This window comes from Conger conger, chromosome 3 (assembly GCF_963514075.1).
Source record: "Conger conger chromosome 3, fConCon1.1, whole genome shotgun sequence".
In the NCBI taxonomy this organism is placed as follows: domain Eukaryota; kingdom Metazoa; phylum Chordata; class Actinopteri; order Anguilliformes; family Congridae; genus Conger; species Conger conger.
The window spans coordinates 56319256-56391344 of record NC_083762.1 but is presented as its reverse complement, the minus strand read 5'-3'; the positions used below and the strand labels follow the sequence as shown (position 1 = coordinate 56391344).

The following is a 72089-nucleotide window of genomic DNA, read 5'->3' as shown; positions in this document are numbered from 1 at the left end:
TCAAGAAATCACTTAAATAGGACCTGCCTGACAAAGTGAAGTAGACCAAATGATCCTCAAAAGCTAGACATCATGCCGAGAGCTAAAGAAATTCAGGAACAAATGAGAAAGAAAGTAATTGAGATCTATCAGTCTGGAAAAAGTTATAAAGCCATTTCTAAAGCTTTGGGACTCCAGCGAACCACAGTGAGAGCCATTATCCACAAATGGCGAAAACATGGAACAGTGGTGAACCTTCCCAGGAGTGGCCGGCCGACCAAAATTACCCCAAGAGCGCAGCGACGACTCATCCAAGAGGTCACAAAAGACCCCACAACAACATCCAAAGAACTGCAGGCCTCACTTGCCTCAGTTAAGGTCAGTGTTCATGACTCCACCATAAGAAAGAGACTGGGAAAAAATGGCCTGCATGGCAGAGTTCCAAGACGAAAACCACTGCTGAGCAAAAAGAACATTAAGGCTCGTCTCAATTTTGCCAGAAAACATCTTGATCCCCAAGACTTTTGGGAAAATGCTCTGTGGTCTGATGAGACAAAAGTTGAACTTTTTGGAAGGTGTGTGTCCCATTACATCTGGCATAAAAGTAACACCGCATTTCAGAAAAAGAACATCAACAGTAAAATATGGTGGTGGTAGTGTGATGGTCTGGGGCTGTTTTGCTGCTTCAGGACCTGGAAGACTTGCTGTGATAAATGGAACCATGAATTCTGCTGTCTACCAAAAAATCCTGAAGGAGAATGTCCGGCCATCTGTTCGTGACCTCAAGCTAAAACGAACTTGGGTTCTGCAGCAGGACAATGATCCAAAACACACAAGCAAGTCCACCTCTGAATGGCTGAAGAAAAACAAAATGAAGACTTTGGAGTGCCCTAGTCAAAGGCATGACCTTAAAAAGGTGGTTCATGCTCAAACCCTCCAATGTGGCTGAATTACAACAATTCTGCAAAGATGAGTGGGCCAAAATTCCTCCACAGCGCTTTAAGAGACTCATTGCAAGTTATCGCAAACGCTTGATTGCAGTTGTTGCTGCTAAGGGTGGCCCAACCAGCCCAACCAGGGGGCAATCACTTTTTCACACAGGGCCATGTAGGTTTGGATTTTTTTTTCTCCCTTAATAATAAAAACCTTCATTTAAAAACTGCATTTTGTGTTTACTTGTGTTGTCTTTGAATAATATTTAAATTTGTTTGATCTGAAACATTGAAGTGTGACAAACATGTAAAAACATAAGAAATCAGGAAGGGGGCAAACACTTTTTCACACCACTGTACATGCATGCGTCTTGAATACAGGATGCCTTACACAATCAAATATGTGATGCAGAGAGCAAAGGTAGATCCTGGCCAAGATAGCTGTTATTTATTCTACGTTGTGGTTAGACTGTTTTATACTCCAGCCCAGAACACACCTCTCACTACAAGTAGGACAGCTATGTGAATGCTCTTGATGAGACTGTTATCAAGCCTCCAGTGATCCTTGCACTGGCCTTGCAAATGGAGGATGCACAAAGCACTGAAATCAGAGGGTGTGACACTTATCTTTCTGTGGCAAAAGATATTGCTCGTTAAACAAAATATCTTTCTCTTTGACCCCATTTTAGAATACAAGAATATATTTTCACATTTTCTTCAGCATACAATGTAGCTAGCTCATGACAGGTACCTGCATTGTTTTTTATACAGCCTATTTATTCATTTGTAGTAAATAAGCCTGTATTTCAGTCAGACAACTCATCACTCTCTGTTGTAAGCCAGTTGAGACAACAGGGAGTGACTACAAACACCCCCCTCATAGGGGTCTTAAGAAGCAGAGTGCTAAAATGTTCTGCAGACATGATTCAGGAATAAGCAAGATAATTCAAGTAAATCAAATGTAAATGCGGCAATGGCATTCAATATGAGCAACGGCAGCACAGGAGCAACAGCATGCCAAAACAAGCAATGCAGCTGGAAGGGCCAGGCAGCACTATGACTTTAGCATGCAGAATGAGCCGGGCAGCAGGGTAGCTTTGGCATGAGCATTTCCAGAGCAGGGCCATTTGAGCTGTACAGCTACAGCTAGCTGGCAGCACAGAAAGTTAAATGAGCAAGGGCCTAAACAGGTTGGTGGTTTATATAGCCCCTCCCATTAGACGTAAGCATCAAGTGAGGGAGTCTTATTACTTACATCTATTATTTACAACTTTATTAATATCAAATAAAATAATCATTTGGAGGGCATGGCTGTAGGTAACTGTAGGAAGCGGTACAGTTCAAATCCTGTCTGCCATCAATCTACATGCAGATCCATAGATTGAAGATTACCTCAATCAATCAAAAATTACAAGTACACTTAGGGTGACCAGGTATCCCACTTTACGTTGAACTGCACAGTATTTTGACCCTTTGTGGGACATTGAGAAAATGACATTACCCTTGCTATGTGGATCATAAAAGAGTTGAAGGTGTGAAAGTATCAAAACACGTAGTCTCCAAATAAATGCACACAATCCCTATGAAGTAAATCACAAATTACGGATGAAACTATTGTTCTATGAATTCTGGATGACTGGCAGAGGCAGTCTAAACTACTGGATACAGTCCCCCTCCAAAAGTATTGGAACAGCAAGGTCAATTCCAGCCATAATTTCCTGATATTTTTATTGAGATTTGTTCAACAACTGAACATATCACCTTTTGTAAAAACCTCCCCGAAACAAACAACACCTGAAAGAAGCTGCAGTAAAAGCATCACAAAAGAGGAATGCAACAGTTTGGTGATGTCAGTGGGTCGCAGGCTTGATGCAGTTATTGCAAGCAAGGGATATGCTACCAAGTATTAAGTGTTATTTACTTTCATTTACTTTCATTTTTTTTTTCATCAATATACAGAGGTCGGGCTACATGAAACAGATTGAAACACAGAACACACAGGCAGAAAACCACTGGAAAGAAATTACAATCTGGCAAAGAACTGTGGGAAACAAGGTAGGTGTGACCAAATCAGGTAACAAGACACAGGTGAACTGAATGACAGAATAAATGAAGACTACAGAAAGTGAGACGGGACAAGAGACACAAGAACAACATGTGGAAAACAGAAATGCTAAACCGGGGAATGTAGAGCATGACAGTTGGTTTGAAAAAATCATATTAAAATGATTATTAGGGATGCAAATTGAGGAAAACCCTGAGAAGTATAGTAAGTAATATTCTAATTGCATAAGGAATAATCTAATTGCAAATATTGTATATTGTATATCATCCAGAATGCAGCAGCTCGTCTGGTCTTCAGCCTTCCCAAATACTCACACGTCACCCCTCTGCTTACTTCCCTCCACTGGCTGCCTGTCATGGCTCGCATCAAATTCAAAACATTGGTGCTAGCCTTCCAAGCAGTTAAAGGGTCTTCCCCAGCTTATCTGCAAAAAATCATCAGACCCTACACCCCTGCCAGACCTCTTCGTTCAGGCCGCTTGGCACCTCCCCCTCTCAGAACCTCCACCTCACGCTCACGACTACTGTCTGTTCTGGCTCCACGGTGGTGGAACGAACTCCCCGTTGAGGTCAGAACTATAGAATCTCTCCCCACCTTCAAGCGCAAGCTGAAGACGCACCTCTTCAAGCAGCACCTCTCCCCATCCCTCCCTACCTTAATTGTTGTCTCTGTGACTTGCTTTGTGTATCGGTATTTTTAGTTGGCTAGGTAAGCAGTGTTTGGATAGTTTTGCTCTGTTTGTTTGTTTGTTCAAAAAAAAAAAAAAAAAAAAAAAAAGGCCCTTGTCCTTATCTGTGTTGTACAGGTAGCAGTTGAAATTGTACTTACCTCTAGGGTCTTTCAGCGAACTTATCCCTGGTTATGGGTATGCACTATTGTTGTACGTCGCTCTGGATAAGAGCGTCTGCCAAATGCCAATAATGTAATGTAATGTAATGTAATATTGCATTGCTATGAATGGTCAGTGGTAATCACATCTGCTGCTGTACATCAACTCTTAAAAAAATGAGAAGACCTTTCATTAAATATACCTTCTTGTGTTTGATGGCATACCTCTATTTCAGACAGAATACCCATCGAGACATATGGGTAAGTAAGTACCGTGCTAGCAAGCATACAGTGGCCCACTATTTGTCTGCAGTAGTTAGTCTACCAGCATTTCACACCCACTTTAGTGATGGCTTTTATTGTATTCTACATTCAAATGGCATCAAGGCAAAGAGTCCCTGGTCTTGGCTATGTTTTTGCAATATGGGGTATAATGGAGCCAGTGATGTAATGTTCTCATTCATTCATTCATTATCCAAACCCACTTATCCTGAACAGGGTCGCAGGGGGGCTGGAGCCTATCCCAGCATACATACATTGGGCGAAAGGCAGGAATACACCCTGGACAGGTCGCCAGTCCATCGCAGGGCACACACACCATTCACTCACACACTCATACCTATGGGCAATTTAGACTCTCCAATCAGCCTAACCTGCATGTCTTTGGACTGTGGGAGGAAACCAAAGTACCTGGAAGAAACCCACGCAGACACAGGGAGAACATGCAAACTCCGCACAGAGAGGCCCCGGCCGACGGGGATTCAAACCCAGGACCGCCTTGCTGTGAGGCAGCAGTGCTACACACTGCACCATCCATGCCGCCATGTAATGTTCTATTCAATTCAATTTAGTTATATTTGTATTGCACTTTTTACAAAGACACTCTACAGAGTAGCAGAAGCAGATTTCCCACAATAGCAATTTGAATTAAAAATAACTGCCTTGTGGGGAGAAAAACCCTCAAACAGTGGTGAGTCTTCAATCAGTATGTTTCCTTTCTTAAACTTATGTGCTCAGTTGTGTCTTCAAACGTTCAAATAACCTTCAAACTTGCACCTATTCATAAGTAAAAGTTAAGGACAAATCACGATTGACTATTGCCTACAGTGTAAAGTATTCTGACCTAAAAGGTCTCTGTGCGAATGCAGTCACATTCTGTTGCCACTTCAACTTAAAAAAAAAAAAATCTACTTGTCTTTCAAGTTTGTAGATAATGATAAGATAATGTTTGAAAGGAAAGTAGGGCAGGAAAGAGAGAGCGAAGAGATAGATAATTCAGGCGTACATGTTTCCTCGCTTGCTTTACCTCATAGCCCTCCCACAGTCGCTCTCCTTCTTTTTTCTTCTTTTCTTTTGTGGGTAAAGAGCAGTATGTGTTAGCAGTAATCTTCTCTGTCAAATTTCCCTCCACTCATTTTTCAAGTGTTTTGTGTTTCATAATCAAGAAAACATGTTTTTGGAAATGTGAAATTCTTAGAAAAAGAAGGGGTACACATGAATAAACTGAATATGTTGAATGTGATAGAGAGTGTGTGTGTTTGTGTGTGTGTGTGTGCGTGTGCGTGTGCGTGTGTGTTTGTGCAAATGTGTGTGTGTATGTGTGAGTGAGAGATTGTCATTTTAATTTTTTCAAGATACTAGTACAGTATATGAATTTTCATTCTGATAATCCAGGAGCTCAGTTTGTTAGTGGACAAAGGAACATTTCTTTTCAAAACAACTGTTAACTTTTGAAAACTGAATTCTGAGTGAAATGAATTCTGTGTGAAATTATGTCGATTCCATAATTGGCAAACGAGCCTTCGATGGGACTCACATATTGTGAGAAAATTTATAAGATAATAATGTGTTTCTGAAGCTGACCTTCTGAATACTAGTCAAAAAATGAATAGTTTCCATGTAATCAAATTGACCTTTTTCGTTACAATGCAATGATTCACAGTAACAATCTGGTTTTCCCCTCATTTCTGTGGGGAACTTGTCTTGCCTTGTAAAGTCAAGAGGAATATTCAGATAAAAACAAGACAATTCAGTGCAAGGCATTCTGAAATAAGACTTGATGACTGGAAAATAATTGTTTAAGAGATATGCAATCTTTCATATACATGTCTGTTCTACATTTTTAAGCCCATTAATGTCATTGTAAATAGAGAGCAGATGAGACAATCATGTAAATCAAATAGGTCACATACTTATAAACCAGACCTGGAATGAGGTACTGGATCAACTTTGAAATTTGTATTTCTCATCCTTCATTAAATGTTCCACAGTTTTGTGGAGCACATAACAGGAGTCATATAATGGAGTCTTTGTTGATAGCCTGAAAATAATCATCTTTGCTCATAAGCATACTTTTGTAACTGTGTAGTTGTAAAATAGTTGCACTCCGTTTATTTTCCCATTTAGCAGTTTAATATTCAAACCATCAAGTAAAAAAAAAAGTTTATTAGATTTTGAACACATTTACAAGGATTAGTCATAGAATGCCATTTTAGAAAATTCTCCATACCGCTACATATCTATAATGCCTATGCTTACCTATACAAAAAGGTCAATGGAAATGTTCGCAAACAAGATATGCACTGTACATAATGATTATACACTCTGGGTCCTGTCACAACACAACCTATTTTTAACTACTTCTAATAACTGTCCATAAAATAGGATACTGATATATTATATACATTTTAAGAACTAATATATTTGCAATTTGACAGGATGGTCCTATGCTGATCAACAAAGGCTGCCTTATGCACAGACATCAACGCATTGACTTTACAAGTAAACCGTAGCAATAAGAATCACTTGTGCCACCTTAAATCAGGAGAGAGTCTGCCTCACGTCTTCAAACTTCCTGTTGAACTTAACCGCACTGCGGGAAGGCACAGGAAGCCTATCAGGTGTTGCTGCTGCTGTTGTCAGTTGTGGTTTTTGACGATAGCGCGGATGTTGACAGGCGACCTCTGAACAGGCTCATCACCCTCTGCTTGTAGGTCTTGATGGCGAAGAAGTAGATGACGGGGTCCAGGCAGCAGTTGAGGTTCATCAGGGAGACGGTGACCTGCAGGGACATCTTGAAAGCCTTCAGCTCCTTGCAGGAGGGTTCGCGCAGGAGCTTGAGTACCATGAACTGCATGATGTTGAGGTGGTACGGGCTGAAGCACAAGACGAAGGTCAGCAGGATCAGCAGGATGACGTTGTTGGCCTTGTGGTTTCTGGCCCCTGAGCGGCCCGTCAGGGGGTTGTTCTTGGCCGCCCGAGACAGCTTGAGGTTGATCTGGGTGTAGCAGGCCAAGATTATCCCGAGAGGGACACAGAAGCTCACGGCACAGGCCACCAGAAGCAGGTACGGCAAGGACGGCGAGGAGTCCAGCCGGAAGTATTCCATGCAGGTGCGCTTGTCCCCGGAGTGGCCCAGCATGCTCCGGAAGAGGAGGGGGGTGGTCTGGAGGAAGACCAGAAGCCACACCAGGGCGCAGATGACCCGCACGGACTCGGCCTTCCGAAGACGGAGAAGTCGGTGCGGGTGCACCATGGCCAGGTACCGGTCCAGGCTGATGCAGGTCATGAAGGCGATGCCAGCGTAGGTGTTGGTGTAGAAGATGACGGTGGTAAGCCTGCACAGGAAGTCCCCAAAGGGCCAGTCGAACCCTCGTATGTAGTAGACAATGCGGCTTGGCAGAGCCAGAGAGAACAGGGTATCGGACAGGGCCAGGTTGAGCAGGTATAGGGAGGTGGACTTAAATTTCTGCTGTTTGAGGCAGGTGATATAGATGACCAAGCTGTTGCCCGTGATGCTAAACAGGAATACCAGGGTGTAGAATATGGGGAAAAGGACTTGGGCGGTCTCCTTGCAGATGTAAACATCGCAGGTCTCGTTCGGGGCACTAGTGTTCTGATCCATTCCGTTCCCTCACAAAATCCACACTGATTTAAGGGCCTTCGTACCTGTTTAAGCACAAATCATTCCTCGTTTGGGAATTCAGACTTTTCTCCATACTATACCATGGATCTTAAATACAACCTCAATATAATCATATTTATGGGTGACTGTCTTCAACAAAAACATACATAAATATTATACATTAAAATGCAACTGTCTTAAAATGACTTAGAAAGCATTTCAAAGTCTCAAACATTTGTCTGGTTATTTTCATTATACATGCTTATGTTATGTAGCATTCATATCTCCTGACGGTTGAAAACCTAAAGTAAATAAAACGGCCAAAACTAAAACCAAAACTGCACAAAATGCACAAAACTACGAATACAATTGAAAATCACTAAATGTATAAGATTTGATACTTACAATAACTTGTAAAATCTTCGACAGTCCAACAGATATTTCTCACTGTGTGTCCTCACAGAAGGTTAATGCTGAACTGAAGGAAGGATGTCTTCAATGAAACATAAAACAGTGTCAGACTCCTTTCATGTCACGCCCCCATATGACTAATGCAGAGCAAGCAGGTTAGCTGCATTTCGAATATCTGCAAGGAAGTTTTTAAAAGTAGTTTACAACACCAAAGTGCAGGATAAAGAATGTTTTCACTTATTGGTGTGTTACAGTGTATTATTGACGTCAATAAATTCCCCTACTGCTAACCTCAGTAGATGGAGCTTAACTTAAGTGAAAGCATATACACAGTAAAATGTCATGTTAATTCAACTCTAACTGTAAGAGTGGATTTAACACCAAACATTTTACTGTGCATGTTTGTCTGGGAACAGAAATGTACTGTACAAATGTACAGTTTGAAACTGTGTGAAAAGATTTCCCATGCAAAATAAATAATTATACTTTATGTCCAAATTGATGACTGTTATGGGTGGTATTGGTGTGTGAAATTATTCTGTTCCTCATTTTCCCATGAATCATCATTAACCCTGAACCCATGATATGATGGAAACATTACATTCAACAATTTTGAAGACCATAACATCAGCAGATGATTTACGTTTAATTATTCTTATAATGATCACTGTTCATGTAATACAATCTTTGTTCCAAAATAGTATGAAATGGATCAGATTATTTTGTTGTTATATGTGATTTTATATTTTCTGCAAACTGGAAATGATGCAATATCCTCAATGTGGGTGCACAACCACATTATATCTTAAAATAGCAAGTGGTTCAGCCGCATATGGTGAAGAATGAATATAGAGACCGCCAACAACACTTTAACCCACTTTGCTAAGTTGCAGCTGTTGCACATTTTTAAATGCATAGTTTTAAGGCTAGAAGCATGCTAAACACAGGAACATGACGGATTGATGTTGAGTTTTGATCACAATTACCTATATACTGTAAGCAGGAAACTGCATACATATAGAGTGGATAAAAATGAAGAAAAAAGGCTGTGTATAATAAATAACAGATAATAATCTATATATTTTGGAAAACTATATAGAGCAGTTATATTTACTTTCAGGTTTCAATGTTTTTTTATTCAATAATCTCATTATTTCCGAAAATCACAATTATTGTAAATAAAATCAAACAAAGTGAAATTGGCAATACAATTTTACTGAATTTTGTTAATCTCAGTCTAAACTATATTATGTCATTCCATCTCTTTCTGTTTGTAATGTTTTGTCTGTTTGTTTTTGTGTTTTTCTTGTTGTTTATTATCATCATTCATGTCTGGTTTATTGTTTTCCATTACAGGTATTGGATTTGTGATCTGTGTCAGTCTGTGTCTGAATTTTTCTGAGCCTGAGTCACTCATGTGTCTCACCTGATGTTCAGTTGTTTGACTGCCCTCACTCCCATGCCCTGCCTAGTTTGTCTCATTCCCCTGTGTATTTATACCTGTCCTTTTCAGTTGCACATTCCTAGTCCCGAGCCCTGTATTCCTTCCCCTGTTCTAGCCCCCTTATTCCCGAGCATTGTTTTCCCAAGCCCTTGCCCTGTTTATTGTTGACCCTTGCCTGATTTTTGGACTCTTCTGTTGGATCTGCTTTTGTACTTTTGCCTGTGGACTGAACCCCTGGTTTTTGATATTTTGCCTGTTAGTGGTTACGCTCTGCCTGCCCCTTCATCTGCTAGTAAACCTGCCATTTTCCATGCCCCTGTGTCTGCTTCTGGTTCCTCTGTCCTCCCCACCATGACACAATCAAGACTAAAATCTTTGGGCCATATACACCAAGGGCAGGGGTCGGCAACCCTGGTCCTGGAGAGCCGCAGGGCGTGCTGGCTTTCGTCTCCACCTTAAAATAAGCAACCGATTCAGACCCAAGAAACCAGGTGAGGTGAGTTAACTGTGTAATCAACGGCTTTCATTGATCAATTAATGCCAAGTAACAACGAAAGCCAGCACATCCTGCGGCTCTCCAGGACCAGGGTTGCCGACCCCTGACCTAGGGTGACCAGGTGTCCTGCTTTATGTTGCACTGCACAGAATTTTTTACAGACGTTTTGTCACGTTTCAGGTCTGTCATGCCTTGTTTTATCATTTGTCTCAGTCACGTATTGTCTTATCATGTATTATGTTAGTCTAGGTTCGTCATGTTGTTTAGTTTATTTCTTGTTACGATTAATTGTCTTGTCATGTCTAGTTAAGTTTTCGTTAAGATTATTTTACCTTGTTATGTTGAGTGGTTATCGTCTTAGTTCGTTTAGTGTTATGTTTTGATTTATGTTTATTGTTACGTAGACTGGTCGTTGTCTAAACATACACTTTTACATGTCTTTCCGCAAACCTTGCATTTCAGGCTTTCTCTCTCTCCCTTTCTGTCACTCACACCCTAATTGTTTCTATTGTCTATTTACTAAATCTACTAATGCTAGATCAGGATTGGGTAATACTAACATACTAATCATGTGTTCATGTTACCTTACGTTTCTCGTGCATGTCATTTACTAATTTACTAATGCATTTACTAATGCCAGGGCAGGATAGGTTTATTACTAACGATTACTAATTACCTTGTTAACTTGTCATCCATCGCACCTGTTTTCCATTCCCTTGCTGCTCTCTAACTAATTGTCTACACCTGTCTATACCCGCATTTATAGCCCAGTCGCACTTCTGTTCTTTGCGAAATTGTCTGCCTCTTGTCTGTCAAAGCAACTCTTGAGCATTATTTACCATTGATTCACGTTAAGATCCAAGCCTGTTTTTCGACCACCGTTTATTGATTTCTGTTTCGTTGACCATCGCTTGTTTTTGACTACGTCCCCGCCTACTGCTATTGTACCTTTGTCTCGCTGCTTTGTTTACGGTTACGACTTCCGCATCGCCCTCGACTACGACCCTGCCTGCCACCCGCCTGCACTTCTGCCCCGCTGACAGCTCTCCTGCTACCGGACCTCCCTGCAAGTCTACCGACTATGAGTTTGCCTCTTCCCTCGGCACAGTGTTTTCGGTTTATTTATTGTTTTATTGGCTGGATCTACGTGTATGGACTTTGCTTGTTTTGACTACGCTTCTGGGATTCGTCCCGAATAAAGCCCTGACGGGACTTTATACTACTATTGTTTCTGAGTCGTGCATTTTGGGTCCAACCCCCACGCACCCGTCTCACGTTTCTCTACTTAACCATTAAACGATCAATTTTGATTATTATCCAATGATAATCTCTGGCATTATCTGCTGCTTAGATGTCTCTGCTTTCCAATAGCATCTTTCTAGCTCTAGCTCTCGCTCCTCCTCTCATATGCTCGTTACCTTATATCACAGTTTGATCGTCATAAGTAATGCGCTCTCCAACAAGGCACATATTCGAAGCTAGCCAGCAATATCTCGAGATGAATATTAGCAAAAAGAAAAGAAAACGCAGTTGCAGCAACAGCAAAAAAGTCAAATGAGACATGCCTGTGTGAAGCTGTGAATAGCTGGGGGTTTTTCAGTTTGTGTTTCAGATTTAGGAGGATTCCAGATTTCACTCAGCTAACTTAGCGATTGATCTTAAAGTGGGTTGAGTGGGTTTTCTTGTTTCAGGCTATGATTGAAATTTTAATGTCTTATATAGCCAGAAAGAACAACCTGACACCGCCTCATATGAACAGACAGTAATTCTGAATGATATCTCTATGATGCTACTTGAGGATATTGAAGGCAATAAATTATTATAATCGACACTTAATCAGAGAAAGTTATTTTCCTATCAAGACCTTTTCCTTTTTCACTTTTACATAAGTACAATTCATCTTGGAAACATTATTTATTTGTTCATATTTTAAATGTGAGTACTTCACTATCATGAATACTAGTCATTTGACATAGCATATAGAAATAATATTAAATAGCTAACCATCTCTGCAGATAAGTTTAAGAAACCTGTTCTCCCAAAAGAAACCGGAACAGCTAAAGGAGAAAACATCCAATGAAAAGACCAAAACCAATTATTTCGTCCAACTCTCAAGTAATTTATCCTACAAACTATTAATTCCCCATCTAGCCAACACTGATATACCAGAAGTCATTGATGTCCAAAAAGGTTTTAATAAATCAAGAAAACTAATTTAATAAATTTACAAATTTTACAATGAAAAGTTTTTAAACAACATTGGCAAACAAAATGTACTTGTGTCAGCTCTTATAATTTCTAACCACATTTAAACATTTGCAACCTTAGCAATCCTATTGTTATATGATATTATATGCACTTTTCGACAGAATCTCTGGCCAATTTTGCTTCGTGTAACTAACCTCACAAACAAACAATTTTAACCTTTACAGCAACATAGATAAAACCTTTCATGTTGTGGTCTCACTAGTGAAAATGTTTCTATTTTGCATTCTTTTCTAATTTAATACAAACGTTTTAATTACTATTTATCTTATGATAGCAATTTATTATAGCAATTTGAGTGAAAAGTTGTATCTTTCAAAATATGACTTTAATTTCAAATTTTCTAAGTGTTTGGTTTGTCCACTTTTTGCTTTAAAGCACTTTGCACTTCAGCTGGCATGGGCGCCACACATTTGTACGAACCCTGATGATTCATGTTATCCAAGAATTATTTGACAATGTTCCAAAAAGCATCTTGTAATGTTACTGAATGCTTGGCTTTTGTCAATCTTCAAGTGCCCCCATAAATGTGCAGTGGGGTGGAGGTCAGGTGATTGTGGATTGTCCAGCACTCCTTGCTCTTCTATGGCCTCCGAGTAGTTCTAGCTGTGAAGTAACTTTTATTTGTAAAGAAATAATTATAATTTCTTTCTTTCTCTTTCTGTTAATTTCCAGGATTACATGATTTCAATGTGGTCTCAGACTTTTGGATCCTACTGTATATATATTTGTTTTGTTTTTTGTAAAGAAAATACAGATGTTTCTGGTTGCTAAAGATTCTACTTTTAAAACAGTGTGTGAAAGTCAAAACAAGTGGCAAAGGACAAAGGTTAAACAGAGCATGTGTAAAAATGTACATTTAAATGAGCAAGCTTGAATGAAATGAAACTCACTGTGAAAGCTCCTTTATCCCTATCCACTCTGCCCCCCTGTGGTTGAGTCATCGACATCTCAAATTATTGTTGTGTTCATATTTATATCATACAAAAAACTTTGACGTAAAAGTAAAACAGTAAAACGGTGATGCCATATTGTTGAAAAGGCTCTCCTTGAGGGAAAACAGCAGTTTAGATGCATCGCAGCCTCTTATTTGCAAAACAGAGTAATAAAATCCCAACCTTCTCCTAGTCACGCTCACTGTTTACATCCCCCACCTCACCACACACTCAGACTCATAAAAGGCATATTCCAACAATCCTTGATACCATTTCTCTACGTCAAAAATCATGTTCCCATATAAGAACAAAAATATACAATTCAGAATTTGCATGAATAAACACTTGCTAAACACACCAGTTTGGAAGAAATTTGAGTTTGTTTTGCAAATTATACATAATACAGAGAACTTTTTCTACTATTTTCCTAAGTGAATGCCATCTTGAATTACTTTTTGTTGTTATGTCAATGCATTACTTCAGGACCAAAATAATGTCAAACATGGTAAGCTTCTTGTACAGGGTTTCCTACCCTTTTCAACAAGGTATAATGCATCATATTCAGGTGAGGGATAATTAAGGAATATCGCTGTGATCCCATAGAAGAAGGAAATAATCCTTTTCAGAGAGCTTTTTGGGCAATTTCGGCATGCTTTATAAAGATAAGCTCTCATATAATCCCCTCCAAAAGTATTGGAATAGCAAGGACAATTCCAATACTCCAATGTTCCAATCCTTTAGGAGGGCACTGTATATACACTCACAGAGCACTTTATTAGGGACATTTTTACTTCATTCCACCTTCTTCTTCATGAGATTATCGAATCAGCCAATTGTGTGGTAGCAGTGCAATGCATACAATCATGCAGAAATGGGTCAGGAGATTCAGTTAATGTTCACTTCAACCATCAGAATGGGGATGTGAACATGACCATGGAATGATTGTTGGTGGCAGACAGGGTGGTTTCAGCATCTCAGAAACTGCTGATTTTTCACGCCCACTAGTCTCTAGAGTTTGCAAAGAATGGTGCAAAAAAACAAAATAAAATCCGGTGAGCAACAGTTCTGCAGACAGAAATGCCTTGTTAATGAGAGAGGTGGTAACAATAATGCAAATAACCACACATTACAACAGTGGTATGCAGAAGAGCATCTCTGAACACACAACGTATCATAACTCTAAGTGGATAGGCTGCAGCAGTAGAAGTCTAAAAAATAAGTCTAATAAATATGTCTAAGATAAAATATGTAATAAAGTACTCACAGAGTAGATGTATATACACTACCGGTCAAAAGTTTGGAGTCAACTTTTTCTGATTTAATATTTTATTTTCTCTGTTTGTAATCAAACAATTCATATGTTGTCAAAGTGCAGACTCAGAGCTTTTGTTAAAGGGTATTTTTTTCCCCATAGTTACAGCCCTTTTTATATGTAGTCCCCCATTTCAATGTTTGAGATAAAAGAGTCATGTTTTGTATTTCCTTGCATATCCTTTGCATGTCAAGACTTCCCCATCAACATAATCAGAGTCTGGATATCTTATTTTCAGGTTGTCCTACAAGCGATACTAAAACTCTTTGCAATTGAATGGATCTCTATGGGAATTGGGGGGTGGGACTAGATTCAGCTGTAAATTATGCTGATACAGTATGGAACACATTTGTTGGCTAAATGGCTTTAAGTCATCAAGAGTCCAAGGTATCAAATGAGCCTCAAACCACTGTGCTGCTGTCAGATATGCAGTAGATGCTACAAGAATTATAGTATAATTATAGAGGGACTCAATGTAAAAAAATAGTCAGGAGAAACAAGAATATATCCTAGTAAAACCTGGAACCATTCCAACATGGACTGACATATAGACTGTTCTGGGTTTTACTCTGTGAATATATCCAGTTTATCCTGCAAATCCAGCATAACCCTGCTTCGTGATATACCCCCCAGGCTTCCTATTGACTTGTTGCAGAAGAGTTGTGAAATGGGGTGTGGGCTGTTCAGGGTGGGTGGACTGGCGCTGCCTCTTTCTCAATGTGCTCATTTTGTGTAACAGGTTCTGCAGGTAGCACAGTGGCAGTCATTTTCTCCAGATGAAAGCCATGCAGAATCCGTCCAACTAAAAAAATGAGTTTTGCTTCTCACTCTCACTTTCTGAAAGACTGTCAAACAATTAGGCTTCTTTTCTGCCTTTTACTGTGTGCTTGTATGTAATTAATTTGTCAAAATAGAATCTCATCAGACTTTTTTGACTTTGAAATAATAAATATGTTGCTTGTTATTCACATTTTGAAAACTTTTTTTGAAAGTGTCACAAATAACGAAAATCTTTCATGAACCAATTATTTGGCATTCTTGTTGTTATTGCAAAACGCTTTCTGCAAGAATACTTATAAAATGTCCTTTTTTCTCTTATACTTTTTCTCCAATATATCTTCTAATGTACCTGGCAAAAGTACTAAAAAAACATTACAACACATAATAGTCATTCTGATTATTACACACTAACATTTAAAAACAACCAAAATATAAATTTCTGTTTTAAAACATTACTTTATTATTCCTCTAAATTCAGACATTTACCAAAGAGACACATCAAGAAACATGCCCATGGGAAACCCATCACCTGGTAATACTTTACTTTTTATTTTATATTCTTTGTTCCTCTTATTTTTTCCCCTTTTTTAAAATTTGTTTTACTCTCATAAACTATATTTTTAATTAGTCGTTCATTTCACTGTTGTTTCCTCATATTCTATGGAGCAGGAGCACTTTTGCAGCATCCTACATACATCCACCTAATAGACAGGCTCCTGCCTCTTCTCTGGCCTCAGGCCTGGATGGGCTCTGGTGGATATTGGTAGGTTTGTGAGTTTGTTCTTCCCGGTGGCTGTATTGTTGCCCTTGCCTGGTTCTACTGGCATCACCTTCGGTACATACACAAAGAAGACTCTATTTTGCAACCTCTAGGACTTTATATAAGATGATATTATTAATGAAGGGTGAATAATCAGTGATTCAATATTTCAGAAGAAGGAAAAGTATAGTACCTGTGTATTCAGGCTTAAGTGTGTGTGTGTTGTGTGTGTGTGCGTGGTACGTGTATGTTGTACACATGTGATCAAAGGTTTTAAGCAGGCTGGTGTGCATTGTATGTGTGGTTGCATGTGTGCAGATATACATACAGTGGGCTCCAGAATTATTGCCACCCTTCTAAGAATTAAGAAAAACATTTGAAAAACTAAATCCCCTAATTCCAATATATTTACTCTCATGTTTCAATTCAATTTCAAATAAAGTGAAATTGGCAATACATTTTTTCTTAATTTAGCTAATATCAGTCTAAAGGAACTATATTGTGTAATTCCATCACTTCCTGTTTTACTAGAGTATAGAAATGAGGTAACAAGCATGCAAAATCCCTTTGTCATCCATCAGCATGGGAAAAGGCAATGAACTGTCAAATTCAGACATATGCACCATTGGCATGTTTGGTGATAAAAGAGGAATGCATAAAATGAGAGGCACTTAATACCTACTGTCAAATATGGAGGTGGGTCATTGATGTTTTGGTGATGTTTTTCTGCCAGTAGTCCAGGAACATTACTTACTGTAAGATCAATGGCACAATAAATGTAACAGGAAAGTAAGTAATAGGACATTTTGGCTGTGGACATCTGTTTGTCTCTGCAAGGAAGCTGAGACCTGGTCATATGCAGATTGTCCACCAGGGCAATGCCTCCAAATATACATTAAAATTCGCACAGAAATGGTGAAGTGAAAACATAATCCATGTTCTGCAATGGCCATCTCAGTCTCTAGACTCCATGGGGGTCCATAAGTGCAAAACCCAAGCATATAAATGATTCTGAAATATTCTGCATGGAGGAATAGTTCAAAAATCCTTCCAAATATGTTCTTTAACATCATCACAAATTGCAGGTGTTTGCACAAAGTATTAAACCAGGCGTGCCAATAAAAGTGAAATGTGTTTTAAATATTCTTGAATTAGAAAAATATAAGACTTAATGTTGATTTCATTGAATCATCAATGAAGCACACTACTTTGCTCATGTTGGAAAATAAAGTTTATGTCAGTAGTTATATGATTTGTTAGTTCACAGTGTTTTCTGTTCATATTTATCAAGGGTGCCAATAATAGTGTAGCCCACTGTATATCTCAAATTAGAGTTTTGAGTGTTGAGTCTTGTGATCTGTGATATTTGGACTTTCTCCTTATCATAAAGAACAGCTTATCATTTGAGAAACATAATGTGAACACCCAAGGTTGTTGTTGTCAAGTTTGTTGATCTATTCTAGTTTACCTCATGTCTGTTCACCACACAGGCTTCTGAAACTACTCAAGACTGCACACATTGATCACACACACACACTCATTCTCATGATCTGGAAAATGTGAAGAACCATTGTCCAAGTTGACTTAATGAATTTATGGAAATGTGCAATTTTGCTCAAGTTTCTGTGAAACATAATCTCCCGCCACTTTTAAATAATTAATTTACTACACAAACATAATTTTATTGAATTGTGTTTTATAGAGAAAATGATTTGTATAGGCGAGGAACTATATATTGAAAATGTTTTTGAGAGCATATAATCCAGCTCCTGTGCAAATGTTGAAATTGACACAAAATGTATACATTACACTCTTACATATTAATTTAACATGAAGACAGCGATACGTGTACATATTTGACCAGTTCAGATTTCTTTTATAAATTTCATTTATTTATTTATTCAATAAATTGGCCATCCCAGCTCGGGCCCCCTTCGCCAATATCCCACAATCCTCTTTCTGGACCACAACGAAGAAGTGGTCGATGACGTGTCTCACTGGAACTGACGCTGTGCTATCATGGCAGTTCAGCAATGCTAGGTGTCCTCGAAAAAGCGTAGATAAGATAGCTAATACATGCATTTTAGCTGACAACTGGAGTAACAACATTTGCTTTCGTATGTCGATATTCAGTGTTGAAGCGTGACTGTGTTAAATTAACAGAGAAAATGCGCATCGTTGATTATATCCCTCCCGTTTTGAGGGTCTTTCTTCTTAGTGGAATCTTAAATTGCGTCTCAAGTTTCTATCTTCCTGGTTTGGCTCCTGTCAGTTTCTGTGAAAAAGGTCAAGCTGGGAAAGAAAATGACGTGCCGGATTGCAGGGTATTTGTCAGAAGGGATTCCGATTCATGCAGCAATTAATCAATTTGCATGTCGTGGCTGTAGATTGTTCATATTAATCTGGGCTTGCTTCTATGTTGCGAGGTAGTAAGATGAAGGCCTGGATGGCATGAACGCACTCTATAGCACCGCTAGTTTAACTTTAGCAACTGTTAAGGTTTATTAGCGAATTGACAATGAATTATAATTTACTAGTTTTATCTAGCTGGCTAGCTAACATTAGTTGGATATACATAATTTAACGAGCGGGCTGTCAGGTCCTTCGACTACGATATCGCATTCCACTCAGACATACGTGAACCACTGTAAGATGTAGCATAGCAAGCTATCTGCTTTTCAGTTTCTTCTCTACTGCTAGCAAGCTACCTAACTGTTGGCAGATGTATAACTTTTTAACTTAACGTTTATTTTAGCTTCATAGCTATGTCCCGTTGCAATGGTAGCTAGCTATCTAGTTAAGTTATAAATTCCGTGCAAGCTATAATGAGTTATCTTGCAAATTACCTGGGCTGGAGGCTAAAATTCTAAAGCAAACAAGGGAATGGATTCCACGTTGATGGAATAGAACGCTTGGCCTTAGCTGTCCCCGACGTAGCTAAGGCGATACTTTGCTTGCTTTCACTAATCTTTCGCCTAACGTCGCAAAGTTGTCAGGCTAGCCAGCTACATGCATAGCCAGCTACATGCATTTCTCTAACATACGTTGACAGTTAGCTAGGTGTGGCGGAATTCAGGCCTCGTGGCCTTTCCTAAATTAAAGTTATAGTGCCGTCATCTGTGTTTATATATTGGTCTGGTTTTATATTGATATATGTCTGTTTTGTTTCCCCTTCAGTCCGAAATTGAGCTCTTTGTGAATCGATTGGATTCTGTGGAGTCAGTCCTGCCGTATGAATACACAGCGTAAGTAATCGTAATCCCTGACTATGTTAATAGCTAAATAAAACATCTGTTTTGATTACGTTGTTCTGGACGCTGTTTGATTACGTCTATTTGGACAGTGCGGTTATGCAAAATTAGGCTATGTCAGGCCCTATGCTGCAAAAGCACTGAGGGGAAAACATTCAATTATGATAAACCCATATCAACACATACTCGTAGCGATTTCCCATTTCAAGTAGGCTATACTTTTCTATAGGCTTTACTTTTCTTCAATTCAGTGGTCACTGTTGCCCCTCTGCTCACGGCAAGTTGTAAAATAATTTATTGCTAATGTCATATTTTCTGCAGTTCCTAAAATTCCTGTTTTTGGCCGTCATTTACATGTTTGAATTCCGAGCATATTGCTTTGATATGAATTTGACATTCTTACCATGTCAAAATCTTTCTCAATTTGTAATTTGTCACCATGGTCAGGCAATTAGCCATGGTGTCTGTTTATGGCCGAATTGTAGACTAATTGAGTTTGTTTTGAGTTTTTGTCATTACTTTCCAATAGGTCAAATAGTTATCTTTTTAATAATTGTGTTGGGTTGCATTCTCTGAGCTATGATGTCACCGTGTTTATCTTCACCTCTTGACATTTCAGGGATTCTTGGCATTGTAATGCTTGCATGGGGGTTGCTCATCTTTAGATGCGCTATTTAAATGCCACGAGAGATGTTTCCCAAATTTGATGGCTATTTTTGGATATTAATTAGTGGTGAATATTGGCCTAATTCAGCACTGCTTGCACTCTCTTGTTTTTCTGTTTTATTGTACAGTTAAATGTTAACAGACGTTTTCCACAGACAGGTCTCATGCTCCCTCTCATGCTTGCACAGGCTCTAAATTAGCCCACACACTCTCCCAGATGGCTTTTCTTAAGTGCTCCTGGCTACATTTTGTGGCCAGAGTTGAGAACACTCGGGCCCAGATTGGTCCAGAATGAATAGAGGCCTGTTTCATGTGTTTTGCATGTACATGTACTGTAGGTCGCTGCCTGCTTTCCATATCTTTTTCGATAGTTGAATTGGCTGAAGACGCCATTTTTAAAATTAACATTAGAAAGACACCAGTTTGGAAATGGTAAAAGGTAAATGGTTGGCATTTATATAGTGCCTTTATCCAAAGCGCTGTACAATTGATGCTTCTCATTCACCCAGTCATACACACACTCACACACTCACACACTGACGGCGATTGGCTGCCATGCAAGGCGCCGACCAGCTCGTCAGGAGCATTTGGGGGGTTAGGTGTCTTGCTCAGGGACACTTCTACACAGCCCGGGCGGGGGATCGAACCGGCAACCCTCCGACTGCCAGACGACTGTTCTTACTGCCTGAGCCATGTCGCCCATGCGCATGTCCATGAGCTGGAAAATGCTGTCAAGCTCTTAGAACGAGGTGGGCCGAAGGCTGTGTGACAGGAAGGGTTCTGCGAAATTGAAAGTGATGACCCAGCATGGAAGGGCAGCGTTAGTCACTTCTTAGAAAGGTGACCTTTTTGTTTGATAAAATTGGAAGGAGGGAGGTGGTAAAACTGAAACTCGAGGAATCTACGCAGTAAATGGTGTGGCTGAACCCAGAAAGTGTGGGGGATGGGAGATTCACCCCAGGGGCCATATCATTTTTAAAGGCATTGTCATTCCAAAGAGATGACTGTTTGTCATTCTGTCCAGGAACTGACCTCAGCTTTGAAAAACAGGAATTTTAGGAAACGGGCTCGGTAGAGTCCTATGAAGCAATTGCAAAAAAGTGAATACTTTAGCTCTTTCTGTACTTTTCACAATAGCTGCAAATAGTTTATAAAAAAGCTAAAATGGTTATTGAATGTTACATTTGGACTGAAAAGCATTGACAACTTGTACAAAATAAATTCTGCGTTTTTTTATGCAGAGAAAAAGAGCCAAAGCACAGGAAAGGAAATGCACTGCATTCTGTAGACGCAGATATTCAGATTTTTTAAAGATTGCATGTTTCTCTCTGATTACAATCTGCAATGACCCAAACATGAACTACATGAACAAAATAATTAATCTCTGAGCTAAGAGATTATTATTTTTATTTGTATTATTTATAGACCATAACATTTACAAATATATTTGAGATTCAAAGAGAAACTGCTTAATTTGAATGAGAACTTGAAAACAAGACATTGCGCTCTCTAGCTTTTTCAGGATAATTAATTTTATTTGTTTTCCGTTTGTGTCAATTTTGTAGCCTATTAAAACTCTGGAACATCGATAAAGTTAATGTGCGTATTAGCCTTCTCGTATTACTGTAGTTGTACTAAGATTGTCTTCTGTAAAAAGTGCATTTCGAATTTCCTCCTCCACAACAAACTGAAGATACATTTTTCTTGCCCACGGTGGCAGTGATGCAATAATGTGATGACTAAAGGCACGGTCTTGTACAATAACAGATTATTCATGTTTGCCATTCTTCTTAAAGTTGTAGCCTATTTGTATCACTGATTGTCTTCTGCCTGCGCAAGGGTATACTATGCATCAGTTCTTCTCAACTCTGGTCCTCGGGACTCACTTGCCAGAAGATTTTTGTTGTAACTAGGAACTCGCACACCTGATTTAATAATATATTTGTAGAAGTATAGTATACCGGAGTTGAGAAACACTGCTATACATTGACTGAGTTATTGTGGGCTTATTATGGCACAAATAAGTTAGCCTATTTTTTTATCAGAACGCAAGTTAATCTTGTAGACCACTGACCTACATTTTGACTTCATTTTGAATGAGGGAGTAGTGAGGGGCCCTGGGATGGCCTGCCAAGTCATTTGAATCCTAGAAAATTGATTTGGCAGAAAATGTATTGGGAACTCCTGATATACAGTATTTTACAACTGAATGCCAGCTTCAAAATAGGCTGTTTCTAATGGCTTCCTAGCTATGAGTCTAGACTCCTTCTGAGCTGAATGATTAGTTGAACAACCCTGAAAGATAAATGCCTCGCAATAGCTTGTTTTAAAGCCAAGAATCTTTTTTTAAATTTGCCATAATGCTCAACTGACTTGTCAGGACACTAATTGCTGCTCAGAAACCAAAACCCAGCTAAACTTTATGGACCCATCCGAGATCAGTCAGTTACTACAGCTTGCTTTCTTTGGACTTTTCTCTGCATATACAGCGGGCTCTATAATTATTGGCACCCTTGATAAATATGCACAAAATGTACTGTAGATAAAAATACTTATTGATATGAGCTTTATTAATGATTAAATGGAATTAACTGAAGTTCTAAATTGTATTTCCCCAAAAAACTGGTTCCACAATTATTGGCACCCCTGGTTTAATACTTTGTGCAAACACACCTGGCAAAGATGACAGCCATGAGTCTTTTTCCAATAATTTGTGATAAGGTTGGAGAACACATTTGGAGGGATTTTTGACCATTCCTCCATGCAGAACATTTCGGAATCATTGATATCCTTGGGAAACCACTCCCTTCAGTGCATCTTATTCATGGGATTTAAGTTTGGGGGCCATTGCAGAACATGGTTGTTGTTTTTATTGAACCATTTCTGTGTGGATTTTGATGTATGCTTGGAGTCATTGTCCTGCTGGACAATCTACCTAGGATCATCATTGAAACATGAGACTAAATATTTAAATAAAATACAGTTATCCCACATGTTTGAACATAAAATATAGATCATTATCCATGTTGTTTATTATGCGTTGCCTTTTTTCTCCATTTTTATTAAGGGTGCCAATAATTCTGGAGCCCACTGTATCTGTTGGACTGACTTGGATAATTATGACAGACCTTGGAATTAGCTACAACTTGCTAACAAACATAGCTATTTTGGACTACTAAAACATTTATATGGACAACAGAATCATAAAAGAAGAAAGGGGTATACCGGAATTAGATATTACGGACATTTAAGCCTTTTTCTGAATTATTTACTTGCCAATTTCAGGTGTCTTGGAAGCTTGTACAATTTTCTGTCAAGTCATATGAGACAGGATAACTGCAGAAACTATTTGAAAAATATGTATATATTTATGATGTAGTTTAGGGTGTAATAAACCACTGGGGAATGGGCAGGCTTCTTTTATTGCCCTGAGCTAAAGGCAGAAGGGGTTAGGACAAATGGCCTTATTAGTGTCAGGACAATCTGAAGCCTCTGAGAGCCAATTTGCTTTGTTTTTTCTCCATCTTATCTATTTATTATACCCAGCCATATTTATTTATTTATTTAGCTAGCATGTGACTTAATTGTTTTGACCACTACAAAACCTACAGTACTGTGTAAAGGTTTTAGGCACCTGTATAACATTCTGTATCGATAAGATTCTTTAAAAAATAATTAAATGAATGGTCCTAAATTAACGTACTAAGCATTTTACATTACATTTTAGTAGTTTGGCAGAATAGTTAACTGAATCAAATCAATATTTTTTGTGACCACCCTTCGGCATTAAAACTGCATCACTTCTCCAACGCTGTCCTGCAGTTCTATAAGACAATCAGCAGGGAGGTTGTTCCAAGCATGTTGGAGAACTTGCCACAGTTCTTCTGCAGACTTTGGTTGGCTCCTTGCTTCTGATCTCAGACAGCCTTGATCATTACATTACATTACATTACATGGCATTTAGCAGACGCTCTTATCCAGAGCGACGTACAACAAAGTGCAAATTAAACACAAGAACAAGTGCAAAGAGGACCTGAGAGGACAGTATAGTTCCGCGTCCTAGTGTAAACATGCAGAAAATCAGAACCCTTTAAGAGTACAATCAACTTTAAAACTAGCATACCACAATTGCAGCTAGAAAACAAAAAAAAACAATACCTATACAAGTAACAATATCTATACAATCTATACATAAGTGCCATTACAGTCTAAGGCGAATCATGGTGGTGAGTTGGGGAGGGAAAGGTGTAGCCTGAAGAGATGGGTCTTCAGACTGCGCAAGTTTTTATGTAAATAGTAGTCAATTGCTTGCAGTAATGTTAGTTTAAAAAAATATATATATACAATAAGGTCTCTGTAAAATTAAATCTAGGGTGCCTATGACTTCTGCACAGTACTGTATATAAGGATAATGCTTAAATACACATATGTTTAAATATACATCTCGCTCTATATTCTTTGTTACAGGTTTGATTTCTGCTCAGAACAATCAGAGAAACGACCCTCTGAGAATTTGGGTCAGGTTTTATTTGGTGAGCGAATTGAACCATCTCCATACAAGGTATGTGTTAACACAGTGCAAAAGAGGGAAACCGTGGAGTCAGTCTGCCGATAACTAATTAGATGATACACTTTCATTACACCATTCCCCTTAGTTAGTGTAGACGCGCATTATGAAAGCAGCATGCCTCAAAATTGTTGTTTCAATGGCAACCATGTTCAATGAAGTCACTGAAAAATCTTAACCTTAAAACAATATAATGTTTTGAAAAGCATAAACCTGATTTGAGTTTTAAAAGTCTTTTATTTATTATTATATTTTCCCTCAGTATTAAATAATGTGTGCATTGTAGGTTCAGATGAATAAACTGTTTTAACCATGAATAGCTGTGCAGTGCTATGTCTGAACTACTTGGTCCCATAACCTTCCTTTGCAGTTTGAATTTAAAAAGAAAGAAGAGTGTAAGCATGTTTGCACCAAGACGTATACTAAAGGCTCAGCAGAGGATAAAATCAAGCTGGACTTCCTGAAGAAAGGAATGCTGCTGAACTACCAGCACCATTGGTGAGTCATTGTGTTTTTTTACTTTGTGGCAACGCCTACCCCTGAGACAGTGATATACTTCATGTATTTCCCAGTCTGAAGGTGCTAACATTGGATTTTTGTTTCTGGGGTAAGAGACTCACTTTTGGGCCAGTTTTACCACTCAACAATTGTACCATACTTTCGGCACTGCTATTGACTATTGACAATATTGGTAATTTCAATACTTCCTGCTGTCTGAGGCTTCTGGAGCCTTCTACTCTCAGTCAGACTACTGTTCCACTTGGGCAGGGGTCGACAACCTGCTGATCCAGAGCTGCATGTGGCTCTTTTGCATATCTCCAGTGGCTCCCTGTGGCTTTGGAACCTATGGAACTCGATGGTTATTTATTTATAGTTACATTTTCATGTATCATTGTTGTAAATGATTCCTACATTCTCCAATTGTAAAAATGTCTAGCCTATACACGGACTAATAAAATACATTTCCCTAGCTATGGATTGCATCCATTTGGAATCCATATGGATCCCCCCCAAAAAAGTAGCAGAGGAAAATAGAGAATTGAATAGTGTGTGGACAGATTTATTTGCTCTTACCTGCAACGCTGCTGGATTACCAGTATGCTTGATCTGTGGCGAGAAATGAGCAAACAACAAAAAAAGTAATTTTGAAGAACAAGCACCCTGCATTTGCTGAAAAGTATTCGGCTGGGGATGAGAGAGAGCAATTTCAGAACTGCTGCAGGAAGCAGAGAAGAGCAAATGCACTTTTAAGAATTTGATCAAACCTCCAAACTCCGCTACTGCTGTTAGTTTTGTGGCAGCTCAGGATCGTAAGGCACGGAAAGCCATTCACCGAAGGTGAATACATGAGTCGTTCATTAAAATATCAGAGCATCTTTTCTCAGACGTCAAAAAATAAAAGATAGATAGAAAATTAAAATATATGCCTCTCGATATGCCATGAAATTGGCAACAAACATCGCCAGTCAACAAATTGAGGACATCAATTCAGCTCTAGCATACTCAATTTCCTGCAGTGAGTCAAGCGATGTGAACTACAGTGGGAGCAATAATTATTTGATCCCTTGCTGATTTTGTAGGTTTGCCCACTTACAAAGAATGGAACTGTGTAGAATTTTAATCATAGGTACATTTTAACATTGAGAGACAGAATATCACAAAAGAATCCACAATAACAACATCATATACATTTTATAAGTTTAATATCATATTTTCACATGAAATAAGTATTTGAGTGGCGGCACGGATGGTGCAGTGGGTAGCACTGCCACCTCACCGCAAGGAGGTCCTGGGTTCGAATCCCCGTCGGCCGGGGCCTCTCTGTGCGGAGTTCTCCCCATGTCTGCGTGGGTTTCCTCCGGGTACTCCGGTTTCCTCCCACAGTCCAAAGACATGCATGTTAGGCTGATTGGAGAGTCTAAATTGCCCGTAGGTATGTATGCGTGTGTGTGTGTGAGTGAGTGAATGGTGTGTGTGCCCTGCGATAGACTGGCGACCTGTCCAGGGTGTATTCCTGCCTTTCGCCCAATGTATGCTGGGATAGGCTCCAGCCCCCCTGCGACCCTGATCAGGATAAGCTGGTTCAGATAATGGATGGATGGATGGATGGATAAGTATTTGATCCATAGAACAATAGGACTTAATACTTGGTGGAGAAACCTTTGTTGGCAAGCACAGAGGTCAGACGTTTGTTGTAGTTTTTCACCAGGTTTGCACAGATCTTGGGAGGGATTTTGGTCCACTCCTCTTTGCAGACCCTCTCCAAATCCTTAAGGTTCCGAGGCAGTTGCTTGGCAACTCAAAGCTTCAGCTCCCTCCACAGATTTTCGATGGGATTGAGGTCTGGAGACTGGCTAGGCCACTCCAGGACCTTAATATGTTTCTTTTTGAGCCACTCCTTTGTTGCCTTGGCCTTATGTTTTGGGTCATTGTCATGTTGGAAGACCCATCCACGACCCATCACTGAGGGAAATTTCCTGGTTCATGGCCCCATTCATCCTCCCCTTGATACGGTGAAGTTGTCCTGTCCCCTTAGCTGAGAAACCCCCCCAAAGCATATGGTTTCCACCTCCATGCTTCACAGTGGGGATGGTGTTCTTGGGGTTGTACTCAGCATTTCTCTTCCTCCAAACACGGCGAGTCAAGGTGATGCCAAATAGCTCTATTTTGGTCTCGTCTGACCACATCACCTTCTCCCAAGCCTCCTCTGGATCATCCAGGTGTTCTTTGGCAAACTTCAGACAGGCCTATACATGTGCCTTCTTCAGCAGAGGAACTTTGCGCGCGCAGAAGGATTTTAATCCTTCACGGTGTAGTGTTACTGATGGTTCTCTTCGTGACTGTGGTCCCAATTGCCTTCAGGTCATTAACAAGCTCCTCCTGTGTAGTACTGGGCTGATCCCTGACCTTTCTCATGATCATTGATATCCCACTAGGCGAGATATTGGCGGTGACTTTGTGTTTCTTCCATTTTCTAATAATTGCTCCAACAGTTGTTAACTTCTCACCAAGCTGCTTGCTTATTTTCTTGTAGCCCATCCCAGCCTTGTGCAGGTCTACAATTTTGTCCCTGATGTCCTTAGACAGCTCCTTTGTCTTGGCCATGGTGGAAACGTTGGAATCTGATTGATTGTGTGGACAGGTGTATTTTATACATAACGATGTAACAAGTTGACACAGGTGTTTTGGGTAATGAGTTGAGATTAGGAGTGCTTCTTAATGGAAAACCAACTGGTCTGTGGGAGCCAGAATTATTGCTGATTGGTAGGGGATCAAATACTTGTTTCATGCAAAAATACGATAATAAATTATAAATTAATAAATTCATATGATGTTGTTATTGTGGATTATTTTGTGATATTCTGTCTCTCAATGTTAAAATGTACCTATGATTAAAATTCTACACAGTTCCATTCTTTGTAAGTGGACAGTGCTGCTATGCAGGAATGTGAATTCTGATGGGCCGCAGGAAGAAATTTTTTTTCAGAGTTAATACCGCTGAAAGGCGAAACAAAACACAGTATTATTGTAATGGAAACGCAAGGTTAAAGAACCAAATAATCATAAATACACCTCTGCAGTCACATATAGTAGTCCCATGGGGTAAAACATTTTAATGAATGCACATTTACACATATTAGTAATGTTGATAGGCCAAAAATGGCTCTTTTGATAGTTACGGTTGCCGACCCCTGCACTAGGGGGTGCACAACAGTTGGAAAAATTCAGGTTAAGGCTAGTTGTGAATGCGTGAAAACAGATTTCCCAAGAATAATCTTTGTGGAATAAGATACTCAACCTCAAAACATCACACATTTCTGCATTTAGTTGGCATCTTAATCTCTCCTGTTTGGCTGGTGGAATGACATGACATGACATGAGTCAAGCAATTATTTTAATCACTAATGATTTGTATGCTTGTAAACTTAACATTCCCTGAGGCAGATCCCTGAGAATTTTCAAAGCATGTTGCTAATCCAAGTGTACTGTTATGTGAAAAAATTCATGAAAATGGCCTGCACCCTTCTTGTAAAATGGTTAGTAGTCTGTTGGAAGGCTCCACATATCTCAAGGGTTAAAGTAATTATTTGACCGAGGTCTGGTGTGAATTTTATATTCACTATTATATTACTAATTTTATATATACTATTTCACAAAGGTCTGTTTATATAAGGGTGTATACCTCCTGTGGTACTGTGCATGTTTACAGTACAACAGGCAAAACACACTTAGTTATCAAGGAAGCATTTAATTGTCTCTACCCTGATGAAATGCTTGGTTGTGTAAAGGTGATGAATGTTTCCTGGAACATATTGTTTGAACTGCCTGTGGCTTCACATGTCTCCCTTGCCATTTGCCAAGTCTGCAAACAGCTGCTGATGTTACCGGGCTGCTCTGGGGCTAATTTAACAACTTTATGAGTGTATAACGCCTGGACCAGGTCTTCGGTTGTTGAAGTGTTTAGACTACCATTGACACAATACTGGGAGTTCTTCAATGGATCAGTTAAATCCTTTCTGGAAAATCACTCAAAATTCATGGTTGTTCACTTCAGGTCATTTGAGATGGGATAATACAAATTTCAAAAACGTCACTTCCGCTTGTGGTGTACCTAGTACTGTAAATGATGCAGAAGATACAACAAATACAGTTCTTATCTGTCTGCATAATACAAAACATTTCCAGGCAGTCAAATATATAAATAAATAAATAAATAAATAAATAAATAAATAAATAAATAAATAAATAAATAAATCAGTGTACAAGTTTTTAAACTGAGCAACATTCATTTATTAGCATGTCCCTTGTTCTGAGTTGGCTACTTATTTCAAGGCGAAAACAAAATGCTAACATCCCATGTTGCTGTGCAGGGACCCCTGTACCGAGTTGAGATAAGATTTCTACTCCGGAGGCCTTGACATTGAAGGTTGCTGGTTTGAAACCCTTGCTGATAATAACAGATTCTGTCTACAGGATAGTGGATAACATGCCTGTGACCTGGTGCTATGACGTGGAAGATCAACAGAAGTTCTGCAATCCAGGATTCCCCATAGGATGTTACGTGACTGAAGCTGGCCGACCCAAAGATGCCTGCGTCGTCAACGTTAGTTTCACACCTAACACCTCTTTGGAGCTTTGCATGTAGAGGAACAATTGTTGATGGATGTTTGTTCTTTTATATTTGTTATTTTGAAATTGAAATTTGAAGCTCAAAGAAATGCAACTATAAATGTTGACCTCTTGGACTTAACTGGAAGAGCCACCCAGTAGTCCCTGGTCACCTTTTTGAGTTCAACAGTTGAGTTGAGAATCAACAGCAGTCTTTTTGTATGCTGGGGGACATGTCCTAACGAGTAGCTAGTGTAATTAAATATTCGGTAAAATGTCTATCAGGGAAGGCGGTTTTAGATATTGATGGATGTCTACTATACCATGGTCTGAATATCATTTGAAATTATACGAGATATCTACTCATTGACTATCAAATAATTGCACCTTTTTTCCCCCCTCAACAGTCAGATTTCAATGAAAAGGATACTTTCTACATCTTCAACCATGTTGAAATCACAATCTATTATCATATGGTGGAGAATGAAGCTGCAGGTGCAAGATTGGTTGCAGCAAAAATGGAGCCTAAAAGGTAGAATTACATGTCCTCATCTAATTGCAAACCAATTAATTTATCTCATTGCTGTATACAGTATGTGTGAAAATGGTGATAGCACTATGCTACCCCCCTGTTTTGACATTGGTCATTGTGTTTAAGTAATATTTGAGTAAAATGTTTACTTTTATTTTTTTTCTTCTAAAGCTATAAGCATACAAATGCTGACAAACCAGACTGCACGGGGGCACCTATGGACTTAAGCAGCAAATTCTCTGGCGATCTCAAAATTCCTTACACATATTCTGTCCAGTTTAAAGTAAGTTCTTCCAATTTCTGTCTGTTGATGTGTTAATAAAATTAATAAATGAATACCACGGTGTGGTCCAAGGGGCAGTTCACCAAAAATGAAATTTAAGTTTCTACTTACCCAGAGTGATATTGATCCATTCAGATAGTTTTGCTGAGATGTGCCGTGACTCACCAACTGTGAGAAGTCACCAACTCAAAACTGTGGAGAAGTTTCCACCGATGTACTTCAGTATTCTGGGGCAATTGTTTTCAGCAGTGTTTTAGCCAGTTGTTTGCTGTGCTTGACTTGCATTTGGGAACATGACAGTGTACATTAGCCAGCTGTGAACTTTATATATTGGGCCACGACAATATAGTCTGGTTATAGACAGTGCCGACAATAATGATAGCACAAAAAGGTCCTCAAATTAAAACTGACAGTCTCATTGTCTTTGTATCCTTGCAGACTCAAAGTGCTTGAGTACTGAACCAAAATAACAAAATAGGTGTCACTGTCCAATTAATTATGGTGCTCACTGTATATTGTTGGCGTATTGATTACCAGAACAAGATTGGTCCATAGAGGTTCATTATATCATTGGTAAAAGGCATCTGAAAAAGCCTGAAATCTAGACATTTTGTCACATCTGAGCAAAACTATCTGGATGAATAGATGGTACTCTCCTCAAGTGGAAACATTCTTTAATAAAATTTTTGCATGAACGGCCCCTTTAAATGAGTTATCTTGTCAAGCCATTGATGATAAGTTCATACAAAGATGAATAAAATAAATTAATAAGATTCTATAAAATTAACTCACTTTTTAAAGTCTATGCAGGATTTTTTGCCCTTGTTTTGCACCAGTGTTTGTACGCAAAAACGTATATATATTGGCCATTCTCAACCCCGCCTCTCCGTTACAGACAACCGTGTGCCATGATAGCAATGAGCTGAGAAACCACAGCCTAATATGATTAATAAAACATCAGCTTTAGTTGTCACTATCCACACGGACCAAGCTAACATTCAGTGTATTTAACTGACTGTTAGCTTGTGGTGACGCTAGCCACTGATGCTATTGCTGACACCAGTGGATTACAATCTACTCTTACGGGGTTAGCGAAGGAACTAAAGCTCTAACCCTGGGTTACTTGAAATCTGTGGGGGGGAAATATATCCTGCACAGCTAAAACCTTTTAGCTTCAGCCATAATATGTTTAATATCAAGTTAAGTTTTAGTTATAGCATGTGTAGCCTCATTCCCACTGCAGAAATTAACTGTAGGACAATTACTCAGATTCCTCAGTAAATAAGTTGTGTCAAAGTAAGTTAATAACTAAGGAATTTACGCTATTGGCTAGTTTTGCCAAGCCTTGTCCCTGGCTTGTTTTTGCTATTTGCCAGGTTACACAAAGAAACCCTGGGTATGTTCAATTTCATTTGTAGTATACCCCTCATGAGAGGAAATGCACTGGTAGAATCTCACAAAAATATAAGCAGTGACATTAGTATTGTGCAGTGGGACCTAGCTAGCTGCCAGCCAGCTGACATGCAAAACTGAATTTAGTTCGCTTATAACACAGTTGCAAATTAATGTTACTGGCCAGCCACTTGATTAACGCTTAGCCACCAAGGCTAAAACCCAGCTCACCATTGTAGTAGCCAATCATCTCCTCCTCCTTCTGTTGGATCATAGAGCATATCAGTTCAGTGTATTGGACACATGCTTTTCAGATACAGCACAGAAATATGGGCCCTTGGGCAAGGCCCCTTAACCCTGCATTGCTCCAGGGGAGGATTGTCTCCTGCTTAGTCTAATCAACTGTACGTCGCTCTGGATAAGAGCGTCTGCCAAATGCCAATAATGTAATGTAAAATATAAAAGGCCATGCCCAGAAGAGGCCCAACAAGTTTTTATAATAACAAATACAAGTAGACAGAGCAAGATATTGGGCAGACGTGATCACAGACCCAGGTTGGCAGTGTTTCATAGCAATGACTGACTGAGCATGTTTGTTTTAAAATATTTTCAAGGTGAAAATCCTGCATAGTATGCCTTTAAACGTGAAAAGCATGTCATGGAAAGTCAATGTCAATTCCAAAATGGGTGGAGCCGTTATTTGCTTTGTGACTACTATGTGCAATGTGAATCAGCCCAATATAACAATCTCCCTGCGTGTACAGTGTTTTAACTGACATAGTTATTGTTGATACATTGTAGCTCCACCCATTGGTTTCACAATGCCTCACTGCCCTGTCACTGTTCCAGACCAGTGTATGAAATTATTTAACTGTATCTATAGGAAGATAAAACCATCCGATGGGCTTCTCGTTGGGATTACATCCTGGAGTCCATGCCACACACGAATATCCAGTGGTTCAGGTGAGTGCTTATATAATATAACAGGGGCTGTAGCGTAGTGGTTAAGGTACGTGACTGGGACCTGCAAGGTCGGCAGTTCGATCCCTGGTGTAGCCACAATAAGATCCGCACAGCCGTTGTGCCCTTGAGCAAGGCATTGGATTGTCTCCTGCTTAGTCTAAATCAACTGTAAGTAAGCGTCAGCCAAATGTAATTTAATTTAAATGTAATTTATTTTATTATGACGGCAATGAACTTTGAGCATATTCCTGAATTACTAAAGTTTTATTTTATTGACTTGCTGCCAATAATTTTAGCAAGAAACCTTTATTTTCATCAGTATCCGCAAAATTGTTCTCAAATTTCATCAGCATCCGAAAACTATTATTATTATTGATATATTAACGTTTTTGCTTGCCGTTTCTGTCCTTGGATTGAAGAGACCCTGAGAGTATGTAATCCTCACTGTGTGTTGTTCCCATTGTCTCGGCAGCATCATGAACTCCCTGGTGATCGTCCTCTTCCTCTCCGGCATGGTGGCCATGATCATGCTCAGGACCCTGCACAAGGACATCGCCCGCTACAACCAGATGGACTCGGTGGTAAGTAGAACCTCCCCTGCCTCTCGTCCCGTTAAGGCATCGTTCCAGTGAGCGGATGGGCCTTGCATCCTGGTGTCAGACCCAGAACGGTTTTGCGACCCAGCGTCTGGCGGCCCAATGGGGCAGGGCTTAATTGGACATAGCGTTGCCCAGAGTGGGAGAGGTTCAGCTAGCAGGGTGTCCATGTCTCAGATTCTGCACCAGTGGGTCTCGTTTGGTCATTCAGACTCCTGGAGTCCGCCTGACCGCACTGCATATGAAGCTTAAAGACAAGCTGATACGGAAGTTAGAGCAGCACTAGCTTCTGTCATATGAAGTATTGAGACAGATATATATGAAGAATATGTGCTGCTGCTGAAAGGATATTGATTAGAAATTGATAGACATGTAAATACACGCCTACTGGTACACAGTGACATCGAATCTTGTAAAATCTTGTTTTCCAGGAAGTGGATGGAAAACTTTGGTACAAACCTTTATACTTTTTTGGAATATATACTTTCAGCCATGTCCTTTATGGTTATGAAGAATTGACTAAATTGAGGGAAGAAGTGAGGAGCAAAAAGGTTCAGCGGCTTCACAACATGTGCTTGTCTTCAATCTCCAAAATTGACAGTGTTTTTGTAAATAAAGCCTGTTTAAATGCTAGTTGGGACCAAACTTAGGAGTAGCATATGTTGTACTGTCATAACTGTTTATATTAGTCGTAGGAGCAAGTCAAAGGGTCACACTTTGATTAATTGTAGCCGGACGGCCCAGCAAAAACAGCCGTGACAATGGCCTTGTTTTGGGTAGCTGGTCTGCTACCGGCTACAGTCCGAGCCTTTCGGAATACGCCCGTTATGTTTGAAAACAATGCCAGAGTTCCATTGTGCTGGCACGTCAGCTCTCGGTCGAAGAAGTGGCCTCGTTGCCCATGACACGGCAGGCCTCGGGGTCGTTTGAGGGCATGCATACTTAGGTTCCCGTTTGTGCCCGTTTCATTCACAGACCCCCAGCTCGTTATTTCAACACCTCTCTCCGTTTGAAAACAGAGTGACAGTCGGCGTTATCGCAGTGATCAGTCCTTTCCTCGCCTCTGCACCACGTCTTTAACCCATTCTGTCCCAAACTCAATATGAAAGGGCTCACTCAAATCCCAAGGGGTTTTGGCTTTGGTTGAGAAAATGTTGTAAGGTTTTAATAGGAAACAACAACAGTATAACAGTCATGTTGAATGGTTGAAAATGTATAAGGTCCTTGGGACTGAAAGGGTGAATGCATTTTGGACGTAATTGGTGTCGAGGTCCGTTGTGATGGTCTGAAGCTAAACCACCTCTTTGTTTTCCAGGAGGACGCCCAGGAGGAATTTGGCTGGAAGCTGGTGCACGGAGACGTCTTCAGGCCTCCAAGGAAGGGCATGCTGCTCTCTGTCTTCCTGGGGTCTGGAACGCAGATCTTCATCATGACCTTCGTCACCCTCTGTGAGCGCAGCGCGGCATGACACGTCTCTGCTAGAAGCTTGTGTTGGCACACAAACCGTCATAGTCTTAGCTGCGGACATGCAAATACTGACTTTGTGTCAGCCATTTTGGAATACATCTTAGTCAAAATATTATTTGAGAGCGACATATCTGTAATGTCTCCCCACCTTCAAGCACAAGCTGAAGACACACCTCTTACATTTTACATTTACATTTTATTCATTTGGCAGACGCTTTTAATCCAAAGCGATTTACAAGTGCATAGGTTCTACCACAAGTCAAAGCATCACATCCAGAACTAGAAAAATACACCTGGACTGCTGTTCTAAACATAGTCGTCATATAAGTGCAATATTTCAAGCAGCACCTCTCCCCAAGCAGCACCTCTCCCCATCCCTCCCTACCTCCCTGTGAACCTTAATTGTTGTCTCTGTGACTTGCTTTGTGTATCGGTATTTTTAGTTGGCTAGGTAAGCAGTGTTTGGATAGTTTTGCTCTGTTTGTTTGTTTGTTCCAAAAAAAAGCGTCTGCCAAATGCTAATAATGTAATGTAATGTAATGTAATGTGAACCCAGTTGTGCTAATAAATGTTAAAATAGGTATATATATAGGTAATTCCTATTAATACATTTTGTATGATTGTATGAAACCCATCTACTTTTGGAAGATTAGGATTATCATGGCAACAGTCCCTAACAACAGTGGGGCTTGTGGATATTTTGATTGTTCATTAATATTAACGGAAATCAGTCAAGGGCATTTCTTAAATTGTCATCCCTCATTCTGATCATGAGAACATCAAAATGTATTTTAAATTATTGATCCATTTTACAAATACATACTGAAAGAAACTGCTGCTGTGCAGTTTGTTGCAGATGTGCAAGTGACAAACTTAACATTATATTTGACAGGAGGAAAAACTATTGCTAACCTGCTGGTTGAGCATACAAAACAATACAAAAACTAGAAGCTTTGGTTTACTCCATTTTTTTCAATCATTAACAGTGGGCAGAAGTGTTACCCCCCACCTCCCTTCACAAGAATCTTCACTAGCAACAGCTTTTCTATGGGGAACACGGTGTTATTTTCTTTGGTGTTGTTGGCTTGTTATTTCAGCGGTTGGGTTTTGTCAGGGTTTGGTTGAGAGCTTGTCGCGTTGTAAAAACATCGGCCTTCGATGGGCTCGGGCCTCATTTCTAGCCCAATGCGGGCCTCATTTCTAGCCCGAACTGGGACTAACCTCGTGTGTCCGTTCGTCTGTTTATCCGGCAGTCTTCGCCTGCTTGGGCTTCTTGTCACCGGCGAACCGCGGAGCCCTGATGACGTGCGCCGTGGTGCTGTGGGTTCTGCTGGGGACTCCGGCCGGTTACGTGGCTGCCAGGTTCTACAAATGTAAGTAGGAGGTCCAACGCGGTCTGACAGAAGCCTCGCACGAACACCGACCCCCCCCTCCGCTCCCCCCCCGGCCCCTCGTTAGGCCGAATCAGCGTCAGCGGGCGACAGGCGGGTGCCTGGCCGTCTCGTTCCACCAGGGCCTACCCGAGTAGCGGCGGCCTCCGGGTCCCGGGCGTGGTATCTATTTCAGTCCCCCTGCTAGTTGTCACCGAAGCCGTTTTCCCGACGGACGATCGATAATTCGTCAATTAGGCGCCCGTCCTCCGCCCTTGTGCGCTGCCCCATCACGGGTGTCATTATATGCCCCATCATTATATCTGTCAGTTATGTGTGGTTGTTATTATTATATTTGTATTTCATTATTTGTACTTTTTATACCAGTGGTATTTAAACAAAGGAGGCATAGCTTGAAAACAGCTAGCAGTGTAATTACTTTGTTTATGAGGGTCATTGGTTTGCCTGTAGCCCTAAAACTAACCTGAACCTGCTAGCTAAGTTCATATCACGTAGGCATATGATCATTCCCTCCGCTTCTTAAGCCGAAGAGCAACTTATAAAAGGGCAATATCCAAGTATGCCACAGGACTGTTGGTGTGTTGATGGAAAACCCCTTCCAATCAAATTTGTCTGTTATGAATTACGCATGAGTGCATGTTTATGGGAAGGGGCAAAGGTGCAGGGACTTGATTGGTCTGAAAGGCACTGATGGGGCATTTTAATGAGCGATGTTGAATTACCATGTTAAGCAGCTAACCGTTTTTTTTACCTTGTTGTTTTCCACTCTTTGTACAGCCTTTGGTGGTGAAAAATGGAAAACAAATGTTCTACTGACTGCTTTCTTGTGCCCGGGGTGAGTGAGCATTTCTGTCTGCAGGGTGGTGCCGTGCTTTTACCTTCTGTGTAACACTCGTGTAAGAGAGTCGAAGCATGGCCACTTTTAATTATTGGACTTTTATCATGTTGAGTAAATAAATAAATATTTTAACATGACTACATATGTAAATGTTGCTGTTGTATCCTAAGTGTAGTTATTGCATCAGTTTATTGACATTTGTTGATGTTTATGTTTATGTTCTTTTATTCCAATTAAAATTAGTGGAATAATGTTGTTCCGCATTAATTATTGCACCAATTTTAAATCAAGTGAAGTAAGAACAAATGTAAAATAAATGTTTTGGTTCCATCAAGCATTCATACCCTTGAAGATATGCTTAAGGTAAAGTGTATGAAGATATTCACGATTATGAATAAAAAAGTATTATACTCTATCTATTACGCATTGACTTTGCAAAATCGCCTCAGTCATTCCTCAGTAATGGTGCTTAGGATCCTATTGGATTATGTTTTTTTTCCTATATTGATTTCCCTCATTCCAGGATTGTGTTTGCGGACTTCTTCCTGATGAACCTGATTCTGTGGGGGGAGGGGTCATCAGCAGCCATGCCCTTTGGGACACTGGTGGCCATCTTGGCTCTGTGGTTCTGCATTTCCGTACCCCTCACATTCATAGGGGCATACTTTGGTTTCAAGAAAAGCGTGAGTGGACTTACCTGGCATTGAACATTGAGAGCATTTGCTTTGCATTCAAATCCAGTTCATGTTCGAAAACCAACCAAGTTGAATTGAATTAAAAGCTGTTATGTGAGACTGATATCAAATAATAGAAAGCATTTGGTTGCAATGTATTATGTATGTCTTTTTTCATTCGATAAATGAAATAATTTGAAACGTGTTTTTGTGTTTACTCAGGGTCCCTTTGTCTAACGTGACATTTTTGTTTAAAGATTTGACAAACATGCAATAGTAGAGGAAATATTTGCACGGCACTGTAAGTGCAACGTAAGGAAAGAATGCAACTGTTAATTTCATATTAAATATTTCTAGTAGACCTTAATCAAAACACAGTTGAATCAAATCAAAACAGAAGTCATAATATTCTCTGTATTTGATTTTAAGGGGATTGAGCACCCAGTCCGTACAAACCAGATCCCACGACAGATTCCAGAACAGTCTTTCTACACCAAGCCCTTCCCTGGGATTGTTATGGGAGGAATCCTGCCCTTTGGATGCATCTTCATCCAACTCTTCTTCATCCTCAACAGCATCTGGTCAGTAAATGACACAACAGAGGGTTTCTACTGTCCACATAAAGTTTTGAACATATTTACACCCCTGAACGTAATTGGGTTGAAAATCTGGAAATGGTGTTGCTCACTGGTTTCTACATTAATTCCACTGCACTACATGCATTGGTCAGTGTAAACAGAATTGTTTAATACAATGTGCCACAATATTAGTCCACTGCAGTAATCAGCCCTGTAGCTCAACTTCTTGTTGACTCCTGCTCTAAATACATCTTAAGAAACGTGTCATGTTAGTGGGAATCCTGGCAACACCACATTATGGTTTCTAGACCTCACACTCTAGATAGTGGAGGTTGCAGCAGTAAGCCCCAGATTGGACATTCTAGATCATAGAGGATGTGGCAGTAATCACCACTCCCTGACATTCAGTATAGTGGAATGATGTAGCAGTGAGTACCCAAACTGACATTCTAGATAGAGGAGGAGGCATCAGGAAGCACTACACCCTGTCATTCTAGATACTGGAGGATTTAGCTGTAAGCGTGAGACCTGATGTTCTAGATAGTGGAGTATCTGTCAGTAAGCACCGAACTGTAAATTCTAGATTCTAAATGCTTTACTTTCCCCTACCTTTGCAGGTCTCACCAGATGTACTACATGTTCGGCTTCCTGTTCCTGGTGTTTATCATCCTGTTGATCACCTGTTCAGAAGCCACCATCCTTCTTTGTTACTTTCACTTATGTGCAGAGGTGAGCCCAGCCACGAATGCAGAGAAGATGTACTCTTTTAGCAATAGTAATAACTCTGTTAGTTATTACCTATGCACACCAACCCAGTGTAAAGAGTTCAGCTCAATATGACTGAAAGCAGCTGATGAGTTAGCTGATACTCCATATTTTCAGTATTGTCTAACATCTAACAAGTAAATATAACCTTTACACAACAAATATCACGAAGCCATTTGAGCCTATTTCATGGCATACCAAACGGCTTGCGTGGTTTTTTTTTTGTTCGTTTTTTTACCGATTAATCTGTAATATGCACTCAATACACCGCTAACCGTAGTCCCTGTACTAACTTGTGGCCGAAACTGTCCGACCAGTAAATCCTAAATATAAATATCATTGAGCAGAGAAAACATTCCCCTTATAATGAACAGGCACAACCAGGTATAGTATATCCATGAGAAAGATCATTTCTTTTCTCCAAAAAGTAGAAAGAATCCAGTACTTTTACCCAAAGTGAAGAAGGCAGGGCAGGGCCCTATCTTTTATCATCAAAAAGTGCTATAAGTCTACATCTGATTGGTGCATGGTTATAACATAGGCATATAGTATTATATCTTATAGTTATAGTTATAGTTATTATAGTTATATCTTATGGCATGCATACTGGATAGATGCACATGGACCTCTAACCTTCTACATTTCATAAACAGGCTCTAAATCAGAAAGGATTATTTAGTCGTATGTTTTCAGAATTTGAGACAATGTGGCTCCTTGGGCAGCCCCTCACTAAGATAACAGATTTGGGAGCTGGGGGATGATGCCACAGTGCCTACAATGTGAGATAGGGAAAAACCCTCACATACACAGACACACACTTGCCTACAATATTTTTTATATTTCAACATGTTTGTTGTCATTGAGGGGTTGATGCTCAGAGAGGGAGAGAGAGGCCCCGCTTGGAAAACTTGGAATTTATTCCTATATCTGCTTCTTGAGAGTTCTAACGGGAGGCTTGAGAATTTAGTGGTTATACATATTTCAAATGCACTGTTCCTTTCAATAACATAAACATTCATACGTTTGTAATATTGGCCTTCAACAATATTTACATTACATTAGTCATTTAGCTGACACTCTTATCCAGAGTGACGTACAATAAAGTGCAAATCAGAACCAGTTTGGTTTATTTATGTATCCATTTTTTATTCATGAATTTTGGGGTCAGTGAACTCGCATCTGTAACTGGGTAGCCGAGTTCATTCTTATGGCTGAGTGTGAATGTTTTTTCTGAATGTACCTTTTGCCCGTCAGGACTATCACTGGCAGTGGCGGTCCTTCCTGACCAGTGGCTTCACAGCCGTGTACTTCCTGGTGTACGCCATACACTACTTCTTCTCTAAGCTGCAGATCACCGGGCTGGCCAGCACCATCCTTTACTTCGGCTACACAATGATCATGGCTTTGATCTTCTTCCTCTTCACAGGTGAGCCGCGTTTTGTCTTCCGTTAGCTTCCTCTGCCACCTTCCCTTTACAGCTGCCCCCCACCTGCCTGGAGCCAGATAGATCTGTACAGAGTCCGCTTTGGACCTGCTCATTAATCTGGTTAAATGAAGTGAGCGACTGGGAAACAGATTGAGCCAAAATGGGGGAGAGAGCCCCCAAAATCCATTTCCTGTCGTTTGGTCAATGTGCAGACGGGGCGGACTTCTCCGACAGCTGGAAGTTACTGGGGCAATGACTCCCACCCCCACCAATTTTTCCACCAGCTTTGAGCCTTTTTGCCCTCAATGAATTTTTTTTCAAATACCCAGTCTGGTGTTTGTATTTACTGTAGGTTTATTCAGGTAATGATCAAACTCAAAACAGCTGGGGAATAGTCTGGAACAGTGCATGAGGAATCCAAGGGACGGATGGTTTTTATTATTTTATTTTTGTAGTTAAATAAGTAAGATTGGGGTCAATTCCATTTCAGTTTGGTCTGTTGTGCAAAATGATTTTTAAGTCAATTAATGACCAGATTCTTAAATCCATGGTTTGAATAAGATTGAACATGCATCACATACTCAATGTGTCTTTGAGATTGGCCATCTAATTTACTGTAAAAATGTAACCTTAATTTATGTTCCGTAAACAAAATAAAAGCTGGGGGAAGAGGCAGGGGGAAGATCCTGTCAACGTTAAACTGTGAACACATGCAATTAATATTACTTGCAATGAATTACATTATTAAGTACAGTTTGTAAATATAAGATGGTAAATCTGACCATAGATCCGCTTATGCGGATTACAGCCGTAATTAGAAAATGCGATTAATTGCTTTTCTTAAATTAACATGTTAATCTTTAATATAATCACATGAGTTTGACAACTACAGGATGGTGCTCCAGGAGCAGAGTTAGGCACCACTGTATTAACTGGTTCAAACAGACTTGACTTGGGGATGGTATTATATGTATGGTAAAATTACTTGTAACTCTGAGGTTGCAGATTCAATTCCCAGGTAAGGCACCGCAAGGTACTTAAGCAAATATCCTACTGTGTATCTGGCATTTATGTAACTGAAGATGCTGTACTGTATACAGAACAGAAATTTAGAAACCATCATGTAGCGGATTGTACTGTATGAATTGAAAGCTTTAGCTACAGTACCATGAAGTTCACGTTGCAGAAGTCATTCTAGTAGCAAATGCAAAAGGTTGAGGGAACTCCATGTATTACAGCTGTAACTGGTACCATGGCTCATCACAGCCAGAGGGTGCATCCTTGTTTAATTTCGTTATGAATAGGACCCGGAGAAATATTTCAGTCCTCCCAACATGACGGGGTCACAAGAGCCACAAAACCATTAATCATTCAATTAATTTTGCCAATCATCTCAGGCAGTTGATCCCTGTTTTATATTGTCCTCTCTGCTTTCTACCGTATATGCTATTAAAGAGGCAGAGTTATACATTTGAATAAGGAAATGGTTCTCCATTTATGCATATACTCACTGGTTGCACTGATGAACACCTCATTAATCCCTAGTTTGTTGCGAGTATACTGTAAGTGGTCACATTTCTGGCCTGATTGCCAGATGTGAGCAGTTGTACTGTTGGAAAATAATAAGGCGTTTCTGTGTGTATGGTGTCTATTTTTTGTTATCCTCATTCAAACACTTCATCCTACCTGACACTCTTGAACTGCCTTGAAAATACCGGTTATAAAATATTTGCAATGAGAGCAAAACTTCTCTTTTCTACCAACAGTTCTGAATTATTTATCAAAAAAGGGGAAAGAAGTGGAAATACTATATGGGGAATGGGTATTTTTAAATTTCCGCAACTAAATGGTACAAAGTCCAGTAGTAGCCCAACACCTCATTACAAAGGAAGGGGGGGGTGGGGCAAGAATTTAGTGCATTGGAAATAACCTTTTCTACTCCTGCTCATCTGTCAGAGCAATGTGGAAGGCTTGCTTGGGAGAACTGTTTGATGGAGCCCTGCTGATCTCTCAGTGCTAAACATGCTCACAACACTGCCTTCCAGGTCATTGGCCAGCCCCGGCAGGGGGCCGGCTGTGAGCCGCTGCACAGTCTTTGATTCGCAGCAGGATCCGTTACCAGGTATCACAGCGAATGAGCTGGTGAGCCCTCAACGCTCTTGAGGAGCGTGCAGAATTAGTCATGATATAATTTGTTGCTTCTGCTACCAAATTCAGACCTGCCTCAAATCAATGTTTTAAAATACTTCTAAAATATGAAGTATCAAAGGCATACATTTTCTTTTCCTGAATATTGGCGATAATAGTGTTAATAGAGCTTGGTTTTTGTCGATGCAGCAATTCAATAGTTGGACCTTCCTGATTTCTAGATTTCCAAAATGCAGGTCCAGGACGCCGCCTGTCTATCTATCACCCTGTAGCTTTTTGTCAGCCTATGAGAATTGCAAAAAAAAGACTGCTTATAGCTAATAAGTTCTTTTGGAAGACATCCTGTTTCTCCATTTGGATTTGTTATGGAAATAGGAAGTGCTGTCAACAGTGAAAAACAAAACCAATAATAATTTTTTTTGTTTTTTTTGTTTTTTATTTTTTTATTTAAAACTTTGTGAAAACCTAAGCCTCGCTAGTGCTGCTGCGGCCTTTGTTTACACACATTTTAATTTGGTCTATAGGCCTACACGTTTTAACAATAGGCAGTTTCCAAATGCTGGGAGACAACGTAAGTGCTACAGTACAGATTCTGGGACACGTTGGGATCAAGTGTCCTGGTCAGTTCAGTGCACACATTTAACATATTTCATTAAATAATTGCCGTTTCATTCAGTTTTCACACACCATAGCTCCAATATTCTGTGCTGTGCTTGGTTTGATTTATGTATATTTTTTTCCTTTCAGGGACGATTGGGTTCTTTGCCTGCTTTTGGTTTGTAACAAAGATCTACAGTGTTCCACAAGTCATTATATATGTATCAACTCTGTTAGACGGCAGAGGGTATTGTGACACCATTGAGTACACTGATGTACCTAAGAAAGTGGTCACCGGCGTTATATGACCTCAGCCAGAGGGCAAATGCTATTGTAACATCATATGCTTCCAGGAGACACCGCTCCATCATTCCACCATTCATTCCTATCTGCCTTTTTTCCCTGGAAAACCTTCAATATCTCAGAAAATAACGGGTGTAATAATAGCTAGAGATGTGCATTTCCTGAAGAAATTGCAGAGTGAGATTGCTAGGTATTTGTTAACCGAACATTGTCTGATTTGAATGTGTTGTCATTCATGCGTAATTCCTATCTTATCTGTGGAAACAAACATCTGAATAAATGTAATGTTGACCATTGCTGATTCTTTTGCCCTTTGGCAGCTGCTCAATCATGGTTAATATAAGTGTAACTGTAAAAATTAATTACACCAGTAAGTGGCAAAACACAAAGTAATTATGTTTAATGCTTCTTCATTACATTTATGGAATATGTGAACACTTTGATCGCTACATCATTCCCTACACCATTTCCTAGTGTCCAATTTTTCATTCCTACACCACTTCTGGATGTATAACTAGTTAATTAGCAAATAGAACTGCCAAGAGCCCTTCTGCTCATTTGGAGCATTTCAACTTTGAAAATTTAACTTTGAACATATCCAGCTCCTGGTTAAAGTACCAGTTTTAATCCCTACACCACTCCTTGATGTACAATGAATTGGCTGGTTACAGGAGTAGTCAAGACCCCACCTTACCTTTTCAAGAACAAAACGAAACAGATTTGTCCATCATGTAAAGTCCACACCACTTGGCTGTTATTGCAACTAGGCTGTAATAACAACTATAATAGGGAGCCAGCCTTTTTTACATGGATACCAGAATTGTCTTCCCCTGAGGTACAGTATACAGGCAGGATATGTTTTACTTGAATTAGCAACAAAAATTATTATTGTGACCTGACTAACAGGCTTGTATAGGCTATTTGTATGTATATTAGTGCAGCACCTTGTGGTTTGAAGAAAAGTACCATATATAAAAAAAACAACTGTTTGAAAACGGTATCAACAGGCTGAGGCACTAAACTATGTCCGTGACCCATAAATTACTCTCCAAAATTGTATTTATTGCATACCTAAATTCTGCGTAGCTATCATAATGAATCGACAGCCTCGAACACCAACCTGTATGTGCCACAGCCCTTCTCTCAAAGGCTTGGATGTTTGTAAAGTCAGTGGTTATAGTCTTGCGTAAAAACACATCTCAATCCTCAATGCAGGGTTAAGTGTCTTGCTTAAGGGCCCAACAGCTGTGCGGATCTTATTGTGGCGACACCGGGGATCGAACGACCAACCTTGCGTGTCCCAGTCATTTACCCTAACCACTATGCTACAGGCCAACCGCTGCGTACAAAGCTCCCACTTTCTCAAGCTGCTCGTTGAGAGGGGCAAGCATGCTTGTCCACTGCTCAGTAACAAAAGCAGGTTCTTGGATGAGAGTTTGTGCCAATTCTTGTAGAATTTGTTCAAAGTTGTCTGCAGTTGGCACTCTTCAGTTGGAGTGGTTTAAGATGTCCAATAATTCTTCCTGGTCTGAGCTTCTGAAGCCTGTTGGGCAGGATTCCAAGACAAATTGGTCAGATTGTGAGACATACTTCAGAAAGTTATCAATAAGATCACTTTTCACGTACCCAAGGTTATAAATGTTATAATCCTTGTGAAATTATTTAATTAAAAAAATTGTTGTTCAATCGCAGCTCTCCATTGAGAAGCTGTATATAGCCTTTAAATCTTTACATAGTGAGACTGAAAATGTAAAAATAGAAATGCTCAATGTAACTCTGAAATTGAATTAGGCCTGTAGTTTATCAGTAATTTGAATCAGAATTGGGGGAATCATTATCTTTGTAGACAACAGCAAGGGGAGGGGGTCATTTGAATTCTGACAAACAGTGACCCCATGTAACTAAAACATGAAACATACATTAAAACATGGCTTGCAGGTGAATTTGTCATTTTACCTTAAGACTTTGGAAATGGTAATTGTAGAAATTGTAAAGCTCTCAGGATAAAAATATACCCCTACACAATTTCATACCATTGATGATATACCACATTTTGTATAATGTTTTCTATAGATAAAATGGGATAACCCATAACTAGTGCATTCAAAACTACTGCTCACTTATTTCTCCATCAACCGTCATATTCTCATATTGCTCTTTTTGTTCATTGTCAAAAGTATGACTAAATATCCATCCATCCATCCAATATCTGAACCCGCTTATCCTGAACAGGGTCGCAGGGGGGCTGGAGCCTATCCCAGCACACATTGGGCGAAAGGCAGGAATACACCCTGGACAGATCGCCAGTCCATCGCAGGGCACACACACCATTCACTCACACACTCATACCTACGGGCAATTTAGACTCTCCAATCAGCCTGACCTGCATGTCTTTGGACTGTGGGAGGAAACCGGAGTACCCGGAGGAAACCCACGCAGACACGGGGAGAACATGCAAACTCCCGCACAGAGAGGCCCCGGCCGACGGGGATTCGAACCCAGGACCTCCTTGCTGTGAGGCGGCAGTGCTACCCACTGCACCATCCGTGCCGCCTATGACTAAATATGCACTTCACTCTTTATTTATTACATTACATTACATTAATGGCATTTGGCAGACGCTCTTATCCAGAAGGACATACAGTTGGTTAGACTAAGCAGGAGACAATCCTCCCCTGGAGCAATGCAGGGTTAAGGGCCTTGCTCAAGGTGTGGATCTTATTGTGGCTCCACCGGGGATCAAACCACCGACCTTCTGTGTCCCAGTCATGTATCTTAACCACTATACTAGAGGCCGCCCTTTGTGGTGGAAGGAGGTCATCCATCCTGTAAGTCCCACGAGTCCATTAATAGGCCTACATACAAGCTGATACAGTGAAACAGTGTATAGATATACTAGTAGACCTACTGAAAAACCTCAGTTACTGTCCAATCTGATACCATACACAATTGAGTTAAAGCCTGTACAATAGTTGATGCTATTTATGAATATATCCCAAACACGCATAATTCACATAATGTTAGACAATCGTAATCTGCTAACAAGCTAGTTCGGATTTTGTTAGCTCACTGCATTTTGAACGCAGTAAACCAGGGTGGCACTGCCTTCATTGCCTTGGTTTAAGTTATTCAGTTATTCTTGTGACGCCAGTGTATGCCTATGACTAACAACTGAAAGACACGTTTTTCCTGTAATGCACAATACACCTGGTGAGGAGAAAGTTAAGTTTTATTGCCCCTTTTCCATTTCAAACCTGGTTTGAAGATCATTATTGTTGCACGTTTCGATGCGGGCGACCTCATACACAATTGGAAATATTAAAATACCTAGACAGGGCAGATGCAGCCATTGTAGCCTTCACTCCTGACTGCTACTGTACACGTGTTGCATTTAACCGTTAAAACGGGAGCAGAAGTGATTGCTCCAAATACTTGTCGGTTGTTAGAAAATAACCATAAGTCATAATTGTGAGAAATAAACTTGCAATTACGATAAATAAAGTCGGAATTTCAAGACAAAAAAAAGTCAGAATTGCGAGAAATAGTTGAAATTCTGAGAAATAAAGCAATTTACTTTTTATGTGGTGGAAACGGGCTTCCATATACAGGTGTACCTAATAGACTGAGTATATATGAACTTTGCTAGAGGGCAGAGGCTATTGTGACATCACAGGCTTCCATGAGCACACACACAACACAAAATTTTAATTCCAACTGTCACCACTCTAGAACCTGAACATTTTGCCATTCATTCCTATGGGACTTTTGTTTTTTTAAATCTCGGACATTCGGGACCATACCATACATTTTCCAGGGGGTTTCCTGTCAATAGCTCGGGAGGAGTGGGAGGAGTAGGTCGTCAAAAAATGGCGGAATAATAATAACTAGAAATGTGCATTTTCGTGATTGCAGCAAATATGTATGAACTCTTGCCACCACAGCAAATCAGTTGAATATTGCTACTATTGCTAATTTATTTATTTATTTTTCTTTCAGGGACGATTGGGTTCTTTGCCTGCTTTTGGTTTGTAACAAAGATCTACAGTGTGGTGAAGGTGGATTAGGATCTTCAGAGCAGTTCCTCCAGCCTGGGTCTCCTCTCTGTCTAGGACTTCCAAGTTTTCAAGGAAAAAGAGAAATTCAGTGAAAACCATCGTAAATGTGATGCTCTTTCCCCCCAAACACATCAGAAATTCACTTTTTATATGCAGTGAGTGCTATAAACTGTTACTAAGATTAAATTAATTGCAAAGGAGATGGCATTTCACCAAACACTTACATATGTGGATTTCGCGAAAAATTGTAAATAATACATTTTACTAACATGGCGTGAAACTACCCTACGAAGCTAGGCCTCCGTAGTTGTTGTGTTAAGACTACAGTTGAACGTAAATATTATTGTAAATAATGTTTTCTAATGCTCAAAGTAGGGAATGTGAATTGTGTGTAAAAAGAAATGTGGTCGTGGAATGCCTCAGGCTTCATTTTTTTGTTTTTCTTTTTGCTATATCATACCAACTGAACTGTTAATCAGCTTTGCTTCATTTTACCTTTTCTTATTTGTATTCTTTTTGCCTCTATGCATTTTGTGGTGCCTCTTGCTTATACTTATTGATTATACTGTAAATTTTCAGTAATAAATGTACAAATGACTGCTGTGTTTAATTATTTTTACTGACACCTTACTGATGTGTGGGACATATTTGATGCATGTCATCAGTAATGGGGTGCTGTAACAATTACTGTAATTAGGTTTGATTATAGGTTGATTAGGTTATATCAATTTGTAATGTGTATTTTTATGAAATCTACTGTAAGCACTGTACATTACAGGAAATTATTGGCATTTGGCAGACACTCTTATCCAGAGCGACCTACGACAAAGTGTATATCCTGCAGAATTTCTGCAGGAATAAGTGCACTGATGAAAGGCCCTTGAGGCGAGTACAATTTATTCCTGGAAATACTATAAGAATGAATCTACACTCACCGAGCACTTTATTAGGAACATTTTTACTTTATTACTCATACTTATCCATTAACATGGACTCTGTCAAATAAGAGTCATGCTTTTACATCAGGATATGCAACCAAATACAAAACATGACTCTTTAATTTGACATTATCAGGTTTGTCTTAAACATTAAAATTGGGGACTGCATATAAAACGTGCTGTAGTTACTATATGGTGAACCCAAAATGTATAACCTATTAATATAAGCTCTGAGTCTGCGCTTTGACCACATATTGTTTGATTACATAGAAAATGAAATAGTAAAGCAGAAAAAGACAGGGTGCCCTAAAACTTTTGAATTGTAGAGTACATTTATTGCAACTGAAGATTTTCAGAATCTACTTTACATCATCAAAATGATTACATTCAAGCATATCATATGTCACTGATGATGTCAGTCCTCACATGACTGTACCCCAGTCAGTCCTCTGTCTTTCTATGTAGGTACTTAAAACGGTCGACATTCCACAAACCACCTAGCCGCTCAGGTTACTGTTCTTAGTTTTGTCAAATTCACAAAATTCACAAAATTCACAAAATAACAAATAACAAATAACAGGATTGAAGTCAGTTAGATACTTTAATTTCCAAATGCATTACAGGAACATACTGTATTGCAGAAATAAAACCATTTCCCTAGAGTAATAAACTATTAAATACTTCCATCAAATTGCACTTTTCCCTCAATTTAACCAGTAATGTACATTATAAGCTTTATACACCTGTGCCTCATTTAGACTTAATGAGGAACTTCAAATACTTTAAATGGCAGTTATGAGGAAAAGCATGGTTGCTGGGTTCTAGTAATTTGTCTGCTGGGGTCACTGGAACTTGGTGCCAGATGTTTTTCATTCATGACAGATGAATGCCCAGAGGTGCAATACTGATGGCCTTGTTAATATACACTGTGAAGCAGCTGTCATGTCATACTCTCTTGCTGGCATGTGAGTGTGAAGCATAATGGGTGACAGTTATAAGGCTAGGATTGAAGTTTTTCAGTACAGGGCCAGAAGGCAGTGAAGTGGCATGGCAGTGAAGGATTCACACCCACAGTTACTGGTACTATGTGTGTATAAAGTGCCAGCAAAAATATTTCCCCCTTCTTGATTTCCTCTATTGTTGCATATCTGTCGCACTGAATGGGCAGCCTGTAGCATAGTGGTTAAGCTAAATGACTGGGACACGCAAGGTCGGTGGTTCTGATCCCGGTGTAGCCACAATAAGATCCACACAGCCGTTGGGCCCTTGAGCAAGGCCCTTAACCCTGCATTGCTCCAGGGGAGGATTGTCTCCTGCTTAGTCTAATCAACTGTATGTCGCTCTGGATCAACGCATCTGCCAAATGCCAATAATGTAATGGTTTCAGAGGGAACAAAAAACACATTTAGCGAAAACATTATGTAACTTTACACTAGCTTTCCATTTCAATAGTTAAGGTTAGCTAGCTAGCTCACTATAATATTATGTGTTCCTGTTAGCAAGCTAGCAAATGTTAGTAGACTAATAGACAAATAAATATGACTGTTAATAATATTAATATTACTATAGCTAAGTAGCTAAATGAGAAAAGTGATAGTAATATTTATTTGTCTGAAAAGTCACAGAAATATAAATGTTTTTTTTGTTTTCTAGTTGTGTGATGGCGCCCTCTAGAGTAACTGAAACTGAACTACAGTAAATTCAGCCATTGTCAACTTTCTTAAAAAAAAGTGTTTTGATGAAATATGAAATAACATTAAGCTACTGAATTACCTGTTTTATGCAAATAAAACAACAGTTTCTAAAAAATACGTTATCCCTGCGCTACAATACAGTTCTCAGCAGTTTGATTCAAGATGAAATAGTTTTACTTCAGTCATGTAAAAAAATCTTTCGCTGTGAAATAATGTTGTGACTAACAAATTGGATGTCCGGCAGAATGGCTCTCAGCCAATCTCGGCATGCTACCATTAAACATAATACAATTTATAATACAAATTCAGCCATCATCCATGTCTCTGCTGTGTTGCCACACAGTGAAAACGGGCCTGGGGTAAATGGTTAACATTTGAGATTAAAAACTTTTTTAAAGGAAAAACATAAAAATAAAAGTCTTTTTAAATGTATCATAATTGCAGTGTCCTTGTTTTTTGTTTTATTCCATGCTGGCCTTTAATAGGGCTTATCTGCATCATCTCATAATATACCATTGCATATTTTCCTCAAGGTTGTGATACATAATCTAAATTAACCCAAGTTAATTTCTGCAAAGCTTGCTATAACTCATCAATGGCACTTTCCAAGTGTCTTGAGTGGACCAGAAATCACAAGATTTTCTGTACATTTGTTTCCCTGGGGGATATTTCCCCTTAGTCTGAAAAGGTCAGACAAATGTGTCCCCACCAATGATTCTCATAGCAGAAACTGGAATTTGGCAACTGGAAGAGCTCCTTAATTGTATACTCCTTATATTTTCTGAACAGTCAAAAATGTATTCTTGGACCTGTAAAATAAGGAAACCTTTTTACAAGCATTTGTAAAAATACTGTGTCATGAACAGATCAGCATATTGCTTGTTGTTGACCTGTGCAAGCCTGTCTTTGAAATGTGTTCCAGAGCATTAACTTAACACATGTTGCTGAGGGAAAACAAAATGCTGGCAGCAGGATTGTGGCCCAGCTGAGTAAACTTATGCAGAGGGAAGACAGGGAGGATCTCACTCCTCCCAGAGGTAACTGAGAAGATGCATGAGGCTAACAGATGGGAAGTCCTGTTCTGAGCCCCCCACAGACAAACACATGATCCAAACAATTACCTCTTCTTTAGCGTTAAAACTTTTGATCAACAGCACATCTGAACTAGCAGTCTGCTTCTCCAGAATCGTGGAACTGCATCTGTGTAAACACACTCTCAGGAAGAGGGGAATTTTGTTCTCAAACCTGGCCCTTTCAGGAGGATTGCAGTTTGTACCATTGTGTTCAGATTTGAGCTGAGAGAGTACTTTGAGAAAACTGGAAATATTTTCAGAAAATAACTAAGACTAAGGAACAGTGAAACATGCACACATTGAAATCAATATTTAAAGATGGCCATCTTATATGTTTCTCAGTATGTCTGTTTTGATGTTTGATACTGGAATAAACTACATAAAATAAAATAAAACAGTTTTAAGTATTCTGAAAGATGCATTCAAAATAATTAATTGCTGGTTTAATTAACCAGATTTGCCATGACTGACTGACCTAACAGCAGTTACTGTACAACATAAATTCTAAAACTTAAAGGTTAAACACAGGCTTGTCATATGTCGCCAGGAGTTGTAGTTTCAAGTTTAAAGTGATTAAAGGTAGAACATAATCAGGTGGTTGTATGAAATTAAATTAAATGAAATTCAGTGCTTCAGACACTTCAGACATATTTCAGCATGTTCTGAGGGTGATCTTACAAAACTCCATTCATTAGTTCTGTGCTATCCAACCAAGTGAGTCTGCATTGGTAACGTCCATTAACCCAGGAAAATATAATTGTGGCTATTCCCTTTTATACCTCGTGGTGCCACTGTTTGCAGTGTTCTGGTTGAGTTCTCGGGGCATTGCTGTGTCAGTATCACAGCTCATTTGTCTGTAAAAAGTATAATATGAGGGCGGTAATAGAGTCTCGGGGTCTTTGATAATTTTCACGATATCTGTGACTTTTAATTGAAATGAATTATAATGAATTATCAATTAATTAACATAATAATTAATAATTATTAACATTATGATAAGTAATATCATCAAAACAACTCAGTTATAATAAATGGCAATTCAAAATTGTTTGATTTCCATTGTGGCTGCACATTAAGTTAAATTATCATCTCTCTGAAATGCATACATAATGGGGAAAGGACTCATAGGTATGTCGGTTCCTCAACTCTGCCCCCGAATGACTGTGGCTCCTAGTGCTTGGAAGCATGAGGAATGTTGTATCACACTCATTTTATATGGAAAAAAAATGTATCTTGGTGCAGAGGGAGGTCGGTAGATGGCAGTGGCTATCATAGTTTTGCAGCTTTTTTCCATTATTGCTCAGTTACTGAGTGATCTTTTGTCTAGAGTCAGATACAGCTCTTATGAACTTCCAGTACAATTTTTATATCACTTCAAATTCCCCAACCACCCCCACACCCACCCTTCACACACACACTCAGACACACACCTTGTGCCAACTAAAATGATTAATAAAATATAAATACATTTAAAATTACAGAATAAGATTTCAGATCTTCTGCGAATCAGAGAAGTTATAATATTATATTTCAATAACTTTGTACTATTAATTTTCTTCTGTTGTGATAGTCCATGACTGTATGTAGGCTATAATGTAATAGCCCTATTCTGACGGGATTAGTTTTACAGGGGGAGGCAAAGTAATGTACCTCATTTTTACAGACTGTAACCTGAAGGGCAGTTATTTCCTCATGAGTCATAACTGACTTGGTCATAGGGTATTATCCCGCTCATACCACGGCTAACTCGCCAAACTAGCCTAATGTAGCTATGGACAATTTTTCGACAATTTTTTTTTGTGACATAATTTTAGTTACATGTTTATTTTAGTTTATTAACTAAGTGGGTCAACAATCAAGATAAACACCAATACCATACTGAAATTGCACATCTGTCACGTGCACTAATGTTTCACCCATTTCGGCTCAAGCTGTCAGCAGTCCCAGTATGTTTATATTATTGCATGATGGCTTGACGCCAGTTTCCCAACACACTGCCACAGGGGAGCACCATTACCTTCACTGTATGCTGAAATAGATCACGTATGTGACTCATAAGGAATTTGACTTCAGACATACACAAAAACCAAAGCTGATCTGGAAGTAATGTCTTATTTATTCATCATGCAAGTGGCACCGTTCGGAACATCCATCCATTATCTTAACCTGCTTATCCTGAACAGGGTCACTGGGGGGCTAGAGCCTATCCCAGCATACACTGGGCGAAAGGCAGGAATACACCCTGGACAGGTCACCAGTCCATTGCAGGGCACACACACACTCATACCCACGAGCAATTTAGACTCTCCAATCAGCCTAACCTGCATGTCTTTGGACTGTGGGAGGAAACTGGAGTACCCGGAGGAAACCCGCAAACAAGGGAGAACACAAACTCCACACAGAGAGGCCCTGGCCAACCGGGATTCAAACCCAGGACCTCCTTGCTACCCACTGCACCATCCGTGCCGCCCTGTTCGGAACATTGTGAGCCAATTCGGTGTACGGGGCCCCATTTCATTTACATATAGTGAGCACTTTATCAGCTATCTATTAGATCTATTTGTTATACTAATGGATTTTCTGCTGCTTTATCCTGTCCACTTTAAGGTTTGATGTGTTGTGGGTTCAGAGCTGAACCTCTTGACCATGTTTGCATGCTTTTATACATTTAGTTGCTGCCACATGATTGGCTGATCTTGGCTGAACACCCCAGTGTACAAGTCTACCTAATAAATTGCTTACTGAGTGTACGTCACTAACATGGTTAGCCTGATTGGGTTGTTGATGTTTTCGGATAAAGTCAGCACATTCAGTTTCATAAAAGTAATCACAAATAAATAAATATTTCCATAGGGTTCCCAAATGTCCTGTGAGGTTAAGCACTTGTCCGTTATGGTGTAGTGTACTTCAATGTACTTGCTTTTTTGATAATGTCACTGCACTGGAACATTGAATTATATTACTTTTACATTTCCCAGCGCATTGGAAGTCATGTAAAATTATATAATTGAATGTTTAATTGTGTTGGCATTATTAGAAAGCAAGTAAATCAAAGTATTGGCATGAATTGAATTTATCTGCAAATACCTGCCAGTTCAAGTAAAAAAAATTATGATCCTGATTTTGGCATACGAGTCATCTGCCCTGCTCTTTATAACAGAGCGGGTGCACGCAGTTATCTGAGATGATTCAATGCTAGTTTCACTAATCAAATCATAGTTCATGTTAATGAAATGGAGTAAGGTTGAATTTAATTAATCAGACATGACATGAGACACATTAAAATAACCTAGATTGTTCAATCTAGATTGTTAAATTATTCAATGAAATATGGCCCGGAACAAGGTTGAGGTTATTGTTTTGATCAAATCCCTGCATCCAATATGTTCTTTATATTTAATGGAGTCACTGAATGCTTCCTTTACTGAGCGATATTTGAAGAGGTTTACTTGTTGCAAACCTCCTCAATAGCTCAATTGCTTCCCAAACAGTATGGTTGTGTAACATTTCTTTGAATTGTTTTTTGTAGCAGTGTTCACCTCACACCGAAAGAAGACCCAAGGTCTCCTCTCTACTCCAATTGTGAGTTTTCTTCGCTCTGAAAGTCGAGTTTTCCTGAAAACTAGTCTGAATAGGGCATAAACTGTTTAGTTACTGATGTAATGTACATTAATGAACATGATGGATATAATATCAGCACAATTTTATTGTCCTTAATTACATGCTATGCATAGTTATAGGGCAGTGCAAAAAGTGTCAAAAATAACATCACATGCTTCAGATGAGAACAACTGCTTGTCTACACTCAAATTAATTGATAGCTGAGTTTGCAGCAATGTCAGTAGAAAAATAAGATTGCACTTTCCAAATTGAAATAAAAGGTGAAATAAAAGGTGGAAAAAAAGCATCCAAAAAAAGAAAAAACCCTGCATCACTCCACTGTATCTGTATTGAATTTTAAATACAAATATTTAATATATTAAATATGACATTATATGACTTTACAATGTTTATAGTTGTCATGGCAACCAGGGACTTTTGGATGTGATGGCTGCAAAGCCATGAGGTTCTCATGGATGTTTTTCCATCCTGTGTTTCATATTAAATGGAACTCATGTTTCCTATATGTTGTTTCATAAGAAAGTAAACCTATTTAAATATGGAATGGCTTAAAAGCAACAAAATGTTGTTTGTGAGGTAGGTAGTAGACCACTGCATCTCTCTCTCTCTCTCTCTCTCTCTCTCTCTCTCTCTCTCTCTCTCTCTCTCTCTCTCTCTCTCTCTCTCTCTCTCTCTCCCTCTCTCCCTCTCTCTCTCTCTCTCTCTCTCACCTTTGTTTTGTTCCTGAGGTAACTCATTTCATATACTTCAAGTGTACCATTTGTCTTTTGAAATGTAGGGAAATGTGTCCAGCGGCTCTGAATGAGAGATGACTTTATTGTGGCAATTTCCTTTATTCTAATTTATAATAGTGATTTAACGTGGGGCATATGAGGATGAGTCATCACTTCATCTGGTTGGAGTTTTATGGAAAAACAAAAAAACTAAAAATTATAAATGCAACTACATTTCCTGATTTTAATTCATACAGGATACATGACATCTGTTTTTTTAAGAGTAGTCTATAAAAGTAGAAGATTTAAATTGACACTGTACCTTTTAACAAAGACAATGTATCTGACATAAAAAGTTAAATAGTATCGCGCATAGTTCTAAGGTTGAGTAAGACGGCCTTTAGTGCTATAGTAGGGTAATAAAAGCAACTTTTTTTAAACCACTACACACAATAGATTGCTTTCCAAGTTCCTATCTTGATAAATTGCACTGATACATACAGTTGTAGTTCCATGGTGTTAAAGAACATTAGACTGGGCTATTACAAGTAATATGAGAGTACTGGCATATTATCGAGAGAGGTGAAAACATTAAATCAAGAATGATAGTTATTACCATATAAATGCCAAGAACAACTGACCCACCTCGGCAACTCACATTCAACCAAGATTCAATTTATGAACATTTAACCCTCTATTATTGTAACCATTGATATTTCTGTTGTCATAATTCCCTGTTGGTACCTGACCATACCAACAGTTAATGTAAGGTGGAGAGAACATGACAAAACGTCCTATTTTTGCATGAACTTTTACATGCAGGGTGGAGTCTTTCTTAAAATTTCCCTTTCAGTTCTGCCTCCTATTGTGATTGTTAAATCATTTGTTAAATACACTTCCATGTACAGTTAAGTTTTACACCGCTGGCTGATACAGTTTAGTGTTTACAATATTTATATTCCATTGCGTTTTTTTTATTCATTTATTTATTTTAATGATGCATCATTATTCCAGACTGGGGGCATATGTATGCTTAGCTTCAGACCAGAGACAGAGCAGCTTCCCTTTGTCTTTCCAGTCTGAATCATTCCTGCTGGTTCCGGCTCTTGCTCATCACACACACTGTGGGTACCACACACCGTGGGACAAAATAGAAAAACAGTGTGATCTCCACGGTGGGGGAAAACGCGCTGCTTTTCGTCTCGCCTTTTCTCTTCCACTAACAACAGTGTTGGGATTCCTCCTTGCATGTGCTACAAGGATTGAATGTCTTGCTAGCGATCCCTTCGAGTTGTTGAAATTTGAAAATCTCCCTTTGCACCTTTTTCTAAAAATGTTTTGAACCAATGCAGGAATACGGCACTGTGTTCCATATTTTTTTTGACAATATTCAAATTAGTCCTTGATAGACCAACTTGAATATTATAGATTATAGAGCACTTCTTAAGAAGAAGAAGAAGAAGAAGAAGAAGAAGAAGAAGAAGAAGAAGAAGAAGAAGAAGAAGAAGAAGAAGAAGAAGAAGAAGAAGAAGAAGAAGAAGAAGAAGAAGAAGAAGAAGAAGAAGAAGAAGAAGAAGAAGAAGAATAATAATAATAATAATAATAATAATAATATTATTATTATTATAAAAAGGTTGAGGGGTTGAGGGGGCCAAGCAGTCCAGCAGGGCAGGGTGACCATGGTAACTTGATCGGATCATGTTAAAAGTGGCTGTAAGCACTGATAGCAAGTTTCATGTCAGTTGACCAAAGATTGCATGTAACAGAGATATGAGCTCACGTCTTGTTTGGCTTTCATTTGGCTGTAATGGATGAAAATGAAAATGAAAATGAAGAAGAAAAATCCATCTGAAAACTTTTCTGAAGCTTGGTCCAAAGATTATCTATGCCAAATCTCATCATACTCCCAAAGTATCACCTGACACAAGAATAATTTTTGTTAAGGGAAACACACAAGGCAAAAAGTTGTTTTTGCTTTTTGCAGTGCTTCACAGTGTTCAAATGACACCACATTTTTCCCACATCCAAGTTTGGTGTCAACCCATCAAACTGAACAAACGATTTTGAAATCTATCTGCTAAAAAAAATGTGTGGCCTGTGAAGCTTTTTAAAACCTTTTTAGAAAATCCAAAATGGCGGCCGCATCAATGAGATTGACACGGTAGGCTCCAACCAGAGGCATAATTTTTAAAAGAGCACCTAGGAAATGTTCATTTCTGGTGAATTTTAAGGGGAAAATATGAACGATTACTGATCATTAATGCTGGGTGTTATATAGTGGCGGAGTAGTCACGCAAAGAAAAACTATCAGATCTCATGCTTATTAATTATACTGTTCACAGGGGACGTCAAAAATCATATCCAGAACTGACAAGGACAAGAAAGTCATATTCTGCATTACACATTGTTTAATAAATTGTATTCATTTTAACCTGCGTCTTCTTGACCTACACCACTGCACCTGTAGCAGTTCACAGTCCTAACAGACATAGGCTAGACAACGTAGGATAGCTTTATAACCTTTTCCAGACTGATAGATCTCAATTACTTTCTTTCTCATTTGTTCCTGAATTTCTTTAGATCTCGGCATGATGGCTAGCTTTTGAAGATCCTTTGGTCTACTTCACTTTGTCAGGCAGGTTCTATTTAAGTGATTTCTTGATTGAGAACGGGTGTGGCAGTAATCAGGCCTGGGTGTGGCTAGAGAAATTGAACTCAGGTTTGATAAACCACAGTTAAGTTATGTTTTAACAGGGGGGGCAATCACTTTTTCACATAGGGCCATGTAGGTTTGGATTTTTTTTCTCCCTTAATCATAAAAACCTTCATTTAAAAACTGCATTTTGTGTTTACTTGTGTTGTCTTTGAATAATATTTTAATTTGTTTGATGATCTGAAACATTTAAGTGTGACAAACATGCAAAAAAATAAGAAATCAGGAAGGGGGCAAACACTTTTTCACACCACTGTATATATATTTCCCGAACATGGAGTGGAGGAGGGTGGTAGTGGAGTTAAGGAGTATGCACTTTCTGGCTAATGGGACGCACTCGTTGTCATGACAGGCTATTTCTGAATGCTTTCAAGATGGCAGTTAGCTCAGCTAACATTAGCTATTGATAGCTAACTATCTTGTTAGTTACTAGTAGCTACCATTACAACTGCACAAAGCTATAGTTAAGCTAGTCAACTTAATTACAATTTTATTTACACCAAGTAATGTGTTAATTCCCTTGCTATCTATTTATCTATACTTTAGGCTTTTGTTGCCCTGCTGCTCTAGAATCTGATTTCGCAAAATATCTAAGGAACATTATGTCTAACCCTAGATAAATGGGTAACATACTTACATACACCACAAAAAACAGCATCTCTGGTTAGCCTGTAGCTCTTCTAGCCATCAAATATCTATTCGTGTGTCTTGTTGGGATAGCTAGCTAGGTCCATGCTTCTATGCTTAGCTAGCTAGTCTATATTGGCTTGGTGGTAAAGTAATGTTAACATTACTAGCTAATTGCAGGCCAGATGAGCTTACAAGATTTCCATTTTCATTTCAAAATTGAACTTGAATGCAATGCAATTCACTTATGGTTATTTGCTTATATATGTACAAATATCATATAATTAAATATTAAGTGTTCATAAACAAGTTTATACAGTTTAAACCATTTTTAATCATGAAAAACTGGTTTAAGCAGGTGGGTTTAATGTTGCGGCTGATGAATGTAACACACAATATTTACTGATTACAGATATCAGTGCTCACTTAATCTTGCCTTCCAAACAAGCAGATATTTTGAGGATAACTGTTGTATTAAAAGGTGCTGATTTCAGAAGTAACAGCAACTGCAACTGACCCTTTGGAAATAATAGCTGCCACACACACACACACATACACACACACACATAGACTGACCCTGTGGAAATATCTGAATGCGTTTCTAAGCCGATCAGCTTTTTGCATCTAGCATGTGTTGTCGTTAGTATCAGCCATTGAAATGCTTCCGGACAATTTCAGTTTTGACTCGGTCCGGAAAAGGCGGAAAAGAATGTGATTCAAGGGGTTCAAGACTTGTTGGCTACTTCACTGAAGACGTTTATGTGTAAGGGCCATTATGTATTTGATAGGTAACAGTCTTAAACTATTTACGGTTATCTATTATTTTTAAATGGTCAAAAATTCCAATTATTTTAGTCATTAAATTCAAGTTATTATGGCAAAATTAGAGTTTATTCAGAATGCAAGTGGAATATTGTAAAATGCAGATTTTGAAATGGTTTACTTTCTGATAACACAAGATATCATCGGTCAGGGCAACCACTGTTTACATAGATATGATTACATTACCTTCCAGTAAAAAAAGTCTAGAAATTCAACATAAAACTATGTTCAAAGTGAGAGATAATGTCATAATGGTTGGCAAAAGCCGAACAAGACGGGAAGTTCAACCCAAAATCTATGCTTTAAAGAACAGATGATTGGCAAAAGCCGAAAATGACATCCACAGAAGCGTGAGTACATTATCTTGACCTCTGCACTAACAAGGTTTCCAACACACAATGCATTAATACCTGCTATGGGTACTGTAACTATGGTGGTCTACTTCAAACAATGAATCAACAATCAAATAGATTATTTTCAGAGGAGTTGATTAATTTCTAGAAATCAATTAGGTGAGTGTTTTGTTGCTATATGTACTTAGAATGTACCAATTATGTGTCTTGTTACTGTCTATGAATTAATGTTCTGAAGAAGAAAAAAGAAATATCAAGTTATGACAATGAAAATAATATATAGTCATAGAGGAATATCAAAATCCATTTGTTTCAGTCAGTATATATCTCCATATCTGAATTTGAAATACACACATGTATTTTTAAATGTTAAACAGTTAAATAGGTATTAATCTCAAATACAATGGAAAAAATATGAACCCGCTCATTTCAACCCAAGGACTTTCCTATCTTTACCATTAATTTGTGATTGAGCAAGGTAATGTATGTATGGAAAAGATCCTTTTGAATGTGAATTCATTTTGCCATTAGACTATTTTTAACATAATAAATCAGCTAATAATTGTTTGGTGAACTTTTGCTTTAAGGCTCCATCTGTCGTGAGCCACGGACCCCTTGCCGAGCTCAGACCTCACGTTCCCACGAGCAGTACCTCACCGGGAGGTGTCTCGGGGACGAACTCTCTTTTTCTTTAAGTACTCCGAACGTCCTGGAGCCCTGGTAAGTTCTACTGAACTTCCAGCCCAGTCTCAAAGTGAAGGGTGTGATGCAAATCTGGTATACGATGTCCTGTATTCACTGTATTCCTCTAAAAGAACCTTTATCACATATGATTATAGTAAGATATACTTTATTATAATCAATCAAAAGAATAGAGTTATACAGCTGACAGGATATATATCATCTTTCAGTTTGCTGATCACATGCAAGTTACATATACCCCTTTAGCTCTTTCTAATTTCTAATTCCACCATGATGTTAAAATTCAAGGTACACCCCTCAAATACCCATCCTCTTTGGCCTTAGCCTTATCCTATAGCTCCCCCTTCTGGACGTTTAAAAGAAACTATTCCTAGAATATTATGTTTATCTAAACTCTAAAAACTTCTCTACATTTTTCTACCTTATATAGTACCTTAATGAAAAATAAAAGACATAAAAATAAAAGGAAACTTACAATGTATTACTTCTATGTATTACTTTTCCTCCTTCTACAAGTAATATAGATTATAATTACCACTCAAGCTTGATTATAGTTGTTCTGCGTTGCTCTTTCGACATCAGTCCTGTTGCCACAACTCTTGGGCTGAGTCCGCACCGCGTACATCACTCTGTTCTCCATATCCAGATCCTGGAGTGGCGCGTAGAGGGAGCGCACCACTCCAGCTTGACTACAGCTGTCCTGCGTTGCTCTCTCTTCAACAGCCCATAGATATCTTGTGAAGCAAAATTCTAAGATGCGTTTTTTCTTTCTTCTCCTTCTTTTTTCCTGCTTTTTTAACGTCTAAAAGCTCACTCCTTATATCTCCTTAGCTCGTATAAAAGTGTACCTTTTTTTGATAAGAAATGTCCCCAGTATACCGAGTGGGAAGACATTTATCTCTTATGCAACTTTTTTAATGAACATATTCATCACTATTGTTTGTCTCACTGTCATTTTCTCATACCTCAAAGGAAGTTTCCCCAATACTTTATCTCATGTGCCCCTCCGGTTGGGAGTTTCTACCATCTCAGTATACGAGTGGAAAAACACTAGCTCTTATGTAATTTTTCAATGAACCTATTCATCACTGGTATTTGTCTCCCTGTCATAATCTCTCCTTGGACTCTCTCCAAACTTTGACTTCATACAAGCCAGAAGTTAGTGCCCTCCACCATCTCAACACACTCTTTAGGTGCCCCTCTCCGCGGCGCCTTAAGGGATCTACAAAGGACATCCAGCCAATAGCTGAGTGTAAATCATCCCCCAACTCCTCTACAGTCAGTCCTTTGAATCTATCCAATAAATTATCAGATTATAATCAGGAAGGCCCTTAAAGCCTCTTAATATTCTTTCGGTACTGACATCCCTTCCGTTTTCCTTATCTTTTTGCTTTAGCCAGGCATTGTGCCCCTCCCCTGTAGGGTTGGGGTATTCCCCGACTGCTCGCTCAGCATGTTGAATCTCCTCCGAGGTCATGCTGGAACTCATTCTATGCATGGCCTCAGTCAGAACTTTAACCTTGCTCCTTAGTACTCTAAATCTAAGTCCCCCGACTTCAGACTCTTCCGCTGACAAGTAGGGCTGCTCATTATCTCTGAACCGTATATTTTTCCTCTTACGGGCGTTCTTGCTACCACCTCAATGGCGTGTGCGAGGGGTTAACAATGCATTCCTTCCTAACCCATCCCTGTCAATCTCTCATCAGGGGGGCCTAGGGCCGGGTCCTCGACACATCCTCAAAATATAAGTGCTAGTACAGTTCTGGGTACATTTATTTCATAACTGATTTAGAGTATATGTGTAATGTCTATGTGTAATGTCACAAAATATTAATGTTGGTTGCACTGCTAAATCATACCATCCTCGTATAACAATGTTATAAAGATGATAGACATAATAATAATCATAACAATAATCATAACAATAATCATAACAATAATCATAACAATAATCATAACAATAATCATAATAATAATCATAATAATAATTATTATTATGATTATTACTATTATTATTATTATTATTATTATTATTATTATTATTATTATGTAGTTGGATAATTGCATGCCCGCCTGGCCAGCAGGTGGAACCATTGATGCACCAATCGCATTAATGTGAGGCGCATAGATGACGTCTTCACGCAGCGCAGGCGATTCAGAACAGTGCAAAGAAACAAAGCACATGGTTGCATGGAGTTGAGCTCCCGAGAAAACAAGTGTTAATTTAAATGCGATAAAGTGGAAACGTTGTAATTGTATGTGAATTCCGAGTATTATATATACAAATGTTAGATCGAGTTTGAATGTTTGTACGAAGCTAAATGAGCTTGGTAGATTCTTGTATAATTCCGCGACTGAGCTAATGGCAGTAGCTATCGTGTTGTCGGGAAAATGCATGTAAAAGGCCGATAATATTGTTTGTTTTATTATTACCAATGTGAATTTCATTTGATGCATTGTAAATTTGATATTTGATTTTAAGTGTGTGGTGCACTTGGTAATTGAACTAAATGGAAATGTATGTATGTTCATGCAGGTTGAACCAGCTCAGAACGATCGCTACAGCTCAACACAGCTCACTACTGCTCAGTGCAGCACGTGTACAGCATGTGTACAGCCAGTGTATGGCCCCACAGCCGTGGTCAGCATTTCGTCATTTGGCACGCTGTTGTTCAGCAAGCTGTGTGTACAGCTAGCCGTGTATCAGTCAACCAAAGGACCAGCTTATTTTAGCTCATTTGCAGTTCGGAAACAGCTTATGTTAGCTTGTGTACAGGAGGAAATACATTTTCAACGAACATTTGTTTCATCTCGTAATTTATGGGCTGCGTTCACAACGCCACTAAATCTCAACAATTGCTACAGATAGTAAATCTGTGTCAGTCCAACATTTGTAGTTCAAACCTTTACAATAATAATAATCAAGAAAATTGTATTGACAATTGTATATAGCACTTTGAAGAACCCAAATGCTTTACAAAATCTGGGGAGAAAAGGACAATTACTATGGTGACTAACAATACAATTCTGATTATTTGTATTTATTCTTTATTTACACAGGGAGGACTCATTGACATGTGTCTCATTTTCAAGAGTTCCCTGTTAACAAAAATTGGTAGGAGCAGTACAATATGACTGGAAATACATTTAAAATAGAACTATACATTTTACAATAGAAACAAATACATTTTAAAAGTGAAATTAATCAAATCACAAATTCTACAAAACATGTACAAATCTTCATTTAATACATGTAATACAAAATACGTACCTAATTAATTTTGAGAAAAGCAGAAATTAATCAACTACTGCGTTCCCCTGAAAATAATCTATTTGGTTCTTGATTCAAAGAGAATATTTGATTGAAACCCTAGCAGCCTGCCCAGTGGTACATGTTGTTTGAAGTAGACCACCATAGTTACAGTACCCATATCAGGTATTAAATTATTGTGTGTTGGAAGCCTTGTGAGTGCATAGATCAAGATAATGTTTGCCGTGCTTCTGTGGATTTCCTGTCTTCTTCATCTTTTGCCAATCATTATCACTTTCACTTGTTATGCCTACTGCACTCATCTGCATGGATTCATAACCACAGCATGAAGAGGATTGTTCTCCGAGACATCCAGCACCCTTGCCAAGTCATCTGAATGCAAGGATCTGGGAATGGCACCATACCATAGATAGTGTCTGGAGCCTTTTCTTTATTTCTAGAGCTGGTATGACCAAACAAGCTGCAATTCTTCCAGTTTGGATGTCACTGATCTGTGTCAAATGTCAAAAACAAACAAACAAACAAACAATAAATAAATAACAAAATAAATGTAGAAGCAGTTGAACACACCTGACTTATCGGAAACACCTGTGCTATTCAATGACAGAAATCCCACTCATTCAAGTCTGTATAAATATTGTGATAAAGTACGTTTTTTTATTTTTCAATTTTAATGACTATCAATGTCAATATTTCAATCCCTTAAATTTGCAATTGCTAATAATAATAATCATCCTATCATGACTTTCTTATGTCTTCTGCATTCCTATGTCCTCCAGTAGTCATTTTCTTCTTTAGGACTTTCCATGCTATTGACTGTTTTGTTCTTTCATCTGCACAGTGGGTTTCTTGGTTGTCATACTCAGTTCTCTGACCCTTTTTCATTGTCTTGTTGTCTTGTATCTTTTAGATCTGGCCCCTCTTTGATCTTGTATCTTTTAGCTTATAATGTAGACTCAACAAACACTTCCAAATTATATAACCCTAAAACTCACAGTCTTCCATTTATAAATAATTAGAGTTATATAGTAAACCTGTGAAACACAACTGTCAATACTGTGAATTTAACTGTACATATTCACATTATACATGCAGTAGATAGATGAAAGACCTTGATGTGTTCCGTGTAATTTTTTTCTATATTATTATTATTAGTAGTAGTAGTACTAGTAGTAGTAGTAGTATCAAAATAAAAAGGAAACAAGCAAAGTAATGCTAAGAATGGAATGGAGACATGCACAAATTAAATACAAATATCCTGGAAAATTATTTTGAATACTGTTACTGTGTTCCAGAAAAATATATATTTGAAATTGAAATGTCATCCGATATTTCCAGTGTATTTCTTAGGTTTGCTTAGCAGTGCTCTATAATTAATTTGTCATGCAACATTAATCTTTAAATAAGCCAAAATGCAGCAAAAAACAATCAAAAAAACATTCCTCAGCATTCCAACACCCCCCTTAATACTATGTTTAATTGAGGGAATTTATTTCCTATTGACGCTGCCTTGTTTTGATTTCATGGCATACGAGTTGTTTTCAGGTCCGATAATAAGAAAGACTTGAGACAACCTGTTAGCCACTGGTACAACAAAAAAATCACCAACAATTCCCCTGACGTGCGCTGAATGTTATCGTGGAAGCATTTGAGCATGACGCTGTCTCGGAGCAATGCAAATGGAACTGCCCCCCTGATGGTCTGGAATGCACCCAGCTGGCATTTAGAAGGTGATAATTGGGAAAGACAGAGTCCAGCCATGGGCAGAGAAAGACTATTACACCGAGTTAACTTCTGCATTCTTAATAAAAAAAAAACTGAGCCTGCTTCAGTCTGAGTGCAAACCTGCATGTACAAAACAGACAGAAAACAAGGATTGATTTCCATTAATGAAGGTTAGGCCTTTGGCCAGGCTGCAGCAATGCATCGCAGGAGAAATAAAGATTAAAGACACATATTCAGGATTTGAACCGTTAAGGGAGGCACGCCAAAAGCAACTTCCCTTTTTGAGTTGAACTTGAATCTGGGCTTATGCTATGTTTGTCAGGTTCTGTGTTTTTCAGTGTCTAGTCTTTGTCTAAGTACCTAGCGTTTTCGTGTTTTGTTACCCTCTTTGCACACCGTAGTGATCCTGTCAGTTCATTTGATCAATGTTATTCGTTTCACCTGCGTTTCACTCCCTGATTGTTTCCCACACCTGATTGCCATTCCCTCTTGTTACCTGTGCAATACAAACCCTGTTGTTTGTCTAGTTAATCGCCAGATTGTTCATTCCATACTCTGCAGCGTTTATTTCTGATTGATACCCGGTTCGACATGTTTTGTTTTCGAACCACTATGTATCGATCTGTTTTTGTTTTTGACTTTGTTCTTTGGATTCTGTTTCTGCCTGATTTGCCTGCTTGTATTTGACCTCTCGCCTGTGACTTCAACTTCGATTTGGATTATCATTGTTGTGTCCATTTGCTGACCCTTTTGAAAGTTTCTGGACACTTTATAAGAAACTGCCTATTCCCTGCTATTCCTGTTTTATGGCTATCGAACCCCACCTGTCTGACCTGCCTTTATTTAGACTTTGAACAAAAAGCTACTCCTTGGTCTCGCATCTGGGTCTAGTGTTCTACAATCCTGATACTGTCCACACTCAGCAGCTGCGACTCAACTGCAGACTTCTGTGGAAAGTGGAATTGAAAGATGACATTTCTGAGCTAATCAATCCATCTGTAACAAGAATTCCTCCCGTCATCAATATCATCTATCACAACTGGGTCAACAAGCGTAGGTGAAGAAAACCTGGAGTCATAACATGACATTCAACATTAGATTTTGTTGCGACCCTTTAATTTCAGTGAAAGTATTACTGTACAGTCTCATACAGCAGAGTCTTGGAACTCTTTCCTGTGATCTTTGCTTTTTATTAATTGCTTAGAAGGATAATGTGATTGCTTCAACTGAGAAGCCAACCTGCAACTTTCTGATTAAAGCTTTGCTTGGTAGAATTAGTGGGTACAATCACTGCATAATAAAGAAAGTGATCTAATAATGATGGAAAGAACAGCTGTAAGGTCACAGCTGATATAAGATCAACATTGCAGGAAGTAAATGAATGAATAAATTAATAAATTAATGAATTAATAAATAAATAAATAAATAAATAAATAAATAAATAAATACTCAATTACTGTTGGTGCTCACTACATAGAACAGACTTAGACCAAAATAAATCTATGATAACAGTGATAACTGCTATGGATTGAGGTGGTTTTGAGTGGCACCACACTTACGAGGGTAAACCCACAAAATATATGTATAATGTACAAACCAGTTATAATAATGTATAAACCAGTAAATACTAGTAAGTACAGCATTCAGATTCAGTTATATGGTACTGTGATGTGGTGGTTTGGTGACATGCCAGCCCCATCACAGAACGCCATTTTACCACTCTACCTTTTCCATTCCTCATCTGTTTGAACTGATCTTCCAAACACCCTGATCGTTGAGAATTAAAGCTCCTCTGTTTATGGCCATATTTATTTATTACTTTACATTCTTGAGCATAAATCAATCTTTAGTATAAAGCCTTTACCCCCACTCTAGACGACTTCATTATGCAAAGATGCTTTCGGAAATAATGACTTGCTCCTGGCTCTCCTGGGAAACAGATTTATTCTTAAATCGCTTAAATCTCTTAAAACGAGTGATTTAAGAGAACTTGGAACATCACAAATTTTCCTTTATTTAGATTTTTTCTTTGGTAGGAACAACATTTATGAGTGGTCCAGACCTATCATATGCATCTCAGCACAGCTCGCTTGGCACACAGAACTTTGCAATCAAACTTGCAAACTAGTCATAGCAGATCAAATATGAATATGAAAAGACTCAGCAACTGTATTGCTTATTTCTTGTCTCCCATTTAACCCCTTAAATTTCACCCATTTTCTTGACACATGCTTGAAAATGACATACCCAAAATAAAATGGTTACTATTCTTGAACACTTTTGACTACAGGCATATCCCTGGTGTCTTCTGAAAGGTAACCCTCTGGGTTTTGTTTTCTAAGAGTCAGAGTTACTCCACATGTAGCTAAAACAAAGTTACAGAAGCTCAAACACAGTGGAAGTTTCTGTTTTTGATTCGATACGGATTATTGTGGCAGTGCCTGACGTGCTTAGTAATACAATGGAGCCACAGAAAAAATACTCGACAAATCCCCTTTCAAATTTAATGACAATATCCAAAAATTAGCATTCTGTATTGTTTTTTCTATGCTACGTCTAGCCAGTTTTCCAAATATGACATTTGGAGACTCCAAAAGAACACATAGAAACTAAATGATATTATGAGTCTCATGACATGTAAAATGCTGTATTTTGCTTATACACAACACTTTTTATCCTGGAAATATCCTCCACCTCTCACTGTCCCCCTTCCTCGCCCTCCCCTTGTGCTTTCCTCACACAGCAACTGGTTGAGAATGAGTACAATAATTCCAATAATAATATCTTGTATAGTAATATATTGATTTACATCCATTGATTGAAGTTTTTGTCAAATACGCAACCTCCATCTACAAGTCAAACACATTCCACAATTTCACATGCTATTTATTATTCAAAAGCAGGCTTGATCCTTGTTTATAAGCATACTGAATAATAATAAAAAGATCTGAGAATGTATTTAGATGCTCACTCATATAAAATGGGGTCCAATGCCCTCTATATTGGAGTTTTTTAACGGTCTTCCTCAGAAATGAGAGAGACCAGAGGTTCATTGGAATTCCTCCAAAGGAAGTCCTCTATCTAGACGTAGGCGTTACAAAATTATAATAAACGTTAACCTTTTTGCTGAACTGTAAAAGCCTCAGTGTGCATATTGAACATGCTACATGCAAGCCTAACAAACTATACATGATTGGAAATGTAATGACATTAGCTAAAATGCTTCTCAGTCATTACTTCAATACCATACCACTAGCTGGTTCTAGGCGGAGCCCATTTTTTGCTCATGGACGGGGATCACGCATTTAGTGTGCAAATCGATTACTGATGCTTGTCAGATACATTCGTATGTGGGCTCATCCTGCTCGAGAGAGCCTATACAAAAAGTAGATAATTGCATTCCTATGTCCAAATACTTTTGTAGAAGTATGCAACGTCAAAACGGATAACAATGATTATTCCCCCAGAGAATTTCCTAGGAACTAAGGACATTCTATGATTCTATGATTTTTAGAATTGCATTCTTATGCATTTGGTTGGCTGGACCCCTGCTGTGAAACTGACACTGACATTACTTTTCTTGTAATATATGGATTTCCAAAATGCAGAGAATGTGAGGTCCCCCTGCACTTGTTTTGCCAACCACATGTTACAAAATAAGTATTGTCGCTAAAGCAATGGCATCTTTGGTTATACAGACAGAACCATGAGTTTTAATGCTGTCAAATGGCATATCCTGTTTCCATAGTGATTGGAAATTGTACTGCGAAAAAGGAATAAATGAAAATAAAATCCACTCTGGCCCAGCTGGTGAGACTTAAGGGGTTAATGAAATATACAGTTTTAAATATTGAAATCTATTATAAAGAGCAGTAAACAGTTAAAAAACAATCAAATCTATATTTGTAGTGACCACCATTAGCTGTTAAAACTGCATCAATTCTATTCTATCAATTCATAGGTACACTGTCCAAACATATTGGAGAACATGCCACAGTTCTTCTGCAGACTTTGGCGGTCTCCCTTGCTCCCTTGCTAATGTTTCGAAATCCTAAAATTACTTCTGACACACAAATGCAGAGACTAAATTTATATGACAAAAATCTAGGGTGCCAAAGAATTTCATAGTACTTTATATTAAAAAACTAAACAAATGGAAACAAGCAATAAATAGTTTGTCTTCTGGGGCCTCTGCATATTACGGGTCAAAGAACTCTTTAGACTGCTCCCCTGCACCTCCATATCCCCTCACTGCTGCAAGCCTGGGTCTCAGCCAAATTTAAAAGATGCTGTGAAGTTGTGGAGTCTCTGGCCAATTTACTCTCGTTTTTTCAACCGCCACCTGGTAAATTACTAAATTCATTGGCCAGAGGCGTGAAAACAAATGCACACCTCTTCCTCCGAGCCATCTGATCTTTTTTTTCTTTCATTACTGTTATGCTCCTTCTCAGATAATACCCATTTGTAATTTAGTTAAGAATTAGGGCTACATTTTCATAAACGTAATGCAAAATGCATATCTACATCGCATTGTTTTAAGAAAAGAATGCCATAGCTGTAGCTGTCTCTCATTAGTTTACCTGTACGCAAAACTGCTAATTCCCCCTGGTTTACCTTTGAGGAAGGTGGATATGGAAGTCTTGAAAACTTTATAGAGACCACCAGAAGTCCACCAGTTTCTGTAGTCCAATAAATAACTTATTGGGTTGCAGTATGTGTCTATCAGAAAGGCATGAAATGCACTACATCACTTATAGATGGTTCAGCAGCACCTACTTTACTACTTTAAATCAGAACTCTATGTTGTGTCCTCCGCTACGTCCTGTTAGCGCTAATAGCCGTGAAGACGTCACGGCATCATCACATTCCCAGACAATGATTGTGATAGAAAGGCTAATGAAATTCAGATGGATGTCTTTCCCCCCCTGTCAGCTCACAAAAAGAGTCGGCGGCTTCTTCGCAGATTAGGGCAAAGCCTATTATCCCACTGAGTTTATAACCCAAGGAAGGCTAACTTTTAATGACTGGCCCGGTCAGCAGTGAGAGAGGTGGGCGGTTCCTGCCCTGGGCATCAGCGCTGTGTCGCGAGAGAGTGGGAGGGGCCTGAGGGAACTCCCCGGTGTGAGGGGGAAAATCAGGCCTAAGCCACGGTTAATTAAAGGATCTAGATTCAATGGACATTGGAGATTTCTGAAAATGAGGTGTTGGGAGCATAACTAAAATATCGGTTGGCCTTTTTCAAGACTGCTTCGGAAAATTATTATAGTAAGAATTATGATGATGTTTATTATTCTTTTCATGACTAGTGTTATTACTTTTGCCCCTTACACAATGTAAATTGATCAATTAAAGATAATTTGGCAAACAAATATAAAAAAGTTCCTAACATTGTACCGTACTTCACTCCAGGGTTTTCAGTACACTTGTCCCTGGTTCTGATTTGCACTTTTTTGTGCAAAGCTCTGGATAAGAGCGTCTGCTAAATGACGACAATAGAATGTAATGTAATGTTCCTGGTTCTAATGTTGGATTTTCAGTCCAACCCTAAGAAGACATTTCATTCAACAGCTCGAGATCTTGTGGAGCTGGTAATTAGTAGACTCAGTTGTGCCAAATTAGGGTTAAAATTAGATAGTAGATCTCCAGGAACAGGGTTGGAAACCATTGCCTTGTGTTTATTTTCAAAACACCTGTAGTAACAGCATATTGCCACTGGAGGGCATAGTAAACAAAGCCAGGAAGGAACAACTTAAATAAAGCGTATTTTAAACTGAAGTATACAACAACAAAAAAATGCTCAGTTTCTTTTTTTTATTTCCAAAAAAAATGTTTTTGGTCCACATGGGGAGTCCACCAATCTGTCAGACAATGGCCAACTGGACTATAGAGGGATATTGAAGGCTACCCTCTGCCCTTGCTCATGCCAATGGCCTCAACAAAACAGAACCAGCTGTGTTTTCTGCTATCCCAATGAGAAATGCCCCTGAGGCTAATGCTATCAGTGCAGAGCCTGCGTTATTGTAGCCCCATAAGGAACGGTCTGAACCTGTGAGAGGGTACGGATCGTCCTTTTCTGCTGCTCCGCTCCAGTATGTGACGCTCTGGGCCGAAGCGAGTGTCACGCT

At 39.0% G+C, this 72089-nt stretch overlaps 2 protein-coding genes across 3 annotated transcripts; one reads left to right on the top strand and one right to left on the bottom strand.

Moving 5' to 3' along the window:
* Positions 1 to 6416: 6416 nt before the first annotated feature.
* Positions 6417 to 8174, bottom strand: LOC133125112 (G-protein coupled receptor 183-like). The gene is made up of 2 exons (XM_061236841.1): positions 8114 to 8174; positions 6417 to 7752 (listed from the first exon to the last, which is right to left on the bottom strand). Exon 2 carries the CDS (start codon positions 7706 to 7708, stop codon positions 6701 to 6703), a length of 1008 nt encoding a protein of 335 aa, XP_061092825.1. The 5' UTR covers positions 7709 to 7752; positions 8114 to 8174; the 3' UTR covers positions 6417 to 6700.
* Positions 8175 to 18087: 9913 nt separating this feature from the next.
* On the top strand, positions 18088 to 48310 carry LOC133123948 (transmembrane 9 superfamily member 2-like). 2 transcript variants are annotated; one of them, XM_061234690.1, is made up of 17 exons: positions 18088 to 18435; positions 19289 to 19356; positions 24496 to 24589; positions 24966 to 25093; positions 29570 to 29699; positions 30112 to 30236; positions 30408 to 30519; positions 32795 to 32874; positions 33347 to 33455; positions 34786 to 34918; positions 36191 to 36310; positions 37106 to 37163; positions 37690 to 37849; positions 38270 to 38421; positions 39036 to 39147; positions 40438 to 40609; positions 43505 to 43953. In XM_061234690.1, the coding sequence occupies exons 1-17, from the start codon at positions 18280 to 18282 to the stop codon at positions 43660 to 43662; spliced, it is 2067 nt and encodes a 688-aa protein (XP_061090674.1). In that variant the 5' UTR covers positions 18088 to 18279; the 3' UTR covers positions 43663 to 43953. The 2 variants fall into 2 exon arrangements, with proteins under 2 accessions (XP_061090674.1, XP_061090675.1); XM_061234691.1 differs by lacking the exon at positions 43505 to 43953 and adding an exon at positions 47654 to 48310 and having other exon boundaries at positions 18089 to 18435.
* The last annotated feature ends 23779 nt before the right edge of the window (positions 48311 to 72089 follow it).

Bases quoted from the DNA above. Each gene is read 5' to 3' on its own strand.
- LOC133125112 (XM_061236841.1), bottom strand. From the start codon at position 7,708: ATGGATCAGAACACTAGTGCCCCGAACGAGACCTGCGATGTTTACATC.
- LOC133123948 (XM_061234690.1), top strand. From the start codon at position 18,280: ATGCGCATCGTTGATTATATCCCTCCCGTTTTGAGGGTCTTTCTTCTT. The intron at 29,700-30,111 runs GTTAGTTTCACA...CCCCCTCAACAG, and splicing joins AAGATGCCTGCGTCGTCAAC to TCAGATTTCAATGAAAAGGA. The intron at 37,850-38,269 runs GTGAGTGGACTT...TTTGATTTTAAG, and splicing joins ACTTTGGTTTCAAGAAAAGC to GGGATTGAGCACCCAGTCCG.